The 72,089-nt window shown below is 45.2% G+C and overlaps 1 protein-coding gene across 2 annotated transcripts; it reads right to left on the bottom strand.

The window, feature by feature from the left end:
- Nucleotides 1-25,424: 25,424 nt before the first annotated feature.
- On the bottom strand, nucleotides 25,425-63,890 carry fam241a (family with sequence similarity 241 member A). Of its 2 annotated transcripts, XM_085962218.1 has the most exons (3): nucleotides 63,618-63,890; nucleotides 28,890-28,991; nucleotides 25,425-26,260 (listed from the first exon to the last, which is right to left on the bottom strand). In XM_085962218.1, the coding sequence occupies exons 1-3, from the start codon at nucleotides 63,687-63,689 to the stop codon at nucleotides 26,027-26,029; spliced, it is 408 nt and encodes a 135-aa protein (XP_085818344.1). In that variant the 5' UTR covers nucleotides 63,690-63,890; the 3' UTR covers nucleotides 25,425-26,026. The 2 variants fall into 2 exon arrangements, with proteins under 2 accessions (XP_085818344.1, XP_085818346.1); XM_085962220.1 differs by lacking the exon at nucleotides 28,890-28,991 and having other exon boundaries at nucleotides 63,618-63,835.
- Between the last annotated feature and the right edge of the window lie 8,199 nt (nucleotides 63,891-72,089).

Here is a 72,089-nt window from a genome sequence, read left to right as displayed (position 1 = left end):
TTTGCCTTGACATAGCAACTGATGTAACGGCTTCAGCAATGTTGCTAAGTCTGGAATAAACTTCCCATAGTAGTTAAGTAGCCCCAGAAATGAATGTAACTGGCTCACATTCTGGGGTGCTGGGGCCTCCACGATCGCCTTGACCTTTGGCGGCGCCTTATGCAGGCCAGTAGCGTCAATCACATGCCCCAGGTACTCAACTGAAGACTGAAAGAATTCACATTTGTCTTTACGAACTCTGAGTCCGTACTCTTTCAGTCGTTGTAGTGTTGCATCCAAGTTCAGAAGATGATCCTCCTCATTTGTCCCAGTGACAAGGATGTCGTCCAGGTAGCACTGGACTCCTGGCAGTCCACTCAAAATCTGATCCATTGCCCTTTGGAATAGAGCAGGGGCCGACGTAATTCCAAACGGAAAGCAGCAGTACCTGTATAGCCCCTTGTGTGTCACAATTGTCAGCAGCTCCTTTTGATTTGTCATCGACATGCATTTGTAGATAAGCCTGGCATAAGTCTATTTTGCTGAACTTTTGCCCTCCGGCCAGGCCCGTAAAAAGATCATCAGTGAGGGGAAGAGGGTACTGTTCCACAGACAGCACCGGGTTAATAGTCACTTTAAAATCCCCGCAGATTCGAACAGATCCATCCTTTTTCAGGACAGGAACAATGGGTGTGGCCCATTTGCTCACGCTCACAGGCTCCAGGACTCCATTCTCGACTAAGGCCTCCAAGTTAGCCTCAACTTTTGGCCTAATTGCATAGGGTACAGGTCGGGCTTTGTGAAACTTCGGCTTGCTGTCAGGTTTAATGTCCGGTCTCACGCTGATCTTTTTCATGCTCCCAAGTTCCCCATTGAAGAGTTCTGCATGTTTGTTTAACACTGCAGTCAGACCTGACTCCCCTTTTGACATCATGCGGACTGCAGGCCAGTCCAGCGTGATTTTCTCTAGCCACGCACGTCCCAGTAGCGATGGGTAATTTCCCTTTACCACATATAGTGGCAGTTTTGTAGTCTGTCCGTTCAATTTAACTGTCACCTCAATGACGCCTCTCATGGCCACAGGTTCACCGGTATACGTCTTTAGCACAATGTTTGTTGGCTGAAGGGTAAGATGCTTTAGCATTTTGTTGTAGACAGTGTCTGAAACAAGGGACACAGCCGCGCCTGTGTCCACCTCCATCCGCACTGATTGTCCCTCCACCAGTGGTGACACCCAGTAGCCATTTGAACCACCTGCAACCGTCAGTATATGCACCTCTTCCTCCTCAGAGGTGTCGCTCCCCTCTGTTTTGCTTGTTCCATCATACTGCACTGAATGAACACTCTTTTCCCTCTCTTGTCCAAGTACAGACATTTTGCTTCCATGCTTCCCAGCTCTGTCTGTTCTTTTTTTTACCTCTACAGGCGCGTTCAATGTGACCCTTTTTGCCACAATTTCGGCATTCCAGCTCCATACACCAGCAGTCATTAGCGTGATGGCCCGTTTTCCCACAACGGTAACATGTGCCGTTCCGCGCACCTTTAGCCTCAGACGACACCTTGTGAACTCTCCCTGTTGAACTCAACTGGTGAGCCTCCTTTTCCGCCATCTCCATGGAGACACTAACTTCAATGGCCTTTTCAAGAGTAAGGTTGTCCTCAGTAAGAAGGCGCTTCAGTGTGGCTGCATTTTGCAGACCACACACAAGTCTGTCTCTAATGGTGTCATTCAGCACCTCCTTGAACTGGCAGTGTTCCGACAACCTTTTTAAAGCAGCAATAAACATCGTCACTGATTCCCCCTCCTCTTGATTCCGTTTGTGAAATCTAAATCTCTCAGCAATAACCAGGGGTTTTGGTGAAAAATGTGCTCCAAGAATTTCCACTAGTTGCTTATATGTTTTAGTTCCTGGCTTATCTGGCTGCACGAGGCTGCGAAGTAAATTGAAAGTCTTCGGCCCGATTACACTCAAAAAGGTAGGCACGACCTTTTCATTTGCCACCGCATTCGCCAATACAAAATAGTCAAAACGTTCCGTATATGCGCTCCATTGCTCCACATTTTCATGAAAATCACCGATGTTTCCTAATATAGTAGCCATCTCACGTTTCAAATTAAATTTTCTGTTTACTCACTGCACCCGTAACGTACGCAGATTCATCCGCTCCTCGTTGCCACTTGTTGTGTCGGTACCTTTCTACCTAGACACAATTTAGGACTCAGAACTCAGAGATTCAAACATGAAGTGCTTTATTGGAAGGAAAGGAAGTTCTGGCAAGTTCCGAACAAAGAGAGCTAAACTTAACCGAGAGAATACCCAACCATTTATCTCCTGTGACAGCGCCACCACAGGTGGGAGGAGAACACACAATACATAACAGGTACTGCAGTCTAAGACCAGTTATTCCCTTAAAGGTACATACACAACAATTCCTCCCCTTTTGGATAAACAGTACATAACATTCATTTAACAACTAAATAATAACTAATTACAATTACAATTTCCTCAGTAATATATACTGAAATAGTCATTTATAAGTTCAGTCTTTGAGGAGGCTTCCTGATCCAGACTGGATAGCACCTTTCTCGAGTATCCTGTTCTGGCAGTGGAGTCAATTCTGGCTCATTGTCATTGGTTGGTTCGTCAGCTTCCAATACCCCTGCTTCTGAGGTAGACGCAATATGTACTTCGGGCTCATTACCAGGTGCACATGCTTGTGGTACAGGTTTGGCTTGTTCCTGTGACTCTAGAATCTGGTCAGCATGGCGTCTTACGATGCTCTCTCCAACGTCCACTGTGTACATTAGTGGTCCCTGCTGTGTGCATATCATGCCTGGCTGCCATTTTTCTGTTCGGTAGTCGTGGGCCAAGACTGGTTGCCCTATCTTGAAGCTCCTGGTTGGCTTCTCATTTATGTGCTGGAACTGCTTATCCTCAACATCTCGTCTTATGTTTGGTTTGAGCAAATCCAAGCGACATCTTAGTCTCCGGTTGAAAAACAGTACGGCTGGAGTTTGGTTGGTTACTGCATGTGTCTTATTCCGGTAAGCAAACAGGAAGTTATCCACCTTATGTCGTCATTATACATTGCCTTTATGGCCTTTTTAAAGGTCTGAACAAACCTCTCAGCCAATCCATTTGTGGCTGGATGATATGGGGCAGATGTGTAATGTTTCACCCCATTATTCTTCAGGAACCTCCGGAAATCCTCAGACACAAACTGTGGGCCATTGTCGGAACAGATCTGTTCTGGTAACCCATTCCTGGCGAAGATGGTCCTTAGGACTGCAATAGTTTTCTCCGTGGTGGTGGAGGACATTTTAATGACCTCTGGCCATTTCGAATGGGCGTCTACAGCGATTAGAAACATTGAGTCCATAAATGGACCAGTGAAATCAATGTGTACCCGTTGCCATGGAGATGAGGGCCACTCCCATGGATGTAGCGGGGCCTGTGGTGGAGCGTTTTGGACCTTCTGGCATCCTGTGCATCTCTTGGTCATATCCTCGATTTCTTTATCGATTCCCGGCCACCACACAAACGCCCTAGCTAGGCTCTTCATTTTTACCCCTCCCAGATGACCCTCGTGAAGCTCATTGAGTACTCTATCTCTCAACTTGGGTGGAATTACCACTCGGGATCCACACATCAAGGTTCCCCGGCACACTGACAGCTGTTCCCTCCTTGGCGAGAATGCTGGCAACAGTGAGTTGCCATATGCTGGCCATCCCTTCACCGTCAAATCATAGACCTGAGACCTGAGATAGGCCGTACGTATTCGCACCCATCAGATTTAATAATACCGATGCCCTCTTTCCATTGGCCACCTCATTTGCCCTGCAGTACACTTCGATTCTTTCTACATACGTGGTCCAGTCTTCTACCTCATTGTCGAAAGCAGTGATACTGCCACTTTTCGGCATCTTGGGCGATTTAAAATGGCGCCTCCCGCGCTTTTGCTTCTTCCCCAACGGGATAAAATGGCACCTTCCGCACTTTTGCTTCTTCCCCTTACTGCCACGCTGCTCCTAGCGTTCTATGGGGTAATGGCGGCGACCCGCAGCTTCAGCGCATCTCGCTTTCCTTCCCCCCCCCCCCGGTTTGGTTTCTCTCCGCTGTCCTGTTCTCGAGCACTGACCGTGCCCTGTGCGCTCCACCCTCTCTCTCTTGTTTTCTTTTCCTGGCGACGCTGCATGGCCCGATTTGTAGAGCCGCTCGATCGAGCTTGAGCCCACCGCAGTCCGGAAAGGTCAGCGCGCTACCTGCTACCAGCACGATTCGCTGGAACCACAGTCTCTCCCGCAATTCTCCAAACACCGATGGATTCTTTGGGCGGTTGCCCTCGGTCGACACCCGTTGCTCAGACTACGACCTTCCAGGACCTTCCTTTCAGGCGAGAGCCCCGTGAGATGATGCCACACTGCAGGTGAGTTCGAACTTACTCGTCGCCACTGTAAAGTCTGCGCCTCAATAATACACGGACTTCGGGAGAACAGCTTAACAGGTACTTTACTCAACAAGCGCCAGCTTGAAACTGAAACTACAGAAGCCTGCTAGGGCCTTTTATACAGGGGTGGTCACTGCCGGTACTGCAGTCTAAGACCAGTTATTCCCTTAAAGGTACATACACAACAATAATCCCACCTAGTTTTGTGATGTCAGCAAACTTGCAAATATTACATTTGGTTCCCTCATCCAAATCATTGATATATATTGTGAATAGCTGGGGCCCGAGCACCAATCCCTGCGTTACGCCACTAGTTACCGCCTGCCACCCCGAAAAAGACCCATTTATTCCTACTCTCTGTTTCCTGTCTGTTAACCAATTTTCAATACATGCCAGTATATTACCCCCAATCCCATGTGCTTTAATTTTGTACACTAACCTCTTATGTGGGACTTTATCAAAGGCCTTCTGAAAATTCAAATACACCACATCCACTGGTTCTCCCTTATCTATTCTACCAGTTACATCCTCAAAAAGCTCCAGTAGGTTTGTCAAACATGATTTCCCTTTCATAAATCCATGTTGACTTTGTTTAATCCCATTGATATTTTCTAAGTGTCCTGTTATCACACCCTTTATAATAGACTCTAGCATTTTTCCTACTACTGATGTTAGGCTAACCGGTCTGTAGTTCCCTGTTTTCTCTCTCCCTCCTTTTTTAAATAGTGGGGTTACATTTGCCACCCTCCAATTTGCAGGAACTGTTCCATAATCTATAGAATTTTGGAAGATGACAACCAATGCATCCACTATTTCCATGGCTACCTCTTTTAGTACTCTGGGATGCAGATTATCAGGCCCTGAGGATTTATCAGCTTTCAGTCCCATTAATTTCTCCAGCACTATTTGGGTTGGGCCTATACTCATTGGATTTTAGAAGAATGAGAGGTGATCTTATTGAAACATATTAAGATACTGAGGGGCTCGACAAGGTAGTTGCAGAAAAGATGTTTCCCCATCATGGGGGAATCTAGAACTAGGGGGCATAGTTTCAGAATAAGGGGTTGCCCATTTAAAACTGAGATGAGGAGGAATTTCTTCTCTTGGAGGGTTGTAAATCTATGGAATTCTCTACCCCAGGGAGCTGTGGAGGCTGGGTCATTGAATATATTTAAGGTGGAGATAGACAGATTTTTGAACCATAAGGAAGTGATGGTTTATGGGGAGCGGGCAGGGAAAAGGAGCTGAACCCAAGATCAGATCAGTCATGATCTCATTAAATGGCGGAGCAGGCTCGAGGGGCAAAATGGCCTACTCCTGCTCCTATTTCTTATGTTCTTATGTAACTCTGTTTCTCTCTCCACAGATGCTGTCTGACTCACTGAGTGTTTCCAGCATTTTCTGTTTTTATTTTATGGGATATCTATCCTGTCTCTTGAGGCACCTTATTGTTATGCAACCTAATATTAAAAAGAGTATTCCATCTTAGTCAGAGGGTCCATAAGAATTGTTAACGTGGGAAGTGAAGAATTTCTCACTGGTGCAGCTGAATGGCTTTTATGGGGTCAAATTCAAATAATACTGGGCTGATTATTGGTTATTGAAGCATTTTAGAATGTTATGTGGTATTAAGCACATCAAACTATCAACAAAATGCTGAACATACTGATACACGGTGGGTCAAAATTTCCTCTGTTCACCATTGTAGCAAAATCACAAATGCATTTGTAAAGAATGCGTTTACAATTTTGCCTCTGTTGGAAATAGAGGAAAACTTTGCTCGTTATCTTGACTTGGAGGTGAAACTCTGATATGCTGACATCAACATATTCACCATGTTTATTGTACCGTTCTGCTGCTGGTTTCGTATTTAAGTTGGCAGCATACATCGGTACTATAAATAAGACATTAGAAGCGCTTGCATAAGGGTCACTTCTGTGCTGCTGCAGCCCGAGCAGCTGCTCTTGTAGACTAGGCATTTTTGTCGCTACAGCCACAATAAAATATGCTGAATAGGACATTTTTATTTAATGTAGCTGTAAATCAATCAAGATGGTATGTTGGGAATATGTACATAGGATAAATAAAGGAAGAGAACACACTGAAAGGAAAATCAATAGACTAAAGTTCTATACAGGAGTAGAGATGCTCTTAAAGGATCCTGCCTATCTCTCTGCTTGCAGATAACCAAATTATTATACCAAACTGGTCTGTCTGGATGTGGACAGGTTAATAATCAGCTGACATTTTATAATTGAATATTCCTGCCTTTTGCTGCCAGTATATACTGGTTTTGTTTGTTCTCTTTAGTTAATTTTATGTAAGCATGAGAACCATGCCATCTCAGGGCAAGGCAAAATGTCAGCAATTGGCAGGAATATTCAATTATAAAACATCAACCGATTATTAAGCTGTCTAAATCCAGACAGACCAGCTTGACAGGACATTTATAAATAAAAATGCTCTCACACAGAGTTCTAAGGATGGTTTGAAAAGTAATTGTTTACTAAAAAAGGAACTACTGTGCTTGGCAGCATCCTTTTTCTACGCTACTCTTTGTAATAGCATATTATCTCACACAGCAGGGGTGGCAGAAGATAACATTGTTCCTACCAAGCCACAAGTACATCGTCCTGCATGTTCTTTCTCCTCCTCGCATCTTCATTATGTTGAAATGAAGGCTGATCGCACTTTCCATCTCTATCTCATTTTGTTCCCAGGATCGCAAATCTATGAGACTGCTGTCTTGCACTAAGCCATGTTCACCCATTATATCCTATCCTCACTGACTTATACTGGCTACCTGCCCCCTAACACATTAAATTAATATCTTCATCCTCAAGTCCCTCCATGACCTAGCCCCACCTTATCTCTGCAAGCTCCTCCAGCCTTGCAACCCATCCCACACCCTTCCATCATCCAACTGTGGCCTTTTCTGCATTCCACATGCTTCTTTTTCCTACTATTTGTGGCAGAACCTTCAATTGCCTTGGTGCTGCTCTGCAGAACCCTCTTCCTAAACCCATCCACTTCTCTCTCCTTTTAAAACAATCTCAAAAGCTACCTTTTTGCCCCAATGGCAGAGCGGATACTTCCTCATGCTCATACTGCTACTAAAGAGGCCTTGGGCTTCTGCCTACAAGTCTCTTTCTCTTCCAGCTTGAAAATGCTGAAGGATCAGACTCATTACACCAGGCTTCACTACCTCAATATAGCCGAGAAGTCTACTCCTGTGCAGATTACTGGACCTGTTGAGGGAGTGCTTGGGAGCAGAAATGTAGTTAGAGTAGGCACTGATGAGGGGGGTGATGTAATAAAACTAACTACGCACTTGGTTTGAGCATAAAGCAAGGCTTTAATCAACTTGTTTCAGAACATGGAGGTCTAGTTGTATTTCACTAGCTCCTTGTCTTACAAAATGTCCCTGGCAAGCTGGGGCCCACGCCCGAGTATTTATACTCCTTGGACAGCGCCACCAGCTGGCCGTCCAGCGTTATTTCATAAATAGTTTCTTGATGATGAGATTTATAACAGGGGGTACTATCTCTCAGGGTGATGCTACATCTGGTCCATCTAAGCCCAATCTCAAATGACAGTAGATATACTGGAAAGCAAGCAGGACCATGCTACCCACTATTGGTAGACACCAGTAGCAGGACCATCTCATGACCTGATAAAAGAATAGATGGCTACCTCAATCATAAAAGATTACCATGAGTAACTAACCGACAGCCACTTCATTTACTCCTTCCACTAAAGAACACTTAGAAGGAGCAGTAGAAGAGATTCATAAGACACACCTTATATATTGTCACACAATGAACACGTATTCATAGAAACATAGAAACATAGAAGATAGGAGCAGGAGTAGGCCATTCGGCACCTCAGGCCTGCTCCGCCATTTAATGAGATCATGGCTGATCATCCAAATTCAGTACCCTGTCCCTGCTTTCTCCCCATATCCCTTGATCCCTTTAGCCTTAAGAAATATATCTAACTCCTTCTTGAATATATTTAATGAATTGGCCTCAACTGCCTTTTGTGGTACAGAATTCCACAGGTTCACCACTCTCTGGGTGAAGAAATTCCTCCTCATCTCTGTCCTAAATGGCTTACCCCTTATCTTTAGACTGTGACCCCTGGTTCTGGACTCCCCCGCCATCGGGAACACCCTTCCTGCATCTAGTCTGTCTAGTCCTGTTAGAATTTTATAAGTTTCAATGAGATCCCCTCTCATTCGTCTAAACTCCAGCGAATATAAGCCCAATCGACCCAATCTCTCCTCATATGTCATTCTTGCCATCCCAGGTATCAGCCTGGTGAATCTTCGCTGCACTCCCTCCATGGCAAGAACATCCTTCCTCAGATAAGGCAACCAAAACTGCAAACAATACTCAAGGTGTGGTCTCACCAAGGCCCTGTACAACTGCAGCAAGGCATCCTTGCTCCTGTACTCGAATCCTCTCGCTATGAAGGCCAACATACCATTTGCCTTCTTAACTGCCTGCTGCACCTGCATGCTTACCTTCAGCGACTGGTGCACAAGAACACCCAGGTCTTGTTGCACTTCCCCTTCTCCCAATCTATTGCCGTTCAGATAATAATCTGCCTTCCTGTTTTTGCCACCAAAGTGGATAACCTCACATTTATCCACATTGTACTGCATCTGCCATGCATCTGCCCAATCACCCAACCTGTCCAAATCATACTGGAGTTTCTCGGCATCCTCCTCACAGCACACACGCCCACTCAGCTTTGTGTCGTCTGCAAACTTGGAGATATTACATCTAGTTCCCTCGTCTAGATCATTATTCAATGATGCAGAATAAGATAGCAGATGTAAAGATGGCCCTGTTCGCAACCTTGGTGTCATATGTGACCCTAAAATGAGCTTCCGACCACATATCCGCAGCATAACTAAGAACGCCTATTTTCACCTCCATAACATCGCCCGTCTCCACCCTTGCCTCAGCTCATCCGGTGCTGAAACTCTCATCCATGCCTTTGTTACCTCTAGACTTGATTATTCCAACGCACTCCTGGCTGGCCTCCCACATTCTCTCCTACGTAAACTTAAGGTGATCCAAAACTCAGCTGCCCATGTCCTAACTCGCACCAAGTCCCATTCACCCATCACCCCTGTGTTCGCTGACCTACATTGGCTCCCAGTTAAGCAGCACCTTGATTTCAAAATTCTCATCCTTGTTTTCAAATCCCTCCATGGCCTTAGCCCTCCCTATCTGAGATATCTGTGCTCCTCTAATTCTGCCCTCTTGAGCATCCCTGATTATAATCGCTGAACCATTGGTGGCCGTGCCTTCTGTTGCCTAGGCCCTAAGCACTGGAATTTTCTGTCTAAACCTCTCCACCTCACTGCCTCTTTCCTCCTTTAAGACGCTCCTTAAAACCTACCTCTTTGACCAAGCTTTTGGCCACCTGCCCTAATTTCTTCTTATGTGGCTCGGTGTCAAATTTTTGTCTTATAACACTCCCGTGAAACACCTTGGGATGTTTTACTATGTTAAAAGCGCTATATAAATAGTTGTTGTTGTTCCATTGTCTTAGGCTGGCGCTGATGACAATGTTGCAGATGGTGTTTTGGGCCATTGTGTAGTGCACATGTGGGCAGGGTTGGGTCAGCCAACTGAGGAAATATCTTCTCAATGAGAACCTGATATATTATTTATATTGGCTGCAACATCCTCAAAGTTACTCTCAATGTCACCATCTGGTTCCTGCAAATGGGGCTTTCTTCACTGCAGTTAGACATTTTTGGATGGTGAAATTGAGAAGCATGCAGCAGACAATGATGATCTTGGAGACCCTGGTGGGTTCTACTGCAATACTCCTCCTGTCCAGGCAGCTGAAGTTCTGTTTCAAGGTGTCAGTCATCTCATCTATGATCACCCAGCTAAATGCACGGGGATCATTGTAGTTGCATTCACTTTCAGACTGTGGGTCTTGCAAGGGTGTCTTTAGCCAGGGCCTTTGTTTCTTAGGAGCCATCCTTCAAGGCTGGCTTCTCCCTCAAATACTCCAGACATAGAAGATTGACTTAAAATAAAAGAATTTTGACTTCTCCTTAGGAACTTGTCATTCACCTTATTCTCCTTTCCTCCTTGTCACTTGCCACATGTATACTGATGGAATGGCACACTAGGAATGATTCTGCCAGCTGCAGAATTAGTCCCTAGCTAATATTGTTTCAATCTAAAGCCAAGAACAAATCTGGTGGAGAGTGCACCTGATGTGGACCCAGCAAGATCCCTGACCCTTTGTTTCAGTTAATTGTGGGCGATAATGCTGTAGAATACCGCACTGACATTCCTCTCAACATCAGTGGAGCCCTTGGTGTTCATAAATTTGTCTTCCATCAAGAAATATTTGAATGTAGTTGAACTTTATTGAAGGTTTAATGCCAGAAAAGCACATCCTCTAAAGTGCACTACAAATACAGCCCCACTTACGCAGTATAATACACTAAATACCGTACAGGGTCAAAATAGTTCAAATGGAATCATGCCTAGGAACTGCAAGACTCCAAATTAAATATGAAGAGTCCAAGGTATGGAAGCATATTCGGAAAAATTCAATCGCACTAAAAAACGGGGGCGCAGGGAACGATAGGCTCGAAGTTTGAGCCTCATTATCATTGAAGCGGCGAGCTGCCGACACCTAATGGACATCCCTTGGCAGCTCATCAAAGAAGAGACCTTGAAGATTTGGCTGCTGCATCACCGGCAGTGACACTCAGGTAATTCCTTAAAGTGGACCGGGAGAGCGGGGTGGTGGAGAGTGGGTGGTCGATGTCATTATCGAAGGGGGAGTGAGTAGAGGCCGGAGCGGCCCGCATGGTTTGATTGTGGAGCCGGGAGGAGCACTTCTGCTTCTCCCAGCTCCACATTCAGGTAAGTGTAGTGTCCGCGTACCAATAACACACGGACTGCAGGAGAATGGTAATAACAGGTGTTTACTGAACAGAGGGTATGCTGGAACTGAAAGTACAGAAGCCTGCTATGGCTTTATATACAGGTGTGGTCACTGCCGGTACTACAGCATAAAAGCAGTTCTCTCTTAAAGGTACATACACAACAATTCCTCCCCTTTTAGATAAACAGTACATAACATTCATTTAACAATTAAATAATTAATTACAATTACAATTTTCTCTGTATTATATACATCAGCTGAAAGTAATCATTTATAAATTCAGTCTTTGAGGAGGCTTCCTGATCCTGTCTGGATAGCGCCTTTCTCGAGTATCCTGTTCTTGCGGCGGAGTCGATTCTGGCTCATTGTCATTGGTTGGTTCGTCAGCTTCCAATACCACTGATTCTGAGGTAGACGCTATCTGTACTTTGGGTTCATCACCAGGTGCGCATGCTCGTGGTATGGGTTTGACTTGGTCCTGTGACTCTAGAATCTGGTCAGCATGGCGTCTCACGATGCTCTCTCCAACGTCCACTGTATACATTAGTGGTCCCTGCTGTGTGCATATCGTTCCTGGCTGCCATTTTTCTGTTCGGTAGTCGCGGGCCAAGACTGGTTGCCCTATCTTGAAGCTTTTGGTTGGCTTCTCATTGATGTGCTGGAATTGCTTATCCTCAACATCTCGTCTTATGTTTGGTTTGAGCAAATCCAGGCAACATCTTAACCTTCGGCTAAAGAACACCATGGCTGGAGCTTGGTTGGTGACTGCATGTGTCGCATTCCGGTAAGCAAACAAGAAATTATCCACCTTGTGTTGCAGTGGTATGTTGTCGTTATACATCGCCTTTATTGCTTTTTTAAAGGTCTGAACAAACCTCTCAGCCAATCCATTTGTGGCTGGATGATATGGGGCAGATGTGTAATGCTTTACCCCATTATTCCTCAAAAACCTCCGAAAATCCTCGGACACAAACTGTGGTCCATTGTCGGAGCAAATCTGTTCTGGCAAGCCATTCCTGGCGAAGATGGTCCGTAGGACTGCAATAGTTTTCTCCATGGTGGTGGAGGACAGTTTGATGACCTCTGGCCATTTCGAATGTGCATCCACGGCGATTAAAAACATTGAGTCCATAAATGGACCAGCAAAATCAATGTGTACCCATTGCCATGGAGATGAGGGCCACTCCCATGGGTGTAGCGGGGCCTGTGGTGGAGTGTTTTGGACTTTCTGGCATCCTGTGCATCTCTTGGTCATTTCCTCGATTTCTTTATCGATTCCCAGCCACCACACAAATGTCCTGGCTAGGCTCTTCATTTTTACCCCTCCCAGATGACCCTCATGAAGCTCATTGAGCACTCTATCTCTCAACTTGGGTGGAATTACCACTCGCGATCCACACATCAAGGTCCCCCGGCACACTGACAGCTGTTCTCTCCTTGGCGAGAATGCTGGCAACAGTGAGTCGCCATGTGCTAGCCATCCCTTCACCGTCAAATCATAGACCCGAGAGAGTGTCGGGTCATTTCGGGTTTCCTTCTCTATACTTGAGTTTGTAACAGGTAGACATTTGACTATGGTCGAATGGAATATCTCAACAGGGTCCACTGCAGGTGCTTCCTCCACCGTAGGCAGCGGCAGGCGCGACAGCCCATCAGCGTTTCCATGCTGTTTCGTACCCTTATACTCGATGTCGTATTGATGTGCCCCTAGAAAAAGTGACCATCTTTGCAGCCGTTGCGCCGTCATCACCGGAACGCCCTTCTTTGGGTTAAAAATGGAGACAAGAGGCTGGTGATCAGTCAGTAGGGTGAATTTCTGCCTGTGCAGATAGTGATTGAACTTCTTCACCCCCCACACCAGGCTGAGGGCCTCCCTGTCAATCTGGGCGTAGTTATGCTCGGCTGAGGTTAACGAGCGCGACGCAAAGGCTATTGGCCTCTCTGAACCGTCAAGGAATTTGTGCGACAGCACCGCTCCAAAGCCGTAGGGAGACGCATCACATGCCAACCGAATCAGTAGTGTTGGATTGTAGTGGGCCAATACTTCTTTTGAAGTGATTAGGCATTTACATTTCTGAAAGGCACGCTTACACTCATCACTCCATTTCCATGCTACTCCAGTTTGCAGCAGGGCGTTCAGTGGGTGCAGAATTGTAGACAAATTTGGCAAGAACTTATGGTAGTAGTTCACCAACCCGAGGAACGACCTCAGTTGCGACACATCTTCCAGTGCTGGAGCCTTGACTACTGCCTCAATCTTGTCTGGGGACTTATGTAACCCCTCTTCATCAATCACGTGGCCACAATACGAGATTTGTTTCCTGAAAAACTCGCATTTGGGGCGGTTGGCTCGTAGCCCATATTCTTGTAATCTAGTGAGCACCTGCTCCAGGTTGGCAAGGTGTTCACTGTCATTTTCGCCCGTAACCAGGATGTCGTCCAAATAACACTGGGTCCCCGGGATCCCTTGCAGGACTTGTTCCATCACCCTCTGCCAAATAGCCGGAGCTGATGCTACCCCGAATACCAGTCGGTTGTACTGGTAAAGACCTTTGTGAGTGTTTATCGTGAGGTATTTTCTAGATGCTTCTTCTACCTCCATTTGTAGATACGCTTGGGCCAGATCAATCTTCGTAAAGCGTTCCCCTCCAGATAGTGAGGCGAGAATATCTTCTATCCGCGGAAGTGGATATTGTACTGTGTGCAGGACTGGGTTCACAGTTACCTTAAAGTCCCCACAGATGCAAACCTTCTTCGGCTCCCCAGGCGTGCTGCTCAATGATTTCTTCATTGCAGGAACGATGGGTGTGGCCCACTCGCTCCAGTCCACCTTGGACAGCACACCCGAATGCTCCAGACTCTCCAACTCTGCTTCGACGGCTGGGCGGATTGCATACGGTACCGGTCTGGCCTTAAAAAATTTGGGGTTTGCGTTATCTTCAATTTTTATCGTTGCCGTTACGCCTTTTAGAGTCCCAAGTCCTTGCTGGAACACCTCTTTCGTGTCAGTTAGAATTTTTGACAGTCGTCCAGGTGTGATATTGTCATCCTTTTTGTCAGCCACAGTTAGCGCCTGAATGGAATGCCAATCCAATTGTATTTTTTGGATCCATTCACGTCCCAATAATGGTGGTCCTCCATCTTGTAGTATATATAGATACAGTTTCTGTGTTTCCTTGCCGTTGTATTTAACGGGCACCCTTATTTTTCCTCTGGGGTAGACTTTTTGCCCCGTATATGTCTTCAAGACAATGGACGTGTCCTTCAAGGGTATGTGTGAGAATAGCCGCTCGTAGTCTCGTCGATTCATGACTGTTAGGGCTGATCCTGTGTCCAATTCCATCTTTACTTGGGACCTTGCTATCATGAGGGTGACCCAAATGGTTCGGTGATCCTCCTTTGTGATCACGTTGTGTAACTTTAGACAACTTAGTCTCCTGCTCCCGGAGTCATTATCACTCTTCTGATCTTCTGAACTACTGTCCGTCATCTTTTGTACTTTCTTGTACTTTTCCTTAGTTCTTTTAGTGTTGGTTTTCTTTGCCGACCTGCAGACTCGTGCTATGTGTCCCACTTTTCCACATTGCCTGCATACTTTGTCCTTAAACCAGCAATCCTTCTGGTCATGGGTTGTTCTGCCGCAGCGATAGCACTTTTCTGCTCCATATGCCATTTCATTGGTACTATATTCTTGCGGTTTCTGTTGTATTTCTGCAGCTCCCCGTGCTGCTGCTTTGTAGGATACTGCCACGCTGAAAGCCTTTTCTAGCGTAAGGTCCTTTTCCAAAAGTAGTCGTTTCTGGGTTCCTTCACTCTGGAGCCCACAGACAAACTTATCCCTTAAGGTGTCTGCCAGCCCTGCTCCGAACTGGCAGTGTTTCGATAACTTGCGTAGTTCCGTAAGATAGTCAGCATTACTCTCATCTTTGTGCTGGTTTCTTTTATGGAACTTTAATCTTTCTGCTATCAGCAGCGGTGTAGGGTTTAGATGTTCCTGTAAGATAGTGACAATCTCTTCAAAGCTTTTCTCCATTGGTTTAGCTGGGGTAATTAAATTCCGCAATAGGCCGTACGTTCTCGCGCCCATCAAATTCAATAATACCGACGCCTTCTTTTCATCGGCCACCTCATTTACTTTGCAGTACACTTCAATTCTTTCCACATACGTGGTCCAGTCTTCTATTTTGTTGTCGAAAGCAGTGATGCTGCCACTCTTCGGCATCTTGGGTGGTTTACAATGGCGCCTCCCGCGCTTTTCCTTCTTCCCCAATGGATTAAAATGGTGCCTCCCGCGCTTTTCCTTCTTCCCCCTGCTGCCAATGCTGCTCCTAACGTTCTAAATAGTAATGGCGGTGCCCCGCGGCTTCTGCGCGTCTCTCTTTTGTTAATTAATTTTCTTAGTTTTATTCTTCTTCGACGCTGTCCACTACGCGTCTCTTTTCCTTCCCCCTTTTTATTTTCTTTAACACTGCCCGGCTCTTGAGCACCGACCGCGCCCTGTGCGCTCCACCCTCTCTCTCTCTTTTCCTTCCCGACGACGCTGCATGGCCCCCTTGCAGAGCCGCTCGATCGAGCTCTAGCCCGCCACAGTCTGGAAGGGTCAGCACACTACCTGCTACTAGCACGATTTGCTGTAACACCTTGACTGGAGAGCCAAGCCCAGCTCTCCACAGCTTCCCCTGCGATTCTCTGAACTCCGATGGATCACTGAGCGGTTGCCCACAGTCGACGCCCGTTGCTCTGGCTTCGACCTCCAAGAAGCTTCTTTTCAGGGATGGATCCCCGTGAGGTGATGCAGTACTGCAGGTGAGTTTGAACCTGCTCGTCACACTGTAGTGTCCGCGTACCAATAACACACGGACTGCAGGAGAACGGTAATAACAGGTGTTTACTGAACAGAGGGTATGCTGGAACTGAAAGTACAGAAGCCTGCTACAGCTTTATATACAGGTGTGGTCACTGCCGGTACTACAGTATAAAAGCAGTTCTCTCTTAAAGGTACATACACAACAGTAAGTATATGTAACAAACTTACCTTTCTGGTGGTGGCTTGCAGCAAATTTCTAAGCTACAAACACAGATCGTAGTATTCTCAACTTATTCATAGTTTTCAGTAATTAATTTTGATGCCATGGTGGGTAACAGGCTTCAATTCCTTGAGAAAAGTGTAACTGTCAGCTGTGGCTCAGTTGATAGCACTCTCGCCTCTGAGTTACAAGGTTGTGTATTCAAGTCCCACTCCAGAGACTTGAGCACATAATTTAGGCTGACACTTACGTGCAGTACCAAAAAAGCATTGCACTGTTGTCTTGCAGATGAGACATTAAACTGAGGCCCCATCTGTCCTCTCAGGTGGAAGTTAAGCAACACCTCGATTTTAAAATTCTCATCCTTATTTTCAAATCCCTCCATGGCCTTACCCCTCCCTATCTCTGTAATCTCCCACAACCACCGCCCCCCCCCCCCCAAATATCTGCACTCCTCTAATTTTACCCTCTTGAGCATCCCTGATTTTAATCGCTCAACCATTGGTGGCTGTGCCTTCAGCTGCCTAGGCCTAAGCTCTGGAATTCCCTCCCTAAACCTCTCCACCTCTCTTTCCTCCTTTAAGACGCTGTTTAAAACCTACCTCTTTGACCATCATCTGCCCTAATTTCCCCTTATGTGGCTTGGTATCAAATTTTTTGTCTTATAACCCTCCTGCGTAGAGTCTTGGGATGTTTTACTACGTTAAAGGTGCTATATAAATACAAGTTGTTGTTGCTGTTGGTGAAGTAACAGATCCTATGGCACTATTTCAAAGAAGAGCAGGGAGTTCTCCTCGGTGTCCTGACTAATATTTATCCCACAACCAACATCATTAAAACAGATTATCTGGTCATTGTCACATTGCTGTTTGTGGGATCTTGCTGTGCACAAGTTGGCTGCTGCATTTCCTACATTATTACAGTGACTACGCTTCAAAAGTACATCATTAGCTGTAAAGCACTTTGGGATGTCCTGATGTCATGAAAGGCGCTATATAAATACAAGTATTTCTTTCTTTATTGGATTCCAGACATACTCAGTGATGGAAATATTGAATAACAGCATTGTTACATGGAGTCAGAAAATGTGTCACATGAGTTTGCTTCAACATATGACTCCAGCTTTTGTAGGATGTCATTTGAAAAGTACATAGAGTACTGCATTAGTCTACCACCCACCCAATTTCAACTAGATACTAAATGGAACAACACCCTAAATTTACAACTCAAAAGCAATAACTAGATCTCAGTTCCACTAAGCATCCCATTTGGAGTGAGCACACCTCAAAGAAGCACAGATTTTAAATATGAAATAGAGAGGACATAAGAGAGAGAGATTAGAAAAAGAGATAGTTACCAAAGCATTTAACATGAAATGAATTCCTTTAAAATGCAACTACTGTTGTTATATAGGCAAATGGTGCTAATATGGTGCACAATAAACAGTAATGAAATGAATGTTGGTTAGAACAATAGAAGGGCGCTAATGGGGCGCAAAGCAACTAGCGCCTGGGCGCGGCGATGTTTGCGTCGCTCGCGAAATTGACCAGACATTTTGCGGCAGCACTAAACACTACCGCCCCGATCTCTTGCGCCCGCAGATCGTGACGTCAGTTGAGCGGGCAATGCCCCGGACTAGATATTCAGTGGCGCCCCCTGCCTTTCCGCCTGCCGCTAGCAACGACAGGTTGAGGGGAATGTTTTGCAGTCGGGAAGGGACTGGGGAGCGCTATTTAAAGGCGGCTGCTTCCTGCCTATTTCTGTGGGCGACATTTTTGCATCACGCATTCTGAGAGAGAGAGAGAGAGAGAGACTTCTGGAGATATTCAACGGTGTGTGAAAGAGTTTTGGGTACTGAGCAGCACTTTGCAGGTTCATTTTGATTTGACCTTCCTTGCATCAATTTAGAAGAGACTGTGGGGGCTGCACTCTGAGCTCTTTCCCTGGGCCTTTCCATTGTTCTTTCCAGCAGAATTGATGTACAGGTCTCTCCAGGCCGAGATTCAAGGCTGCAATGAGCAGGGTGTGGATGGAGAGCAAGATCGACCCTCCCCTTTAAGAACTGGCTGGTGCCAGTGTGTCTGTTCCATTGCTGACTGACATCACATGAGCTTCGCCAGCGCCTCGCTCCTCGGCGTTAGCGGCTTGAGAGGTGTGTAGTGCCTCATTTAGCGCTCCAATCACCTCCAGGGGCGATAGAAGCTAAGTTTGCAGTCGGAGGCGATAATTAGCGCCAGGCGCTAAACTTTGCGCCCGGCCGATAATTGTGCTCCAAACAGAGCGATACCGAATTTCTCCCCCCAGGAACTGTGGAGGAGCAATGGGATTTGGATGCCAGCTCCACAAATCATTAAAAGCGAGTGCACAGGTAGGAAAAGTAATCAGAAAGGCGAATGAAATGTTGGCCTTTATCTCAAGGGGATTGGAATACATAGGGGAGGATGTTATGGTACAGTTGTAGAGTGCCCAGATGGAGTGCTAGGTCAGTTTTGGGCATCACACCTCAGGAAGGAAATATTGGTCTTGGAGGGGGTACAGTGCAGATTCAGCAGCATGATACTAGAAGCTTAAAGGATTAAATCATGAGGACGTGAAGCACAATCTTGGCTTGTATTCACTGGAGTTTAGAAGGTGATCTAATTGAGGTATTTAAAATGATAAAAGGATTTGATAGGGTAGATACAGAGAAGCTATTTCCTGTGGTGGGGTAATCCAAAACAAGGGGGCACAATCTTAAAATTAAAACTAGGCCATTCAGGAGCAAAATCAAAAGCACATTTCCCATATGAAGTGTGATGAAATAACTGTGTTCTGATATTTGTACTTGCACTTGTAATGTCTGGAATGTTCCACTAGGGGGAACCACTAATGCTCCTCTCTGGCCCCGCCCCTCTTCTGGTATGTTCTACCAAGGGCTCGGTCGATGATGGACTCTGTTAACTCTGCCATGATTCTTATTTAATAAAAGGCTTCAGTCTTAAGCTTTAACTTCGGATTCGGGCAGTTATTTGGCACATCAATTTTATTAAATAACTACTTTTGGAAGATGGATCGATTTTTGAAACCAGAGCGTCTGGATATCGATCCCCATTCAGCAGACGCGTCGAAGAAATTTACGCATTGGCTCCGATGTTTTGAACACTTCATCGCATCATTGACCGATCCGACGGTTAACAAGTTGGGTCTTCTAACCAACTTGGTAAGTCATCAAACTTACTCTATAATTGAAGATATTACTACATATGAAGAGGCCCTCGCAGCTCTTAAAGCCCAGTACCTTAAGTCGGTTAACGAAGTATACGCCAGGTATCTCCTGTCTACTCGCAGGCAATTACCCGAGGAATCTCTGGACGATTTCCTGCAGGACCTTAAGGCTTTGGCTAAGGGTTGCAACTAGAAGGCTGCCTCTGCCATAGTGTATCAGGAAGAAGCCATCCGCGATTCTTTCATATCTGGCCTCCGATCTAATTATATTAGACAGAGACTCCTCGAGAACGACTCGTTAATTTTAAAAACGGTTGTCGCTGCTGCTCGATCGTTAGATGTAGCCCAGAAGAATTCAGAAGTGTATGCATCAGCCCATGCATCTCTCTCAGCCTCGTGTGTTCTGAGTATGGAGGCATCCATAACACCAATGGAGCCCCCACTTAATCCTATTGTTGCGGCTGTGCCCCATGGGTCTAAATGTTATTTTTGTGGCCAATCTAAACACCCCAGGCAAAGTTGCCCAGCCAGAGAGGCTACCTGTTTTAAATGTAAGAAACGGGGACATTTTAGTAAAGTGTGTAAGGGTAATCCTGTACCCGATGTCTTCTCTGCTGCCGCCTATCGTTTTACTCTAGCCTCGGCTACGGTTGACCAGACCATACCGTGTTCCTTGTCAAAATCTATGATGGACATTAAGATTAATGGTCGTCCTACTGGGTGTTTGATAGACTGTGGCAGGACTGAAAGTTTTATACACCCCAACCTTGTTAACTCCTGTTCATTGAAGGTGTATCCTGCTCGAAGTGAAATTGTGATGGCGTCCAAATCCCTTACTTCGGAGGTAACTGGATATTGTAAAGTCACATTGACCGTTAAGGATACGGAGTATAAGGATTTTAAACTCCTCATATTACCTCAGTTGTGTGTGAACTTAATATTAGGCTTGGACTTCCAGTGTCAGCATGAGAGCGTTACCCTTAAGTATGGTGGATCCCAGCCTCCGCTCACAGTCTGCGGCCTTTCTACTTTAAACGTAAGCCCGCCTTCTTTGTTTGCGAACCTTGCTCCTAATTGTAGACCTATAGTGACTAAGAGTCGACGGTATAGTTCAGAAGATAAAACATTTATAAAAGATGAAGTGGAAAGGCTTCAACGGGAGGGAATCATCGAACACAGTGGTAGCCCGTGGCGTGCCCAGGTGGTGGTGGTTAAAACTAATGAGATGAAAAGACTTGTGGTCGATTATAGCCAGACTATAAACTTGTATACCCAATTAGACGCCTATCCTTTGCCTCGTATTTCTGAGATGGTGAACCAGATAGCTCAGTACCGCGTGTTCTCCACCATTGATTTAAAGTCTGTCTACCATCAAATCCCCATCAAAATAGAAGACCGACCTTATACGGCCTTCGAAGCTAATGGGCGCCTGTTCCAATTCCTTCGGGTGCCCTTTGGAGTGACGAATGGGGTATCCGTCTTCCAACGGGAGATGGATCGTATGGTGGATGAATACGCGTTGGAAGCAACATTCCCGTACCTGGACAATGTTACCATCTGTAGGCGTGACCAACGGGAGCATGATCAAAATCTCGCGAAGTTCCTAGAGACTGCAAAGAGGTTAAACCTGACCTACAACGAAAACAAGTGTACCTTCAATACTACACGTTTGTGTATTCTTGGTTGCGTTGTGGAGAATGGGGTAATCGGGCCAGACCCTGAAAGATTACGCCCACTTAAGGAATTACCTTTACCTCACACTGTAAAAGCCTTAAGAAGGTGTCTGAGATTCTTCTCGTACTATGCCCAGTGGGTGGCTAGCTACTCAGATAAAGTCCGACCTTATTAAGTCGACGTCTTTTCCACTATCGGCGGAAGCTCAGGAGGCTTTCCTTAATATCAAACGGGACATTGAGAAGGCAGTGGTATGTGCCGTGGATGAGAAGATCCCATTTCAAGTGGAAAGTGATGCATCTGATTTTGCGTTGGCAGCAACTCTTAACCAAGCTGGTAGACCAGTAGCCTTCTTCTCTCGTACATTGCAAGGACCAGAAGTTCGACATTCTTCAGTGGAAAAGGAGGCACAGGCAATTATTGAAGCAGTCAGGTATTGGAGACATTATCTCGCTGGCCAACGTTTTACGCTCATTACTGACCAGCGATCTGTGGCCTTTATGTTCAACACTAAGCAGAGAGGCAAGATCAAAAATGATAAGATTTTAAGATGGCGAATAGAACTGTCAACATATGACTATGATATTCAGTACAGGCCTGGAGTATTTAATGAGCCATCGGATGCTTTGTCACGAGGAGTATGTGCTAGTCTAGGTACAGATAAGCTTCAAAGTCTCCACGACGCACTCTGCCACCCTGGGGTTACCAGAATGAACCACTTCATTAAGTCCCACAATCTACCCTACTCTATTGAGGAGGTCCGGACAATGACCAGAACCTGTCATGTTTGTGCTGAATGCAAACCCCGCTTCTATAAGCTGTCCGAGCCAGCTCATCTTATTAAAGCAACTCGACCATTTGAGCGTTTGAGTCTCGATTTTAAAGGTCCCCTTCCATCGAGCGACCGTAATGTCTATTTTCTTAATATTATAGACGAGTACTCTCGGTTCCCTTTTGTTATCCCCTGTCCGGATGTGACTAGTGCTGTTGTAATTAAATGCCTCTGCCAACTGTTTTCCTTGTTCGGCATGCCTAACTATATACATAGTGATAGGGGTTCTTCCTTTATGAGCGAAGAATTACGACAGTTTTTGCTATCGAAGGGGATTGCAACGAGTAGAACTACCAGCTATAACCCTCGTGGTAATGGGCAGGTCGAGAAAGAAAATGTGACAGTGTGGAAGGCTATCGTACTGTCTCTGAAGTCACGAGGCCTGCCGGCCTCTTGCTGGCAGGATGTCCTGCCAGACGTGCTGCATTCCATAAGGTCTCTTTTGTGTACAGCGACGAATGCCACCCCTCATGAAAGGATGTTTAGTTTTCCAAGAAAAGCTACTAATGGAGTATCGTTACCCACATGGTTGACGACCACGGGCCCGGTGTTGTTGCGCAGACATGTGAGAGGCCACAAGATTGATCCACTGGTGGAGGAAGTACAACTCCTCCATGCTAATCCCCAGTATGCATATATTCAATATTCGGATGTGCGAGAGGATACGGTCTCTATTAAAGATCTTGCACCTGCTGGAGCTCGAAAAGAGTTCGACTCCGAGAGTAGAGTTTTCAATCGTGGTATTGGACCTTCAGAGACACAAACCCTCAGTGTGGAAAATACTGATGATTCTAGGAATTCGAATGAACCGGAGTTAGTACTCCGGGAGGAGCCTCAGCAAGAGTTACGTCGTTCCCAGAGGATTATCAGACCAGCTGACAGACTGAATCTATAGCAGGGGGTGAATGTGATGAAATAACTGTGTTCTGGTATTTGTACTTGCACTTGCAATGTCTGGAATGTTCCACTAGGGGGAACCACTAATGCTCCTCCCTGGCCCCGCCCCTCTTCTGGTATGTTCTACCAAGGGCTCGGTCGATGATGGACTCTGTTAACTTTGCCATGATTCTTATTTAATAAAAGGCTTCAGTCTTAAGCTTTAACTTTGGATTCGGGCAGTTATTTGGCACATCATGAAGGGTAATAGAAATCTGGAATTTTCTCCCCAAAAAGGCTGTGAATGCTGGGTCAATTGCCATTTTCAAGATGGAGATTGACCATTTTTTTTTACGGTAAGGTATCAAACCATGATCTAAATGAATGGTGGAATCGGCTCAAGGATTTGAACAGCCTATTCCTGTTCCTATAAAATATTCAACCATAGGAATACAAGCTGACATGCAGCCCAACATGTAAAACATCATCATAGCGCATGGTACAATGACTCCAGTATAATCGCTGCATGCCCCTTTCTACGTAACCCACCAAACTAGAAACGGTGTAGACAGATTAAAAACAAGACAGGTGCCAAGTTCAATCTGGAATGAGTCCACCATTCCCAACTTAGTTTCCCTCTGTTTCCTAACATCAGAAAAAAAAATGTCCTGGACAACCACCTAAACGGAAGCTTTTTCTCTATGGCATCAAAACTCCATATCTTAGCCTTGTATAGAATCACAGAATTTACAGCACAGGACATGGCCATTTAGCCCATCCTGCTTGTACCAGTGTTTCAACTGGAGATGTCTATTCTAATTCTATTCCTCTGCCTTTTCCCAGTATACTTTTATACTCTTCCTTTTCAAAGGGATACTTCTCCAATTCTTTTGAAGAAATGTACCATCTCTGCACGAATAACCATTTGCGTAAAACTTCTGTGTTCTAATAGCCGTGTGTGGAAAAAATGTTATCCAACCTCCGCTTTTATTCTTTTGCCAATTTTATATTCTGGTCACTGATTCGCCAATCAGTAGAAACAATCTTTCACTTTTAGCCTCTCAAAATCTCTCATGATTTTGAAAATCTATTGGGGGTCATCCAGCGAGGATGGTGTGTGGGAGGGTTAAGATCAGGTCGAGTCCACTTAGCGGCCTGAGGCTGCACCATTCCCCCCCAACGACATCTCGTCTTCACTGACTCTGATGTCAGCCAAGGCTCCCGCTGCAGGCGTGTGAGGGCCTAATTTAAATGTAAAAGTCGCAGCCCGGCGACATAATCGGTGTTACACCATGATTTTTATTAACGACTCGGGGAACTCTGCCCAGTGTCAAAGCCACCAGAGAAACCCGACGGGACGCAGAGTAGCCAGAAGAGACCAAGCCAAGTAAGATTTTTTATTTTTCCTGATGAGCAGGAAGAAATTCTTCTGTCTGTGCCAACTAGACTAAAGGCCAGAAGTTCCCCCAAAATGCAACTGCGTTTTTTTTTGTTGCGGGGGGGGGGGGGGGGGGGGGGTGGCCAGTGAGGTAGCCGTCAAGGTTGCCTGATCAAAAAGAAATCCATTGCCTACTATGGCCACAAAAACTGAATACACATTAAGCAATCATTATTTTTGTATCAATACAATCTGTAAAGTGGTTTAGAACACTTGACATGTAATTTAATTCAAGTAACCCATGCAACTCATTGAACCATTTTAGATTGAGGCTGCCATTTTGGAATTGGGCAAAATTCTGCAGAAATAAAAGCCCAAGGCAAATGTTAATGCCACAGTGTTGTCATTTTCCTTCAAATGTGAATTTGTTTGTATGGGAAAGCTTGAAGATTTTAGAATGGCATTATTGGTGGTATCTTGCCAAAATACTCATACCAAAATATGTTTGAAAAATAATAATTGAAAATGCTGGAAGTGCACAGCATGTTGTCCTGAAAGGGGAAACTAGATTAACAGTTCAGGTATAACTCTCACGTTTACATCTTAAAAACAAAATATACATGTAAGCAGAAGGGATCATATTTACCAATTACTGTAAAATGAAAATGCAGGAACTTTTTTTTACTGCAAGGGTGGTAATTATGTGGAACAGATTACTGGCACAGGTGGTGAAACAAGGAGGAACTAGACAGGTTCTTGTCAACAAATGGGATTCAGGTTTATTAGAAATGCATGAAGAGAATACTGTGGATAGGTAGGCTAGTTGGACCCAAGGTCTTCACCTGCCTGAAACTGCTACTGTGTTACAATTTTGCAATACTAAACTCTTTAGCGTTTATCCTAAGCAGCCATGATCATTTATACGGCTATTATGGCATTGCTTCCTTACGTACGTACTTCCCTCCCTCCAGATTTTGCCCCTCTTCTCAATGTTGGTCACTCAAAGTGAGCTATGGTTCCATAGAAAAAGGAAAGATTGAAGGAAAAGTAAAATAAACCATGGAGTACAATAGTGTTGCACTTTTTTACAAAATGTTTTATTTTAAATATCCATGTATTGTAAAGCAGGTTCAGGAGTACTGATGAAATCAAAATTGGCTTCAGAAAAACACATTTCAAGTAATACTTCACGTCAATGCTATAAAGAATGATGCAAAGATAAATCTGATATTTATGCAAACCGTTTGCTTAAAATGCTTAGAGTAAAAATAACTTTACAATAATTAACAAGACTTTTACCTGTAAATAACATGGCAAATATTTCTCTCATACTTCAAGCCCTGAGCTTTTCTGAACAAAATGATCTTTGAGACATCTGTAGTCTAGTACCTCAAAAATGAAATATGTTCAATAAAAATACTGCATTTCAGACAAAGCCTTGTAAATATTGTATATGTATATATAGTACAATCATTTTTTGCAAAGGAGATTTAAAAAAGCTTAAAAGTTAGTAAATAGCAATACTTTAAAATTTATATGGTCATTTGCATATTCTGGCATTTTACACTTGTATATATATTTATAAATATACACACACCTCAATACAAATTTTGAACATAATTATATAACATATACAAAGTAGAAAACTGGATTTCATATACATTCTTCTGAAACCTTTTATTCTTGGATGAAAATAACAACAAGGCAGAGAGCTCCCACTAAAGTTAAAGCTTGTAATCCAAGGAAACCCAACATGACCCAAAAGAAAACCATTACAACTGGCTCCACAACACGGGGCCCAAATTGCATCCGCGAGAAGCCTATACTGAGCAGGCATTTGTTGAGCTCCCCAAAGAGTGTTCCCATTTTTTTGCAGTCATCAATGGCACTTTCTTCCTCATCCACTGGAACCTGTTGAAGAAAAAAGGGAAATAGTACTTGCCATTTTGCCACATGCACTAATCCTATTCAAACTATACATGTTCCCATTATTTACAGTCACATATGGATATGATTGTCATTAAATAGTGCTGTCAGACACGTTAATCTAACAAATATTGTTGGGGAAACATCAGTTTTCAATTCTTCAATACCGGCAACAGACGTTGAATTAAAATATAGAAAAAAAAAATTTCTACATTAGGTGCAGAATATGCCAGCAGAAATCTGACATTCTTTGGAATGCCAATGATATTGACAAGATAGAAATGTGGCAGGTGGGAGTGACTATAGAATTAAAATAAGACGCAACTGGATTAATCAATAAAAAAGTTCAAGGAAACAGTTATGTTACAATGAAGTACAGGTAGACTATCCTTTATCCGCACTTCCGAAAACCTCTAAAAACCGAAAGTTTTTTCGTGGAGCGTAAGTCGTGCGCACATGACCCGAGTGGCGCCAAACATGACAGGAGTGGTCCGGGAGCTCTGCCTTTCCCTGTGAGCAGGGCAGAGGGTCACAGAGTTCCCTCCTGGGTAGGAGATTGCAGGTCGAGCCGGGCAGTGTGAAGGAGGTACCAGGAGAGTGAACCCAACAATACAGCGGCCCGTTCGATAGCTGCAGCGGCCCGTCCGATAGTCTTTTCTTTTCCCCCCCGCCCCGACCTGATTTGCAGGCCAGCTTAGTGTAGGAGTCAGCCGATATCCGGCTTTCCCACAACTGGCGGCGGCAGTCGAGCCCCAGACCCCCGCTAAGTCAAGGAATTCAGATACGGAGCAGGGGGAGCCGGAAACCTCGATCTAACGGCAGAAATCAGCAGCCGTTTTGTTAGGTTTTTTTTCTTCCCCTAGGTTTTTTTTCCTTCCCCTAGCATTTTTTAAAAAAAAAGTCAGGCTGTGGAAAGAGTCTCTGTAGCTTAGCAACAGCTTCAGAGACACTTCCAAGGCAGGGCCCAAGTGTTTACAAGCTGTAACAGTGTTTGTTGTCAGAAAACCTTCTGAAATCCGAAAAATTCCGAAAACCGAAACACAGCTGGTCCCAAGGTTTTCGGATAAAGGATAGTCTACCTGTAGTAACAAACGCTGCAAATCCATCGTCAAAATCATGAAATGCTGGAAATGGACAGCAGATTGATCAGCACCCAATGACAAAGGAAGGTTCATGCTTTAAGTATGATCCTCCATTTCACATTTTGTTATTTCAGATTTTTTTCTCTTTTTATCTCAATAGAAATTCTTTGACCTTGGATAGCATATTTGGGTGCATAGATTGTATTGTTAAATGATGGCACTTGGCATCCCTGCATTAAACATCCTCCTTCCCTTCTCTCTGACAAAAAAAAATTAAGTTCACCTCATCCTTTTAAAAAAAAGTATCCACACGATAATTATATGTTCCACGCTTCATATCTAATTCATACTTTTAATTCTTTTCTTGCCAATTCTTTTATATAAAGTGAAAGGGCTCATTGCCAAGGACAATGGCCTGGAATTTAACAGCCCACACCTTCCCTCGACAGGCAGGAAAGTGTCCAGCTAGGGGATAAAATTTGAAAATTCTAGCTCCCGGCTACAACCCGCCGCATAAAATGACAGCAACACATGGCATCGATGACATTCCAGCTACAGGCAGGCGGGGGCCTACTTAATATTCAAAAGTCGCAGCCCAATAACATCATCGGTACCGTGACGTAATCTTAACTTAAAGATAGTGGGAGTCTCACACTGTCCGTAGCCTGGCAGCAGAACCATGGCGGGAGGCACCAACTGGCCAGAAGAGGCCAAGGTAAGTTTTAAAAATTTACTTCTGGTAGAACTCTGTGGGCCAGCAGGAGCAGGAGTACCCCTCCTACAGGGCCTGCAAGGAGTCATTGGGCCTCCCCACCACCGATCGCCTCCAGACCCCTCCTCCTACCGACCGTTTCATGGGTTCCCGGCTGCAGCCTCCTACCACCAAATTCCCGCTCCCCGCCCACTGGCCAGGTAGTGGATCTGTTCTGTTAATGAAGTCCTGCCATTCAGTCAGGCCTCCACGCCCAGACTCTCTGGGAGCACTGCCTGCTTTGGGGCTTGCGCGCGTTGTTCCTGCATCCCTTTTAAAATCAGGGCCAATGAGAGAGTGATATAGTCAAGTACATTATATGCAAATACATTAACATTAAAAACAATTAAACGTAAAGCACTCGTAGAGTTGTAGAAGGTTACAGAGATAAGGAGGGAGGGTATGAAGAGATTAAAACATGAGGATGGGAATTTTACATTTGAGGCATTAAGGGACCGGGAGCCAATGTAGGTCCACAAGCACAGGAGTGATACGTGAGCGGGACTGGTGTGACATTGGATATGGACAGCAGAGTTTTGTAGGAGCCGAGGAGACTGGCCAGGATAGCATTGGAATAGTCAAGTCTGGAGGGGACAGAGCATCGATGAGAGTTTCGGCAGCAGATGGGCTGAGGTGGTGGCAAAGGTAGGTGATGGTATAGAGGTGCAAGTAGGCAGTCTTTGCATTGGAGAGAATATGGGGTTGGAAGATCAGCTCGAGGTCGAATAGGTCCAACCGCCCCCTACCCCTCTCCTCCTTTAGGGCCCTCCTTAAAACCCACCTCTTTGACAAAGCTTTCCGTCTTCCCTTCTAATGTTTCCTTCCCTGTCTCGTGTCCATTTTTATCCGACAACGCCTCGGTGAAGCACCTTGGGATATTTTTCTATGTTAAAAGCACTATATAAATACACGTTATTTTGAAGTAGAGCAAATATATTTAATTGCTCAAATTGAATAGAATTTATTTAAGAAAAAAAATACATTTTACACACAAACAGGTCTATAAGTGACCACCTTCTGATCTTGGACTAGTTAAACAGTTGGCAATAAAGTGTTCTGTCATTGGAATGTTGCAATGTTGTGAAGAGCAACGACAGGGCATATCTCAACAACACTGCATACTTCAGGAATATTTCATACTCCATTAATCTTTGCAGCACTTGTCAACTTCACGTTGTAAAGAAGTTTTACTCTTGTCTGAACAAACTCAATAAACATGAATACAGCGAAACATGTGAAATATGCATTTTGTACTATGCAGGAAGAGGTGCAATATTACTAAATTCCCAATAGCACAAAACCAGGATACTTAAACAGTCTGAAAGTAACACATCTACTTCACATGTCACCAGTGACATTCAAACAGAACATGTAAAAAAAATAATTCTCCCACCCTCAGATGTCAGGCAGGGATGGTTTCAACATCAGATTAAAAGGGGCATGATGGTGCAGAAAGGTTTGTGCAGGTGGAATATTTACTGAGATTTTACTGACGTGCATTTTCTGATACACGGACAGACTCAGGGATAGTGATGCAGGAGTCTGGGATGTTGGCTGAAGGGTATGATTCTGTGACCGGGGTCAAGCAAGGCTGTGTCATCGCACCAACACTCTTCTCGATCTTCCTTGCGGCAATGCTCCATCTCACCCTCAGTAAGCTCATTTACAGAACAAACGGGAAACTGTTCAACCTCCGTCGCCTCCAGTCCAGATCCAAGGTTGTCCCTTCCTATGTTGTCGAATTACAGTATGCAGAGACGCTTGCGTCTGCGCTCACTCGGAGGTCGAACTCCAAACCATCGTTAACACCTTCACCGAAGCGTACGAGAGCATGGACCTTACATTAAACATCCGTAAGACAAAGGTCCTCTACCAACCTGCCCCCGCCACACAGTACTGCCCCTTGATTATCAAAATCCATGACAAGGCCTTGTGCAATGTGGACCACTTTCCATACCTCGGGAGCCTACTGTCAACAAGAGCAGATGTCAATGACGAAGTCCAACACTGCCTTCAGTGTGCCAGTGCAGCCTTCGGTCACCTGAGGAAGAGAGAGTGTTTGAAGACCAGGACCTCAAACCCAGCACCAAGCTCATGGTCTACAGAGCAGTAGTAATACCCGCCCTTCTGTGTGCCTCAGAGACATGGACCATGTACAGCAGGCACCTCAAAGCACTGGCGAGGTGCCACCAACGCTGCCTCCGCAAGCTCCTGCAAATCCATTGGCAGGATAGGCGCAACGACGTCAGTGTGGAGTTTGCACATTCTCCCCGTGTTTGCGTGGGTTTCCTCCGGGTGCTCCGGTTTCCTCCCACAGTCCAAAGATGTGCGGGTTAGGTTGATTGGCTATGATAAATTGACCCTTAGTGTTAGGGGGATTAAATACGTGGGGTTGCGGGGATAGGGTGGGATATGTGCTGATGTAGGGGTTACGGGGATCGGGTGGGATATGTGTCGGTGCAGGCTCGATGGGCCGAAATGGCCTCTATCTGCACTGTGGGGTTTCTGTTCTGTTCTGTTCTGTTCAGGCCAACATCCCCAGCATCGAAGCTTTGATCACGCTCGATCAGCTCCGATGGACGGGTCACATCGTCTGCATGCCCCATAAGAGACTCCCAAAACAAGCGCTCTACTCGGAGCTCTGACACAGCAAGAGAACCCCAGGTGGGCAGCGGAAACGCTTCAAGGACACCCTCAAAGCCTCCTTGAAAAAGTGAAAAATCCCCACCGACACCTGGGAATCCCTGGCCCAAGACCATACAAAGTGGAGGAGAAACATCCGGGAAGGCGCCGAATACCTAGAGTCTCTTCGCTGGGAGCAAGCGGAAGCCAAGCGCAAACAGCGGAAGGAGCGCACGTCAACCTAAGCACCCCATCCACCCGCCCCTTCAACCACCGTCTGCCCCACCTGTGACAGAGACTGTAGGTCCTGCACTGGACTAATCAGTCACCTGCGAACTCATTTTTAAATGTGGAAGCAAGTCATCCTCGGTTCCGAGGGACTGCCTAAGAAGAGATGATGATTCTGAGAGTATGGCTATTTCAGGCTGTTGCTTGACTAGTCTGTGGGACAGCTCTCCCAATGTTAGTACAAGTCCCCAGATGTTAGTGAGGAGGACTTTGCAGAGTTGACTGGGCTGGGTGTGCCTTTGCCGTGTCCGATGCCGGGTGGTCCATCCGGTTTTATTCTTGTTGTTTTTCCTAGTAGTTTGATACAACTGAGTAGCTTGCTAGGCCAGTTCAGAGGGCAGTTAAGAGTCAACCACATTGCTGTGGGTCTGGAGTCACATATCGGCAGACCAGGTAAGGACGACAGATTTCCTTCTCTAAACCAGATGGGTTTTTAACGACAATCGGCCAAACCAGCACAAAAGCTGGTGATAGGGAGCATGCAAAACAATGTGGGTGCAGTTAATGGCAACTTGCACCTAACGGGAAGAGGAGGCTCCATGAACATCTCCATCCTCAATGATGGTGGAGCCCAGCACATGAGTGCAAAAGACAAGGCTGAAGCATTTGCAAACATCTTCAGCCAGAAGTGCCAAGTGGATGATCCATCTCGGCCTCCTCCCCGCCATCTCAGAAGCCAGTCTTCAGCCAATTCGATTCCCTCCACGTGATATCTAGAAATGGCTGAGCGCACTGGATACAGCAAAGGCTATGGACCCCGACAACATCTCGGCTGTACTGCTGAAGACTTGTATTCAAGAACTAGCCGCCCCTCTAGCCAAGCTGTTCCAGTACAGCGACAACATCGGCATCTATCCTACAAAGTGGAAAATTGCCCAGGTATGTCCTGTCCACAAAAAGCAGGACAAATCCAATCCAGCCAATTACCGCCCCATCAGCCTACTCTCAATCATCAGCAAAGTTATTAAGCGGCACTTACTCACCAATAACCTGCTCAGCAATGCTCAGTTTAGGTTCTGCCAGAACCACTCAGCTCCAGACCCCATTACAGCCTTGGTCCAAACATGGACAAAAGAGCTGAATTCCAGAGGTGAGGTGAGAGTGACTGCCTGCATGCAGCTTGGGCTGATAAGTGGCAAGTAACATTCGCGCAACACAAATGCCAGGTAATGACCATCTCCAACAAGAGAGTCTAGCCACCTCCCCATGACATTCAATGGGATTACCATCACCAAATCCCCAACCACCAACACCCTGGGGGTCACCATTGACCAGAAACTTAACTGGACCAGCCACATAAATACTGTGGCTATAAGAGCAGGTCAGAGGCTGGGTATTCTACAGCGAGTAACTCACCTCCTGACTCCCTAAAGCCTTTCCATCTACAAGGCACAAGTCAGGAGTGTGATGGAATACTCTCCACTTGCCTGGATGAGCTCAGCTCCAACAACACACAAGAAGCTCGACACCATCCAGGACAAAGCAGCCTACTTGATTGGCACCCCATCCTCCACCTTAAACATTCACTCCCTCCACCACCGGCACACCATGGCTGCAGTGTGTACCATCTACAAGATGCACTGCAACAACTCGCCAAGGCTTCTTCGACAGCACCTCCCAAACCTGCGACCTGTACCACCTAGAAGGACAAGGGCAGCAGGTACATGGGAACACCACCACCTGCCAGTTCCCCTCAAGTCACACACCATCCTGACTTGGAAATATATCGCCGTTCCTTCATTGTCACTGGGTCAAAATCCTGGAACTGCCTCCCCAACAGCACTGTGGGATTACCTTAACCACACGGACTGCAGCGGTGGCTCACTACCGCCTTCTTGAGGGCAATTAGGGATGGGCAATAAATGCTGGCCTTGCCAGCGATGCCCACATCCCATGAATGGAAGAAAAAGGTAAACAGGTAAGTATTTTAGGCAAATTAAAACTTAGAAGAGATACAGAATAGTTAGCATTGGCTATATTAGTTAGAAATGGAAAATAGAGATAGTGGGAAAGAAGAGAATAGGAGGAAAAGGAACGACAAGCGAGCAAAGCAATTACATTTTTAATGTTTATACTTAAAATTCTATTTTGTAACATATGGTTGTCAAGTTATGCAGCTACTCCTGACATCCTTGTAGCATTGTTACATTAGTACTAGGATTTATTTTTGTGCAACTTGTAGGATTTTATAGTTTTTACCCAGAAGCCTGGAACACCAACTGTCCAGACTCAGTGGTGCACAATATTTTCTTGTGGTTTGGATTCAGTGCTGTCTGAAGCAGTGCAAGAGCTGACGAGCTTGTAGTGCACTGATGTTTTTTGCCATGAACATCTCACAAACAAATAATAAAGTAAATAACTTGAATGTGTTGTTATCTGTATGAAATGTTGATGCCATTGTACATAGTACAAACATATACACATTGGTTGAATTTTCAAACATCATCAGATTCAAAATACTAGCAACGAAAGCTCCCACAAACACTCAACACTTCTGCAATCTTGTTTCTGATTTGCTTGACATGAGTAGAAAAGGAAGTGGGAAAACCTCACTTCACATCAGAGCAGATCTCAGCTGAAAATTGAAAGAATTTTTAACTATTTCAGGCATGGAGATCAAATCCATTTTCAGCATTTTATTTATTCCAATGCTAGCTTTATTGGTTTTAGCTCTTTAAAAAGTCCCCTTACCTATACAATGCAGAATGTCAAAGCCAGATTTACATATTTTTAGAGTGATCTGGAGACTACAAGCCCTGTGAAGCTGAAAGAGTACAATGTTCATAACAAAGGCCCATTGTTTCCTCCATAGTCCTGTCCCCAGAGTGGAAACAAACACTGATTGCATTTACATATAAGGACGATTGCATTTTGAGAGTAGTGATTACATTCATTATTCATCAGTATCTGAAGTGAGCCAGATAATTTAAAGTGGATGGACACCAAAGACTGATGAATATGAAATATAATATTAATGTGCACAAGAAACTTTACATAAAGATTTATACAATCTTTTTAACTAATTCCCAACACCTAAAATGCACTCAGAGAAGGAGAAGATTGCACAGCAAGCTGTATAACTTAAGTCTCTACCAATTCCTTTGCACTGCATCAAACCACACTAGATTACAACACTTGTATAGTACACTAAACCCAAGCAATCAACCATTCCTACCACATCCTACAGAATGCCCACTTTAAAGCATGTTTTACAAAGTCACTGACCTACAGCAAACAAAAAATTTTTAAATGGAGGAAAAACAAGATTAGAATGTATAGATTAGGTTCAGTAGAAAAGTAATTAAACAGAAAGAGAAAATGGGGAAGAAGACAGGACAAATGGAAATGTTTTAAAATGTTAATTATGTAAAATTGTTTTATATTTTTGTAGTTAAGCTAATATTGTAGAAATGAAGCCAATCCTGGCTTTCTGTGCTTTATTCCTATATACCATGATTGATTTCAGTATCACATTGCATGAACTGTAAAATATCCAACAGGGAGATTATAATTTCCCTGGTTCTGTCAGCAGGCTACTCATTTTGTAACATTAATAGGATGCCTTTCCAAGCAGCACAAAAATCATTGTATCCCCTGGAGTATCTGACTACCTAAATTTATACCCATCCTTATTACCTTCCATTTTGTTTCTTAATGTTTACCCCAGCTCTGTGATCCAAGTTAGACAGCCTGCTTGCTTACATCTACATAACTCTCTTCATTTTAAAAGAAACCTTATTTGACAAGACCAAGAATGTCATTTTTGAAAAAAGTCATTCAATAGTACCAAACTGCATTCCAAAGCATAGCCATAGAGTACTTTCAGTCAAATACCTGCAATAATCATGTACAGCTGACATGGACAAATTGTCCTGATTTTGAAAATAAATTGCACGATAGGAAGTATTTTTACAAGATTCCCTGAGGTTAGACAAAGCAGCAGCTCCATTTATGCACTTTACAGCCGTCCGGACTCAATATATAGAGTTCAACAATTTCAGATCATAACCTCGGCCCCTAATACATTTTTACTTACACCTCCCCCCCCCGCCACCCTGCCCCCCCACCCCCCCCCCATAGCGCCTTTAACGTAGTAAAATGCCCCAAGGCGCTTCACAGGAGTGTTAAAAACAAAATTTGACACCGAGCCACATAAGGAGAAATTAGGCAGATGACCAAAAGCTTGGTCAAAGAGTTAGGTTTTAAGACGCTCCGACTTAAAGGAGGAAAGAAAGGTAGAGAGGCGGAGAGGTTCAGGGAGGAAATTCCAGAGCTTAGGGCCTAGGCAGCTGAAGGCAATGCCGCCAATGGTTGAGCGATTAAAATCAGGGAGGCTCAAGAAGCCAGAATTAAAGGAGCGCAGATATCTCAGGGGGTTGTGGGGCTGGAGGAGATTACAGAGATAGGAAAGGGCGAGGCCGTGGAGGGGCTTGAAAACAAGGATGAGAATTTTAAAAATCGAGGCATTGCTTAACCTTGAGCCACTGTAGGTCAGCAATGGGTGAACTGGACTTGGGTGCAAGTTAGAATCATAGAAAGTTACAGAACGGAAGGAGGCCCTTTCAGCCCATCGTGTCCGCACCGGCCAACAAAGAGCTGTCCAGCCTAATCCCACTTCCCAGCTCTTGGTCCGTAGCCCTGCAGGTTAGAGCATCCCAAGTGCACATCCAAGTACTTTTTAAATGTGGTTGGGGTTCCTGCCTCTACCACCCTTTCAGGCAGTGAGTTCCAGACCCCCACAACCCTCTGGGCGAAGAAATTTCCCCTCAAATCCACTCTAAACCTTTCCCCAATTACTTTAAATCTGTGCCGCCTGGTTTTTGACCCCTCTGCTAAGGGAAATAGGTCCTTTCTAGCCACTTTATCTATGCCCCTCAATTTTATACACCTCAATAAGGTCTCCCCTCAGCCTCCTCTGTTCCAAGGAAAACAGACCCAGCCTATCCAGTCTTTCCTCATAGCTAAGATTCTCCACTCCCAGCAACATCCTTGTAAATCTGCTCTGTACCCTCTAGTGCAATCACATCTTTCCTGTAATGTGGTGACCAGAACTGTACGCAGTACTCTAGTGGAGGCCTAACTAGTGTTTTATACAGTTCAAGCATAACCCCCCTGCTCCTGTATTCTATGCCACGCTTGTTCTCTCTGCACAGACACAGCCAGACCTGCTGTGCTTTCCAGCAAAGTTTTTTGTTTTTTTTCCTGTTTTTCATACAGACCCCAGCATCTGCAACATTTGACCCCACCTCCTTGTTCTTTGATGTAATGTTTTCCTGACTGACCTGTTTGGACACCATTCACACCTTTGATTGCTGTGATTATCTCTCTGCCGAGGTGTGATAAAGGGCAGTTAGAAAGATTACCTGTAATCATCTGGCAGTTTTCTCTGACTATATATGCTGTGCCTGTATGCTTCTCTTCACTTCACCTGACAAAAGGAGCATCGCTCCGAAAGCTTGTGATTTCAAATAAAGCTGTTGGACTATAACCTGGTGTTGTGTGACTTCTGACATTTGTCCACCTCAGTCCAACACCGGCATCTCCACATCATGATGACTAATAAAGGCAAGCATTCCGTATGCCTTCTTAACCACCTTATCTACTTGGCCTGCTATCTTCAGGGATCTGTGGACATGCACTCCAAGGTCCCTTTGTTCCTCTACACTACTCAGTGTCCTACCATTTAATGTGTATTCCCTTTCCTTGTTAGCCCTCCCCATATGCATTACCTCACACTTCTCCGGATTGAATTCCATTTGCCACTGTTCTGCCCACCTGACCAATTTATTGATATCTTCCTGCAGTCTACAGATTCCTTCGGTATGAACCACATAGCCGATTTTAGTATCATCTGCAAACTTCTTAATCATACCCCCTATATTCAAGTCTAGATCATTGATATATACCACAAAAAGCAAGGGACCCAGTACTGAGCCCTGTGGAACCCCACTGGAAACAACCTTCCGGTCACAAAAACACCCATCAACCATTACCCTCTGCTTCCTGTCTCCAAGCCAGTTTTGAATCCAACTTGACACTTTGCCCCGGATCCCATGGGCTTTTAGCTTCGTGACCAGTCTGCCATGTGGAACCTTATCAAAAGCCTTGCTAAAGTCCATATACACTACATCAAACGCACTACCCTCACCTACCCTCCTTGTTACCTCCTCAAAAAATTCAATCAAGTTTGTCAGACATGACCTTCCCTTAACAAATCCGTGCTGACTATCCTTGATTAATCTGTGTCTTTCTAAATGAAGATTTAGCCTGTCCTTCAGAATTCTTTCCAATAATTTTCCCACCACCAAGGTTAGGCTGACTGGCCTGTAATTACTCGGTCTATCCATTTCTCCCTTTTTAAACAAGGGTACCACATTAGCAGTCCTCCGGCACCACACCTGAAGCCAAAGAGGATTGAAAAATGATGGTCAGGGCCTCTGCTAATCCCTCTTTTGCTTCGCTTAACAGCCTGGGATACATTTCATCCGGGCCTGGGGATTTATCCACTTTTAAAGCTGCTAAACCCCTTAATACTTCCTCTCTCACTATGTTTATTTCATCCAATATTTCACTCTCCTTCCCCCCCCCCGATAGCATTGTCTGCTTCGCCCTTCTCCTTTGTGAAAACAGACGCAAAGTATTCATTAAGAACCCTACCGACGTCTCCCGCCTCCACACACAGATTACCCTCATGATCTCTAATAGGCCCTACTCTTTCTTTAGTTATCCTCTTATGATCAGCCATGATCTCATTGAATGGCGGAGCAGGCTCGAGGGGCCGAATGGCCTACTCCTGCTCCTATCTTCCATGTTTCTATGTTACTCTTAATATATTTAAAAAACATCTTTGGGTTTTCCTTGATTTTACTGGCCAAGAATTTTTCATGCTCTCTTTGCTTTCCTAATATCATTTTTAATTGCACCCCTGCACTTTCTGTACTCCTCTAAAGATTCTGGAGTATTTAGCCCTTGGTATCCGTCATATGCCTCCCTTTTTTTCCTCTATCCTACCCTGCATGTTTCTAGACATCCAGGGGGCCCTAGATTTGTTAGTCCCATCTTTTTTCTTTAAGGGCACATGTTTGGTCTGAACCCTCTGGATCTCATCCTTGAATGCCTCCCACTGCTCTACCTTCAAGTAGCTGTTTCCAGTCCACTATGGCTAAATCCCCTCTGAGCTTAACAAAATGTGCTTTTCCCCAATTTAGAATTTTTATTCCTGGTCTATCCTTGTCCTTTTCCATAACTACCTTAAATCTAACAGAATTATGCTCACGAGCACCAAAATGCTCCCCACTGATACGCCTTCTACCTGCCCAGCTTCATTCCCTAAAACTAAGTCCAGAACCACCCCCTCCTTTGTTAGGCTTACTACATACTGGCTAAAAAAGTTCTCCTTTAGCAATTCCACACCTTCTATACCCTTCACATTAATATTATCCCAGTTAATATTGGGGTAGTTGAAAACCCCTATAGTTTTTGCACTTCTCAGAAATTTGTCTACATATTTGTTCTTCTATCTCCCTCTCACTGTTTGGGGGTCTATAGTACACTCCCAGCAGTGTGATCGCCCCTTTTTATTTTTCAAATCGACCCATATGGCCTCGTTTGATGATCCCTCCAACATATCATCCCTTCTCACAGCTGTAATAGTTTCTTTAATCAATACCACGAGCCCCCCCCTCCTGTTTTACCTCCCTCTCTATCCTGTCTGAAAATCCTGTAACCAGGAATGTTGAGTTGCCATACCTGCCCCTCTTTCAGCCATGTCTCTGTAATAGCTATAATATCATAGTCCCGAGTATCTACCTGTGCCCTCAGCTCATCTGCCTTGTTCGCTATACTCCTTGCATTTAGTACAGGCAAACCTCCTTGTTGACTACTATCTAGCCCTTGATTCCTCTGTCCTTCCAATTTACTTTCTATGTTTTGGTTTTCCAATTCCAGTTTTTCTTCCCTCCCTATTGACTCTATACTTAGGCTCCCATCCCCCTGCCAAGCTAGTTTAAACCCTCCCCAACAGCACTAGCAAACCCTCTCACGAGGATATTGGTCCGTTCCCATTGAGGTCTGACTTGTAGAGGTCCCACCTCCCCCAGAAACAGTTCCAATTCCTCAGGAATCTAAAGCCCTCCCTCCCACACCATCTCTCCAGCCACGTATTCATCTGCTCTATCTTCCTATTTCTGAACTCACTAGCATGTGGCACCGGAGATTACTAACTTTGAGGTCCTGCTTTTTAACCTCTTTCCTAGCTCCCTAAACTCTGCCTGCAGGACCTCATCCCTCTTCCTACCTATGTCATTGGTACAGATATAGACCACGACCTCTGGCTGTTCACCCTCCCCCCTCGGAATGCCCTGCAGCCAGCCATTCAGAGACATCCTTGACCCTTAGTTAGGACACGGGCAGAGTTTTGGATGATCTCAAGTTTATGGAGAATAGAATGTGGGAGGCCAGCCAGGAATGCATTGGAATCGTCAAGTCTAGAGGTAACAAAGGCATGGATGAGGGTTTCAGCAGCGGATGAGCTGAGGCAGGGGCGGAGACGGGCAATGTTACAGAGGTGGAAATAGGTGATCTTAGTTATGGCACGGATGTGTGGTCAGAAGCTCATTTCAGGTCAAATATGACACCAAGGTTGCAAACAGTGTGGCTCAGCCTCAGACGGTTTCCAAGGAGAGGGATGGAATTGGTGGCTAGGGAACAGAGTTTGTGACAGGAACTGAAGACAATGGCTTCGGTCATCCCAATATTTAGTTGGAGGAAATTTCTGCTCATCCAGTACTGGATGTCGGACAACCAGTCTGACAATTTAGAGACCGTGGAGGGGTCGAGAGAGGTGGTGGTGAGGTAGAGCTGAGTGTCGTCAGTGTACATGTTGAAACTGATGCTGTGTTTTCGGATGATGTCACCGAGGAGCAGCAGATAGATAAGAAATAAGAGGGGGCCAAGGATAGATCCTTGGGGGACACCAGAGGTAACGATGCGGGAGCGGGAAGAGAAGCCATTGCAGGCGATTCTCTGGCTACGATTAGATAGATAAGAATGGAACCAGGCGAGTGCAGTCCCACCCAGCTGGACGACGGTAGAGGCATTGTTGGAGGATGGAGTGGTCAACCGTGTCAAAGGCTACAGATAAGTCAAGAAGGACGAGGAGGGATAGTTTACCTTCGTCAGTCACAAAGAATGTCATTTGTGACTTTAATAAGAGCCGTTTTGGTGCTGTGGCAGGGGCGGAAATTTGATTGGAGGGATTCGAACATGGAGTTCCGGGAAAGATGGGCACGGATTTGGGAAGCGACAACACGTTCAAGGACTTGAGAGGAAAGGGAGGTTGGAGATGGGTGCTAGTTTGCAAGGACAGACGTGTCGAGGGTTGTTTTTTTGAGGAGAGGGATGATGATGGCAGATTTGAAGGCGAGGGGGGACAGTACTTGAGGAAAGAGAACTGTTAACAATATCAGCTAACATTATTTTGCTACATGTTATTTTTAATGTTAAATTGTTGAGGAAACTGAATCTCAGCCAAGAACCAGAAGAGATTCCTGTGAGGGCCATCACAAAGAGCAAGAGGTGAGAATTGCAGGGGGACAGTCCGAAGTCATCTTGTTTAAGCCAAGTAAGAAGATCCACCGATATGGCATATTCTTCATTTTGCATTTACACAAAATTAAGTTGTACCGTTTGAATAATTGAATCTGATCACAATAGCCATTCTGTATGTTCACCTTAGAACAACTTTCATTTATATAGCGCTCTTAACATAGTAAAATGTCCCAAGGTACTTACTGTGAAAAAGCAGATTCATAACCGGCCTCATCTCACCAAGTGTTTGCTCAGTCTGCTTTTAGGGAGATTGAAGGAGCACATGCATGAAAGACAGGACTATCCAATGCAGGTCAGAAAAGGGTATTATTGTTACCACCCACCCCCAAGGTTATATTATCACTCAAGTAAATATAGAGCAGTAAATAGGATGCTCAGACCACCGATCCTATGGAGGGATCTACATCACACCCAAATTTGTAATATCAACACTGGAAAATCCTGCAAGATCAGCCTAGTTTGATTTGGCCCATGTTTTATTCACAGGCATTTAGCACTGGGATGGATAAATTTCCCATGTTTAATACAAGTCGTCAGACTTTTCTATAACCATTACTAAATTTCAATATTAACCTGCAAAATCTATTTGCAATGCATTATATCTCATGTCCGATTTGATGCCGGACAGATACAATGAAAAGAAAAATTTACACTAAAACCCAGCTTAAAATAGTGGAGGAATGCAGCATCCTGACAGAAGGAAGTCCAGAAGTCTTCCACATCCTTACAATGCACTCGTCTATGGCAGCAAATATATAGATAATTCTTTTAGCCTAAGATCCAACAGACTATACATCCGCATTCAACTGGAATCATGTAACTAATACTTTAGCTCAACAAGGAACAAATTAAATCAGATGTGCAGCCTCTCCCAGTGGAATTCCTGATGGTGTGAATTCCACATGCAAAAGTGTAACATTTTTACACTCTTCCTAGTGCACACAATCTCCTATTTGCTTCCACTTATGTGAAAGTACAGATATTATTCAAAACTGGCATGCATAGTTTGGCCCAGATTCTTCTCGCCTACAGTCACAATGCATCTATAGTGGTCTGTATCAATACCAACTGCTGGTGCAGGAAAAACACTACGGGCTGGATTTTAACTCAGGTGCGGGATGGTGTCGTGTTATCCGAATTTCGTGTTTCCCACACGAATCTAAATGGATGTGGGAGATTGATGCAATTTTAACTTAATTGGCCAATTGATTTCAAACGTGTGGGAAGCCTTTGCAAATGGGTTTTTCATGACTGAAAGACCCCTCCGATGATGTCATCATTGCTGCTGCATTTCAGGTCCACAGCAAGCCTTGCTTCTTCTGCAGACTGCCAAGCTTCTTGACTGTGCAGTGTGAGGGAGCTGCAGCAAAAATGACAAGCGGGAGGGCAAGATCAGCTCCTCACTTTGACGAGGCGGCACTGCAGGCATTAGTCGATGGGGCTAGGGCCAACAGGGAGGTTCTGTTCCCTTCATCAGGGAGGAAGAGGCCTCCCACTCAGACCAAGGCAGTGTGGATACAGGTGGCTGAGGAGGTCAACTCCTTGGGAGTCACCCGCAGAACCTGGATACAGTGCAGGAAAAGATTTCATGACCTTCAGCGCACTGGAAAAGGGAGTATGAATTTCCCATCACCCTCAATCTGATCCCCATTGCCTTTCCTCACCAGCACTCAGCTTTAGCAAGCTCTTCCTCCACATCCCACTTGACACTGACATCCATGCACCCTTACCCATTCCCCCTCTCTCTATGCTCACATTCACATAACTATTTCACCATGCAGCCCTCACACTCCCCATCACTCTGATGCTTTGAACACAACTGACAACACACAGGGAGGGCCCTTGGTCTTGCAACCTCACTCCATCTTTGTCTCCTTCTAAGTATCTATGCTATGCAATCTCTACACTCACTCCTTCATTCTCACTCAACCTCCACTTGTCTCCCTCATTGCAGGAAAAGAGAGCTCACAACAGGAGAGCGAGAGCCAGGACAGGAGGAGTGACAGCCTCAATAGCCCACCTGACCCCCTGGGAGGAGTCCGTCCTGGAAATTATGGGCATTGATTGAGGATGATTCGCGCGTGGGGGACGGACAGACAGGTGCAACACAGCAAGCTGGTAACAGAAAAGTTTCCCATCTCTCTCTTTGACATTGCATGAGTCGCTGATAATGATTGTGAAGCTGTAACAGATGGACTTATGAGCATCTGCAAAAAGCTATGTGCATGTAGCCTTTGCATCACATCTCTGTCTCTTTCCTTTACTCCCCCACAGGACCATCACAAGCATCCGTCCCCCCTAGCCAGGAAGAAGAGGCCGAGCAGCCAGACTCCTCCGAGGAAGCTGCAACCTCTGAGGGCGCAGCGTCACCAGAATTCAGCGCACCCAGCACCAGCGCAGACACTCACACCTCGGTGGGACCTTCGGGACATAGAGTAGTGTTGTCACCTGGTGTATCACAGCTCACAAGTGAGCATCAGCAGATTGTGGAGACAGGGACAGTAGGGGAGAGTCCTAGTCGGAGGGCGCAGGACTCTGCCAGCTCGGCTTAGCAGCATGTCGACCCTCTGCCTCTGGGTCCATCCATAAGATCAGAGGTGATGGAACTCCAGGCACAGATGCAGGAATCTGACAGGTTTTGTCTCTAGGGTCGCTGCGAGTGTGGAGCGAATGGAGGAGTCCATAGCGAACATGAGCAGAGCCTCTGTGGAGTCATTGGCGCATGAACACATCACCACCGAAAGGATGGCTACCTCCGTGGAAACGATTACTACCTCTGTGGTAAGGCTGGCTACCGTACAGGAGAGGAGGGCTACGGCCATGGAGGAGCTTAGTCGCCAGGGTATGGAAAACATGGTCATTGTTCAGAATAGAATGACATCTCTTGAGGAGCGATGGGCATCTATTGAACAGAGAAACCAGACCTTCATGGAAGTCCTTCTGAGTAGGACTGCTATTGCAGATACGGGTCCCCATGGCCCCCCTGATGTACAGCAAGGTGCTCTCCAGCCACTTGCAGGCGCTGAGGGGGACCTGACCCATGAGAGGGAGGTTGGTGGCAGACCTCAAGGAAGTGGGGGCTCCTCTCCAAGCGCTCACACCTCCATGCCACTGCAGAGCCCTCGGTCAGAATCCCACCGGAGTCCACACCCAAGTGAGATAGACGTCTCAACCCCTGCACAGCCGCAGGAGCAGCAGACTGTTGACGAGCCCTCACAGGCTTGCAACCCCAGAGGACGCCCGCCAAAGGTGTCGAGACAGGAGCAGCAGGAAAGTGAGCAAGGGGCCTCCACATCTGCTGAAGCCACAGGGGAAGCACTACGTAGGAGCACGTGTAAGAGGAAGATAAAGCACAAATAGTCACAAGGGTAGTCACTTGGGTGCAATTTTGTGTTTAGTGTAAAAATGCCATCACGTCGTAATTGTATAAAAATTCTGATGGCAAATGTTGCAGTTGTGGCGTCTGTCATTTCGCTATTGGGACTTCCACATTGAGGCCTTAGGAATACTTGCAACTGTCAGTATGGTGGTCGGAGTGCTAGGAATCCTCTGGTTCTTGGCCATCGTCAATGCTCTGGTAAGAAGCTGCGAGGCAAAAGTGTTTGATTGACTCGGCTAAGCAAATCTGGCCAGGATGAGTGTTCCTTGCATCCTGGCAGCAATGTTCTCGTGTAATGCTGCCGCTGGTTGATGGGCCTCTGCTGGATGTTCGTTTTCGCCCTCCTCCTCCTCATCTGAGGATGATATGAGAGGAGCCACTTGGTCCTCAGGAATCTGCAAACCACGATGCTGTGCCATGTTGTGAAGTGCACAGCAAACCACGATGATTCTGGAGACCCTGGCTGCCGAGTACTGCAGGTCTCCACCTGATCTATCCAGGCATCTGAAGCGCATCTTCAGCAAACCGATGGTTTGCTCGATTATGGCTCTGGTGGACATATGGCTGGAGTTGTAGCTCTCCTCAGCTTTGTTGGATGGTCTCCTCAATGGCGTCAGCAGCCACATCCTCAGGAGATAGCCCTTGTCTCCAAGTAGCCATCCGTTAAGTTGGTCTGGCGGATTGAATAGCGGAGGCACACTAGACTGGCGCAGTATGAAGGAGTCATGGCAACTGCCAGGGTACATGGCGCAAAAATGCAAAATTTCCTTCTTGTGGTCACACACCAGCTGAACGTTAAGGGAGTGGAAGCCCTTGTGGTTGACAAAAATACCTGGATTGCGATGGGGTGCCTTAAGGGCCACAAGTGTGCAGTCAACGACGCCCTACACCCTTGGAAAGACTGCCAGATGAGCTAATCCAACCGCTCGCGCCATGACACTTGCTCGATCCTTGGTGAAATGGATGTGATTGTGCGCGAGGACAAAGAGGGCATCGGTTACCTGCGTGATGCAAGTGTGTGCGGCCACCTGGGAGATGCCGCTGATGTCTGCTGCTGATCCCTGGAATGAGCCTGAGGCAAAAAAGTTGAGTGCGGTGGTGACTTTGACGGCCACTAGTAATGCTTGTCCACCTGGTCCTCTGGGCAGCAGGTCTTGCTGTAGCATTGCGCAGATGTCAGTCACTACCTCTCACGAAAGTCGGAGCCGCCTTTGGCACTGCTGCTCAGACATGTTGAGATAGGTGACCCTGCGTCTGTAGACCCTGTTTGGGGGGTATCTCCTGCACCGACGGGCTTCCAGGCGCTGGCCCCTTCTGGCCTGTGCAGCCTCAGGTGGGTGAGCAGCAGCCTGGCGCTCCTGCTGCTGCTGCAGAGGCTGGTGCTCGAGCTCCTCTAATGCCCATGAGAAGGAAATAAATGGCTCCCATGCTTCTGGTAGATGCCTCCATTGAGGAAGCGCTGAGTGAAGGTGGCGAGAGGGCTTTCCTACGGGGCCACACTGGAGATGGGCATGAGGCTCCAACCTTCCACAAGTGCGGTTAAGCCTTCTAAAAGTTGCCCCAGACCTGAGACCACTAAGTCCTGCCACCTGCAAATGATGGCTGATCAAATCTCCTCTTTAATGGTTGACCTGCAGTTGATAGTCAGCAATCCAATAGTGCTCCCACCAGGTTTCACATTCGTGTTTCCCACCAGGTGTGTTTTACGTGGGAAAAGGGTTAAATTTGCAAGGGCCTTTTAAAATAGGATTATAGAGGCCGTTTAGTGGTTGTTAAGGGCCTTAAAGACCAGTCCCGCCTATTGGATGCGGGACCATCAGACACGCCTGAAGTCGGGAACCAGGCGGGGGGGGGGGGGGGGGGTTCCGCCAGTTTTTGCGATTTTAACCCCCCGCACGCCTCCATGGCTCAATGAAAATTGAGCCCTACGAGTTTAATAATGCTGATATTTTTCTTCTGAGAAACTAGAACTCCAGTGACATCTGTTCAAAATATTTTTTTTTTAAAACTATAACCGATTTAATAAATGTCAGCTTGGCTCAATTGGTAGCACTCTTGCCTAAAGTTATTGGTTTAAGCCCCACTTCAGGATTTAGCACATAATCTAGGCTGGTACTTCAGTGCTCTAAGGAAGCACGCTATTGTCAGAGATGCCATTTTTCAGAGATTAAGCCAAGGCCTGTTCTAGTGGTTCAGGTTGATGTTAGAGAACCCGTGGCATTACTCAGAGCAGGGAGTTCTCCCTCAACCAACATTCTTCCCTCAGCCACCACTGCCAAAAATCAAATTAATTGGTCAGTCATCTCATTGCTGTTTGTGGGACCTTGCTGTGCACAAATTGGCCGGCACATTTTTTCACGTAACAATAATTGCGCAAGGGAACCCATTCTATGTGGAGTGCTTGTGATACGATGTTACAGGATGCAAAATCTTACTTTCTGCCTCCTTCATTAATGTCTTCCCATGATGTGAATTACAATATAGCTATGGTGACATTTGCAAAACGGGAATCCCTCAAGTATGTATAAAATGATAGTGATTTTAAAGCATTGATTTTTTTAAAATTACAAATGTATTGGTTATTCACGGTGTTCAAGTGCTGCCCAGATTATTGTGTCAGATTTGCTCCTTGGCCAGTCCTTGACCGTGAACAGATAGATCTAATGTAATGCATGTCCAACTTGCAGGGCCTGTTCTTTTTAGCTGTATTCCGACGCTGCTGCAGCCGGCTGGTAGTCGAGACGGGATCTTTGTTTACAGACGGTCAGTCCCTCCTCCCGATCCTCATCCTTTTTTATATATAAAAATAGCTGTATTTTGTAAATTTGATCTAATAAAACTATCTGAAAGTAATGATCATTCAAAACTCCAAGGGCTTCTTCACTTTTTAAAACCTTGTGTTACTCCAAGTGAGTCAAGACATTCACAAATGGTTGAATTTATGGGCAGACGTACACTGTTTATGGCTTGTAAGTGAAGATTTTAATGTGGGAGAGCAGTTGCAACATGATCAAGAATAGTTTCATCTCACTTTTGAAACCTGTTATATCAGTAAGTATATTCAGTCTTGCCGAGACAAAAAAGACCTGCGCTTTTCCGCCTCCTGTTGCTGGCGGTGGCATTGTGGCTGCTGCTGGCCCATTCAGCAGCACCCATCACTGATTGTAGAGACTTTCCAGGGGGTCTGCAAAAAAATCCTCAATGTCAGCACCCTCGCCTCAGAGTCAGAAGTTATGGGTTCAAGTCCGACTCCAGAGACTTGAGCACAAAAATCTAGTTGGACACTCCAGTGCAGCACTGATAGAGTGCTGCACTGTCGGAGGTGCCGTCTTTCGGATGGGACATTAAACCGTGGTCCTGTCTTCTCTCTCGGGTGGACGTAAAAGATCCAGTGGCACTATTTTGAAGAAGAGCAGGGGAGTTATCCCCAATGTCCTGGCCAATATTTATCCCTCAATCAACATCACTAAAACAGATTATCTGGTCGTTATCGCATTGCTGTTTGTGGGAGCTTGCCGTGTGGCTGCCACGTTTCCTACATTACAACAATGACTATGCTTCAAATAGTACTTCATTGGCTGTAAAGCACTTTGGGACGTCCGGTGGTCGTGAAAGGCGCTATATAAATGCAAGTCTTTCTTTCTTTCTATGGACTCATGTTTGAGAACCACTGCCCTAGATGCCTGGCAATGTAGCTTCCTCTGTAGATTTCAAAATAATACTGTCAAACTTACAATGATAAACTATGTGGAATGAGGAAAATTGAACCTGCATCTCACCACTAACACTGCATAACGCCGTTCAATTACACTGCATCATTGTGCTGCCTCCACAGATGCTTTTTAAAAGTTCTAGCATCAAGGAGACTGGTGGAGGAGTGGGTCGGCACACTGTACTCTCACATCAGAGACCTGTGTTTCAATCCAGCATGAACTGATGGGATGAAAGCTCTCTCTCACTCAAAGAAAGCCGATTTTCCAGAGCTACGAGATAAAGCCTCATCACTTGAGGTACTCCAAACCGATCACAGTTCACCGATAATGGAGGAGGTGGCTATTAAATCCTCTGCTCTGTCCCAGTGTCAAGTTTCGAGGATTTTTTGTGGCTGCACCCATCCATGCAATTCAAAGAAACAACTGGGCCGAGAGTGTCTGTCTTTTCCTGATATGATGCCTAATCATTGCTGATAGAAACTGGATGTATCTTTCTTAATTGTGAACTTTGTAGTAATAGTTTACAACTGAATGGCTTACTAGACCACTTCAGAGGGCATTAAGAGTCAATGCATAGTCAGAGTAGGTCAGACTGGATATCTACACTTCCACTCTTAACTATTCATCCTGGATCTCAACTCAGTTTCGTTTTTTAACCACTTGTTACTGACTAGAAAATAATAAAGAAACAATGAAATGAAGGTAATAAACAATTAAATGAAAATTTAAAATCATATACACCCCTTTCCAAGCTGTTTAGATTTTGCATTGAGTAAGAATTCTATGTTGCAAAATCAGTCAATAGCATTTGTTTGTTGCCTGTACTGTGAACAATTATTTGGTCAGATACAATGTTAAGTAAGACTATTGCAGTCAATCAAATAGTTTGCCAACTATTATTCAACCATTTAGCAGCCCAACTAGTTTATACTAATGCTACTGGTAAAGCAGGTACATTGTGCCAATATTTTATAGGCCACCAACTAGTGGGAAGGATATAGAGGAGCAAAATTGCAGAGCGATGCAAGAACTATAGAATAGTGATAACGGGGGACTTCAGCTATCCTAATATAGACTGGGATAGGAATAATGTAAAGGGCAGAGAGGGAGAAGAATTTCTGAGGTGTGTTCAGGAGAACTTTTTTGATCAGTACGTTTCCAACCCAATGAGGAAGGAGGCATTGCTGGGTCTGGTTCTGGGGAATGAGGTGGGTCAAGTGGAGCAAGTGTCAATAGGGGAAAATTTATGGAACAGTGATCATAGTGTCATAAGGTTTAGATTAGCTATGGAAAAGGACAGGGAGCAATCTACAGTAAAAATACTTAATTGGAGGAAGGTCAATTTCAGTGGTTTGAGAATGGATCTGGCCCAGGTAAATTGGAATCAAAGATTGGCAGGCAAAACTGTAATCGAACAATGGGCTGCCTTTAAAGAGATGGTTCGGGTACAGTCTAGGTATATTCCCATGAGAGGGAAAGGTAGGGCAACCAAAGTCAGAGCTCCCTGGATGACGAAAGAGATAGAGTATAAGATGAAGCAAAAAAAAGCACATATGACAGATGTCAGGTTGAGAATACAAGTGAGAACCAGGCTGAATATAGAAAGTTCAGAGGGGAAGTGAAAAAGGAAATAAGAGGGACAAAGAGAGCGTATGAGAATAGATTGGCAGCTAACATAAAAGGGAATCCAAAAGCCTTCTATAGGCATATAACTAGTAAACGGGTAGTAAGAGGTGGTGTGGGGCCAATTAAGGACCAAAATGGAGACCTACACATGGAGGCAGAGGGCATGGCTGAGGTACTAAATGAGTACTTTGCATCTGGCTTTAGTAAGGAAAAAGATGCTGCCAAAGTCAGTGAAAGAGGAGGTAGTTGAGATACTGGATGGGATAAAAATTGATAAAAAGGAGGAGGTACTAGAAATGCTGGCTGTACTTAAAGTAGATAAGCCACCAGGACCGGATGGGATGCATCCTAGGATGCTGAGGGAAGTAAAGGTGGAAACTGCGGAGGTACTGGCCATAATCTTCCAATCCTCCTTAGATACTGGGGTGGTGCCGGAGGACTGGCGAATTGCAAATGTTACACCCTTATTCAAAAAAGGGTGCAAGGATAAACCCATCAACTACAGACCAATCAGTTTAACCTCAGTAGTGGAGAAGCTTTTAGATATGATAATCCGGAACAAAATTAAGAGTCACTTGGACAAGTGTGGATTAATTAAGGAAAGACAGCATGGATTTGTTAAAGGCAAATCATGATTAACTAACTTGATTGAGTTTTTTGCTGAGGTAACAGAGAGGGTTGATGAGGGCAATGCGGTTGATGTGGTGTACATGGACTTCCAAAAAGGCGTTTGATAAAGTGCCACATAATAGGCTTGCCAGCAAAGTTGAAGCCCATGGAATAAAAGGGACAGTGGCAGTAGAATTACGAAATTAGCTAAGTGACAGGAAACAAAGAGTAGTGGTGAACGGTTGTTTTTTTTGGACTGGAGGAACGTATACAGTGGTGTTCCCCAGGGGTCAGTACTAGGACCACTGCTTTTCGTGATCTATATTAATGACTTGGACTTGGGAGTACAGGGCACAATTTCAAAATTTGCAGATGACACAAAAACTTGGAAATATAGGGAACAGTGAGGAGGATAGTGATAGACTTCAAGAGGACATAGACAGGCTGGTGAAATGGGCAGACACGCGGCAGATGAAATTTGACGCAGAAAAGTGCGAAGTCATACATTTTGGTAGGAAGAACGAGGAGAGGCAATATAAACTAAAGGGTGCAATCCTAAAGGGGGTGCATGAACAGAGAGACCTGGGGGTGTAGGTGCAGGGCCGGTTGAGATAGAGGTTAAAAAAGCATACAGGATCCTGGGCTTCATAAATAGAAGCATAGAGTACAAAAGCAAGGAAGTTATGATGAACCTTTATAAAATACTGGTTCGACCTCAGCTGGAATGTTGTGTTCAATTCTGGGCACTGCACTTTCGGAAAGATGTGAAGGCCTTAGAGAGGGTGCAGAAAAGATTTACAAGAATGGATAGACTGGAGAAGCTGGGGTTGTTCTTAGAACAGAGAAGGTTGAAGGGAGATTTGATAGAAGTGTTCAAAATCATGAGCAGTTTAGACAGAGTAGATAGAAACTGTTCCCATTGGCGGAAGGGTCGAGAACCAGAGGACACAGATTTAAGGTGATTGGCAGAAGAACCAAAAGGTGACAGGAGGAAAACTTTTTTACGCAGCGAGTGGTTAGGATCTGGAATGCACTGCCTGAAAGGGTGGTGGAGGCAGACTCAATTGTGGCTTTCTAAAGGGAATTAGATAAGTACTTGAAGGAAAAACATTTTGCAGGGCTACGGGGAGTGGGTCTAGCTGAAGTGCTCTTGCAGAGAGTGGCACAGGCTCAACAGGCCGAATGGCCTCTTTGCTGTAACCATTCTATATGAATTGGTGGCATTAGAAATATATACAGATTAATATCACCCTGGGTGCGTTCATTTAAAACTATACTTAGGCCTGTACGGTGAAAGAGGTTTCCCTAACTAAGTATAGTTGCCTGAAGAACTTCATGTTTCAGAAACTGAATGAAATTCAATAAAGTAAAGTAAAAACATATTCTACACAATGTCGACTGTGCTTAAAATTCTTACCTCATCTGCAAAACATAGATAAATCAAAAATTAAACCGACAACACCCACTTTTTCAGCAGTCAATTCAGACTTTGGGTAATATTCATGGTGAAAATTTGGTAACAGTACTCTTACTGTAAACATGGCAAACTAAATCATAAAATTGTATGTTTTTGAGCACTGGAAGATGCTGAAAAGCCAATATCAAAGTACATTTCTGTATGGAGGGTGGTTAATGAACAAATAGAAATGAAAGTTTTTTTTAAGGACAGCTGCGAGTATCCTGAGAACTAGTTTGGACAGTCCCAATTCAATATCTGGAGAGCACAAGTCCAGACCACAACATTGTCCATAAATTGGCATTTAAAATGATCCAAAAAAGATGATTATTATCAATCTCCCAAAATTTGGGTAAAAGCATATTAATAGGGTAATATAAAGGGAGCTTTGAATCTGATTTAGGAGTGGTCACTGAAATTTGTGCAAAAATTTTACTTTCTCCATCCCTGACATTACTTAACTGGATTAGCAGAAACCCCATCCTTCCAGATATATGGAAGTAACTACAAAGTAACAGTCCAAGAAGCTCACAGGTGACAGCACAAATTAATAGTGAACATTGAGCACAATTGTGACAGTTATTGCAAGTATATCACCAAGTCACTTGGAGTTGATGGACTGCTTATAGAAATAACAGGCAGTGTTTTTTTTTTTTTATTTGTTACGAGTCTGTGGGCAATACTGGCAAGCTTCCATTTATTGCCATCCTTAGTTTCCCTGAGAAGGTGGCTGTGGGGCTTCTTCTTGAAGCCACTGCATTACAACAGAGTGGCTTCCTAGGTCAGATGACATTAAAATTCAAACACATAGAATATGACTGAAGTCACATGTAGGCCAGACCATGTAGTGGTGGCAGATTTCCTTCCTTGAAGGACTTTAATGCACCAGTTATGGTTTAACTGCAATCGGTCAGCTTTCATGGTCAATTTCTGGTTCCAACGTGCAAATTATTTGATATAATGAATTCAATTTCACAACTTCAATGGTGGGATTTACAATCACGAGCTATGTTAATATAACCTTTGTGATCTTCCCAATGCATCCTTGGGAATACCAACGGTTTAGCTATTATGTTTGTTTTGTATTTTAACCTTTACACTGTTGGTAGCTCCAGGGCAACTACCATCTCCCCAAGTCAGCTGGTTCTGTACTTTTTCAGATCATGCATGTGGTGCTGAAGATAATATGCAGTAATATATTCGAGCAGTAAAGCCACTGAGATATCAAGGACAGCTTTATTATTTTATTAACACCAAGCTACTAAAAGTAACTTTGCTAATGCTCTGTCGTTCCATTTTTCTCATTGCTCTCTGCTCTTTTTATTTCCTTAAGCTTTAATTTTACAATATTTTCCAATCTAACCTATCTTGGCTTTCTTATTCCCCATCTGAAAGAAATTACCTGCAACTTACAAGTTTTCTTCCTTTCAACATCTGATTGATCATTTTGGAGTTAGCAGCAAGTTTATGAGAGAAAAAAAAAGATTTTCATTGGCTGAGAACCAGCTTTAAAGATTGGTTTCCCTGCCAAATGAAAGCCAGGATCAGAAAATGCATCATTTAACATTTTCAAAACAGACCAGAGGATAACTTCTATACGAGAAGCTGTGAAAGGTGAATGGTTGGAAACAAATTTTGATTAACTGTAAAAGAAACAGAAATTCCAGCCTAATGTTAAGAAGCAATGCTACATGCAATTTAGAAAAAAATTCCTTGGGGCTTCTCCCGCTCCGCCTCTAACTTTGGCGGAAACCCTGAAGTTCTGGTGGTGAAAAGGGAGAAGCACCAAGGAAATTCACCCCCATAATGTTTTGTTTGCCTCTTCTAAATAACTTACATTAACGCACTCATTAATTTTTTTTTACCATAAATAATAGCATAGCATGTAGGTGTAAGCTACATAGCACTTGTATTCATGTTTCAGAAAACTACTGATGTACCGACTGTTAGGGAAGCTGAATTTCAATCCAAATTTAAGTGCTGTATTTTCTTCTGAGTTGGGTTCACTGCCGCAAGGGGGTGGGATTACAGAAAGACCATGTATTTTGGAAAGAAAAGGCTTTTGCATATTGAATCATGATCGGTGTTGTAAAAATCACCTGGAGAATCTGAAATATTTAAACTGAACCCTTTCCCAATATCTTTGATTTACATTGAAGGAATACTGACATTATTATTATGATTTGTCAATGTATATTGGAACTTTATACCATTTTTAGCAACATTGATTAAAATAATTATTTTGCAGACACTTAGTAAAGAATTTGACTAACTTAAAATGTCATCATAAACAAAGATATTTACTGCATGTGTGTGTCCTGTCCCTAGGCTTAACAAATGCTTTTAACACAATTTTAAAATTTGGGGTTATTCCTATTTCAAATGAAACAACCAACTTCTTAGAGACACAGAAAGCAGTAACATTTCTTAGTATCTTCCTTCATGAAACCACAATTACACCCTGAGCCAAAACTTGCTTTGTTTTATCTCATAATTAAGTCAGTATGGGACCAATTTTCCTGCCCCAGTTCCTGGGCATTAGGGACAGGAAATAAACACAGAGACTGGTAACTGCAGGTTTCCCTTTTTATGCACAATGTACATTTCCAATGGGTCAGTTGAAGGAAGCTTGCACTTGAAACAGATGGGAATTTTGCTGTAGTATTTAAATAATATGGATTGTCCTCCAGTGTCCGTTTGCACTCTTTACATGAATCAAACAGCAAGTGAGATCACCCACCAATATAACCGGGTGCTGAAGAGTATAGGTTAAGTACATTTAAAGGGCCAGAAAGATCCTTGCAGCAATTTTGAGGTCATTTCTGACAAGCTTTTATTATTTTTTTTAATCTTTGCTCCTGGCACTTGGTTCTCAACTGCGACAATTATTTTAATTTGTTTGCCCCCACCTTATCTAAGGTGCAGAGAGAAGATAAGGATCAAAGAAGGGACACACAAGAGTTGCTCTGTGCCCACCTGCCAGTGCCTGCCTGCACACCCGCATCTGAAGACAAGTGACCCGAGCTCAATGGCATGCAGAGACTTCGACTTTGAAGGTAGGTTGTGACAGCAGGCTTGATGGGCACAGACAGGTGTGAACTGCACCAAGTCCCGTTCGCCCATTACCTGTGCTCGCTGACGTACACTGGCTCCTGGTTAAGCAGCGCCTCGATTTCAAAATTCTCATCCTTGTTTTCAAATGCCTCCATGGCCTCACCCCTCCTTATCTCTGTAGTTTCCTTCAGCCCCACAATCCCCCAGAGATATCTGCACTCCTCTAATTCTGCCCTCTTGCGCATCCCCGATTATAATCGCTCAACCATTGGTGGCCATGCCTTCTGTTGCCTAGGCTCTAAGCTCTGGAATTCCCTGCCTAAACCTCTCCGCCTCTCTTTCCTCCTTTAAGATGCTCCTTAAAACCTACCTCTTTGACCAAGCTTTTGGTCACCTGCCCTAATTTCTCCTTATGTGGCTCGGTGTCAAATTCTTTTTGTCTTGTAATACTCCTGTGCAGCGCCATGGGACATTTTACTACACTATATAAGTTATTGTTGTTGACTAACCATTATGGAGGTATGATTATGCCCATTCACACCATATTATGATACTACATGAAAGGCAGCATCAGCCAGCATAGTCTAATTAGCCATACCCACCCAGATGCCACCATACTTACAGGCATTGTTGCACTTACAGGACAACAGCTGTGGGCAAGTCTCTTCACAGGGTGCAGGTCAGCAGACGTAGAACTGTGTTACATGCTGCTAACATGTACTGTAGGGCTGGCACAGATAGTGACAGAACCAGTTTGCTGTAGCTTCAAGTCTGCATAACGCATTTCCTTTTCCCTTCGATTTTGGCTATTTCTTAATCCCAGCCCTTTAACCTGCTAATGGGTTGAAATGCCTTTCTAAAGTTCAACTGGGATAGACAAGGCGATTGTTAGGCTCACTCCAGCTTACCGACGCGAGGCACGGGCCATTTTAATTCTCTGCCCTCATTAAAATATACTAGGCCCAACTCCCACCTGAACCCAACTTTAGGCCGGTGGGCAGGAGTCGGGCGAGTGCGGCAGAAGGCTACAGCTGGGACCTGCAGGAATGGTCCTCAGCAGTTTTGGTAAGTGGTAGCGGGGGTAAACATAGAAGATAGGAGCAGGAGTAGGCCATTCGGCCCCTCGATCCTGCTCCGCCATTCAATGAGATCATGGCTGATCATCCAAATTCAGTACCCTGTCCCTGCCTTCTCCCCATATCCCTTGATCCCTTTAGCCTTAAGAAATATATCTAACTCCTTCTTGAATATATTTAATGAACTGGCCTCCACTGCCTTCTGTGGTAGAGAATTCCACAGGTTCACCACTCTCTGGGTGAAGAAATTCCTCCTCATCTCTGTCCTAAATGGCTTACACCTTATCCTTAGACTGTGACCCCTGGTTCTGGACTCCCCAGCCATCAGGAACATCCTTCCTGCATCTAGTCTGTCTAGTCCTGTTAAAATTTTATAAGTTTCAATGAGATCCCCTCTCATTCTTCTAAACTCCAGCGATTATAAGCCCAATCGACCAAATCTCTCCTCATATGTCATTCCTGCCATCGCAGGTATCAGTCTGGTGAATCTTCGCTGCACTCCCTCCATGGCAAGAACATCCTTCCTCAGATAAGGCGACCAAAACTGCACACAATACTCAAGGTGTGGTCTCACCAAGGCCCTGTACAACTGCAGCAAGACATCCTTGTTCCTGTACTCGAACCCTCTCGCTACGAAGGCCAACATACCATTTGCCTTCTTAACCGCCTGCTGCACCTGCATGCTTACCTTCAGCAACTGGTGCACAAGGACACCCAGGTCTCGTTGCACTTCTCCTTCTCCCAATCTATTGCCATTCAGATAATAATACTGGAGTTTCTCGTGTTGGCATTGCCGATTGTGACTGGTGGAGGGAAGCCCGGGGCCCTAGGTTTCCTTGTGAGAACTGGAGGACCACACCAGCTCCACCTAGTCCAGAGGAAACATATTGCAATAAAAAAAAAGGTACAGTACTTACCTTTTTGGCCCTCTTCTGAATCTGCTGCTCCTTTGCACCTGATGCTCCTGGCGAGGCCGGCACTGAGCAACGAACGCGGCTGCCAAGAAACATCGAGGTCTAAATGACAGCATCAGATCCCGACTTTTGACTTCCAATGAGGCCCTTGCCTGCTTGATGCAAGGACCTCGATGGCTGTCCAGGACGTGCCTGTTAAGATGCCATGCAGCGCGAGACCAGCCAAGATCAGGTGAGTAGGTCGCTGCAAGCATTTTAACCTCCTGCACGCCCCATTCTAGTCATTTGTGGGGGGTTAAAATTAGGGCTTAAAGGATTTTAGAATTTTTGTACCCCCCCACATGATTTTCTACTCTCATCACTAGTGTGTTTCTTACACTTGCTCTGGTCTCTATCTGCATCAGTGACAAATTATAGAAATATAAGTAGATCAAGGAAAGTTGTATTAGCACATTATCCTCAGGCATCTTAATCTTAAGACGTGAATTGCGCAATACATAATCTCTCCTAGGAATGACTTTGCTCTTGGACGCTGGTCTTGATTCAAAGTACTAAACTGGGGTGTTCTGCATTTAGAGATGTACAAACTCAAATGATGCCTCCAATCATTAATCAGCAATACATTCTCATACATGTTCATTTTAACAGGAAGCAAAATATTTGGGAAATAATAATAAGGAACCAAACATTTCCTAGACTGAAATATGGGAGGTGGGTGTTAGATCCGTGGTTCAGTGGATAAATAATTACACGGATGCTGTACATAAACAAATAACAGGTCTTTACTGGAGGAGGGTGATCTCTAGACTGGGGTACAGAGGCATCCGCACAGCTTATATACCAGTGTGGTCACTGCAGGTACTACAGTATACAGGGGCTGTAAAAAGTAGTTCTGACTTAAAGCACATACACTACAATTCCTCCCTTAATATTCAAATAACAATTACATTTTTACATGTACATTCAATAACAAAAAGTCCATTTATAGATTCAGTCTTTGGGGCGGCTTCCTGACCCTTTCGGGATAGCGCCTTTCCAGAGGTTCTTGTTCTTGGTGCAGAGGCGATTCTGACCCCTTTTCATCGGGTAGTTCATCGGGCTCCACTGCTACTGGGTCTGAAGTAGATGCTACCGGTATGTCGGGTTCATCCCCAGGTACTCGAGACATTGGGTTGACGCCTTCCTGTGACGCTAAGATCTGATCGACGTGGCGTCTCACAATGTTCTCCCCGACATCCACTGTGTACATTAATGGCCCCTGCCTTGTACATATCGTTCCGGGTTGCCACTTCTCTGTTCGATAGTCACAGGCCAAGACTGGTTGCCCTGCATTGAAGCTCCTTGTCGGCTTCTCGTTGATGTGCTGGAATTGTTTGTCCTCAACATTTCTTCGCACATTTGGTCTGAGCAAGTCCAGACGAGATCTCAACCTTCGGTTAAAGAACATCATGGCCGGGGTCTGGTTGGTAACTGCATGTGTCGCGTTTCGGTAGGCTAATAAGAAATTGTCCATCTTATGCTGTAGTGGAATTTCCTCATCGCACATGGCCTTTATCGCCTTCTTAAAGGTTTGTACGAACCTCTCAGCTAATCCATTGGTGGCTGGATGATACGGGGCGGATGTGTAATGCCTTACCCCATTCCTTCTCATGAATTTTTGGAACTCGTCGGACACAAACTGTGGCCCATTATCAGAGCAGATCTGCTCTGGCAAACCGTTTCTGGCAAATATGGTCCGTAGGACTGCAATCGTTTTCTCTGTAGTGGTTGAAGACATCTTTATCACCTCAGGCCACTTATGAGCATCCACTGCTATTAAGAACATTGAGTCCATGAATGGACCAGCGAAATCAATGTGCACCCGTTGCCATGGAGAGGAGGGCCACTCCCATGGGTGTAGAGGGGCAAGTGGTGGTGCATTTTGGACCTTCTGGCATCCTAAGCAGCTCTTAGTTAGGTCTTCGGTTTGTTGATGGATTCCCGGCCACCACACAAGCCCTAGCAAGGCTTTTCATTTTCACTCCCCCCAGATGACCTTCATGTAGCTCCTTTAGCACTCTCTCCCTTAACTTGGGTGGAATCACCACTCTGGATCCACACATCACTGTCCCCTGGCATACTGACAGCTGTTCTCTTCTGGATGAGAATGCTGGCAACAGTGAGTCGCCACGTGTTGGCCATCCCCTCACCGTCAATTCATATACCCGTGACAGCGTCGGATCATTGCGGGTCTCCTTCTCTATATCCACGTTTGTTACTGGCAATCGTTCAATTATCGACGAATAAAATATCTCGATAGGGTCCACTGCTGGTGCTTCCTCCACCGTAGGCAGTGGCAGGCGCGATAGCCCATCAGCGTTCCCATGCTGTTCGTGCCTTTATATTCTATTTCATATTGAGTCGCCCCTAGAAACAGGGACCATCTTTGTAACCGCTGTGCAGTCATTACTGGCACGCCCTTCTTAGGATTAAAGATGGAGACAAGTGGTTGGTGGTCAGTCAGCAAGGTGAACTTCTGCCCATGCAGATAGTGGTTGAATTTTTTTACTCCCCATACTAGGCTGAGGGCCTCCCTGTCAATCTGGGCGTAGTTGTGCTCGGCTGAGGTTAGTGACCGAGACGCAAAGGCTACTGGCCTCTCCAACCCGTCTGGGAATTTGTGCGACAGCACCGCTCCAATGCCGTAGGGTGATGCATCACATGCCAAACGAATTGGTAGTGCTGGGTTGAAATGGGCCAACACCTCTTTTGATGTGATCAATTCTTTACACTTCTGGAAAGCTCGTCTACGTTCGTCATCCCACTTCCATGGTACCCCTGTTTGCAGTAGGGTGTTCAGCGGGTGTAATACCGTAGACAAATTTGGTAAAAACTTGTGGTAATAGTTTACCAGCCCGAGGAACGACCTCAGTTGTGACACATTTTCCGGTGCTGGAGCCTTGACTACTGCCTCAATCTTGTCAGGGGACTTATGTAACCCCTCTTCATCGATGACGTGTCCGCAATACGAGATCTGTTTCTGGAAAAACTCGCACTTGTGGCGATTAGCTCGTAGCCCATATTCCTTTAATCTGGCGAGCACCTTCTCCAAGTTAGCAAGGTGATCACCGTCATTTTCGCCCGTGACCAAGATGTCATCCAAATAACACTGGGTCCCTGGAATCCCTTGCAGGACCTGATCCATCGCCCTTTGCCAGATAGCCGGAGCCGAGGCTACTCCAAACACCAGCTGGTTGTATTGATAGAGACCTTTATGGGTGTTGATCGTAAAGGTAATGTTTCAAAGCTTTTTCTACCTCCATTTGCAAGTACGCCTGGGCTAGATCAATTTTGGTGAAGTGTTTACCACCAGATAGCGAGGCGAAAATATCCTCAATTCGTGGAAGCGGATATTGCACCGTGTGAAGGACTGGGTTCACTGTCACCTTAAAATCCCCACAGATGCAGACCTTCTTTGGTTCCCCAGGCGTATTACTCAACGACCTCTTCATTACAGGAACGATGGGTGTAGCCCACTCGCTCCAGTCCACTTTGGACAGTACTCCTGAACGTTCCAACCCTTCCAGCTCTGCTTCAACCGCTGGTCTGATCGCATAAGGCACTGGTCTGGCCTTCAGAAACTTTGGGCTTGCATTATCCTCTATTTTAATTGTTGCTGTTATTCCTTTTAGTGTTCCTAGTCCCTCCTGGAACACTTCTTTTGCGTCAGTTAGCATTTTTGACAGTCGTCCAGGTGTGACGGCGTCATCCTTTTTGGCCTCCACCTTCAGTGCCTGTATGGAATGCCAATCTAAATGTATCTTCCGGATCCATTCACGTCCTAGGAGTGGTGGTCCTCCATTTGGTAATACATATATATCCATTTTAGGTATTTCCTGGCCTTTATATGTCACTTTCACCCTTATTTTTCCTTTGGGGTAGACTTTTTGCCCCGTATACGTCTTCAAGGCAATCTCTGTAGCTTTGAAGGGTATGTGTGAAAATAGCCGCTTGTAGTCTCTTTGATTTATGACTGTTAGAGCTGACCCTGTGTCCAATTCCATTTCCACTTGGACTCCGTCTATCTTGAGTGTAACCCAGATAGTCTGGTGATCCTCCATTTTGGTTACCTTATGTAGTTTCAGACAACCCAGCTCCTTGCTTCCGGAGTCTGTATCACTTTTCTGTTCGTCTGAACTACTGTCCATCACCTTATGTACCTTTTTGTACTTCTCCTGTGGAGATTTCTTGCTGTTGGTTTTCTTCCCAGATCTGCAGACTCTTGCTATGTGTCCTGCTTTCCCACACTGTCTGCACACTTGGTCCTTGAACCAACAATCTTTCTGGTCATGTGTTGTTCTGCCGCAGCGATAGCACTTCCCTGTTCCATAGGTCATTTCATTGGTGCCATATTCTTGCGGTCTCCGTTGTATCTCTGCAGCGCCCCTTGCGGCTGCTTCGTGTGACACTGCCATACTGAAAGCTTTGTCCAGCGTAAGGTCCTTTTCTGATAGAAGCCGTTTCTGGGTTCCTTCACTTTGTAGCCCACACACAAACTTGTCCCTTAACGTGTCTGCTAGTCCCGCTCCAAACTGGCAGTGTTTCGATAGCTTGCGCAGTTCCGTTAGGTACTCAGCATTGCTTTCGTCTTTGTGTTGGTTCCTTTTATGGAACTTAAATCGTTCTGCTATCAGCAGCGGTGTGGGGCTTAAGTGGTCCTGTAGGATTTCTACTATGCTTCCAAAATCCTTGTTTACCGGCTTCTCTGGGGTTATTAGATTTCGCAGTAACCCATAAGTTTTTGCACCCATGGAATTTAACAGAACCAGTGCTTTATTAGCATCTGGCACTTCATTCGCCCTGCAGTACACCTCAATACGTTCCACATATGTCGCCCAATCTTCGACTTCATTGTCGAACGTAGAGATACTGCCACTCTTCGGCATCCTTGGTTGTGCGTTAACTATCCCCAATGGTGCCTCCCGCGCTTCCCCTTCTTCTCCGCTGGCACAAAATGGCGTCTCCCGCGCTTTCCTTCCTTCCCGCGCTCGCCCGTCTTCTCCGCTGCGGCTTCGCAAAATGGCGTCTCCCGCGCTCTTCCTTCTTCTCTGCGGCTCAATGGCGCCTCCCGCACTCTCCCTGCTTCTCAATGGCGTCTCCCCTTGCTTCGCCCCGCGGACCCTGATCAGCCAGTGATCCCTGGCTGTGCTCTGCGTGTTCTTCTCTTGATATTGTCGATGCCACTCAGTCTAGAACCCGGCTGTTTCTTACCCTCTCTCTCTCTCTCTCCGGTTTGGAGTATTTTTCCTCGATGCCGCTCGGTGATCAACCCCCGGCTGCACCCTGCTCTCTTCACCCTCTTTCTTACCCCGTCGACGCTGCCCGGCTCTCTCTCTCTGCCGTCGATCGGCTCCAGCCGCCGCTGCTCGGGAAGGGTCTGCTCTGGACCGGTCGTCGGTCTCTTACTGCTCGTTGTGGCTGGGGAACCAAGCCCGGCTCTCCACAGCCTCCCCAGCGAAGTTGGATCTCTGCCTGACTGCTGGGCGGTTGCTCGCGGTCAACGCCCGGTGTTCCTGGACTCGACTATTTTTTTTTTTTTTTTAAATAAATGTTGCAGGTAGATTCGCATCAACACTCGTCGCCACTGTTAGATCCGTGGTTCAGTGGATAAATAATTACACGGATGCTGTACATAAACAAATAACAGGTCTTTACTGGAGGAGGGTGATCTCTAGACTGGGGTACAGAGGCATGCGCACAGCTTATATACTGGTGTGGTCACTGCCGGTACTACAGTATACAGGGGCTGTAAAAAGTAGTTCTGACTTAAAGCACATACACTACAGTGGGGTCAAAAGAGAGAAAGAAAACAACAAAAAACAAGGAAATTCTCAACAGAAAATACATTTCGTGACCTCTGACCAATCTTTAAAATCCTCTACAGATTATGGGATTGAAGAAATTTCTGGGATTCACATTGACTGATGATAGGTACAGGTGCTGCTCATTGAATGCCAGTTTCTGTCTTATATGTGGACATTAAATTTAAATTAGGTTTAGGCACAAATATCAAATTGTGTCACCAAATCTACAGTTTTCACCCAAAACAGATGCCCCCCCCCCCCTCTTTTTGGATGGACCTCAACACCTGACCCTTTGCAACACCAAACAAGGGACCAGGCAGTCTGTGAAAAGCAAGGCCATAATAAAGCAATTAATTTTAGCTTCCTATATTAACTGAGGGACCAATTGCTCTCTAAGTCAGTGCTTAGACTAGCAAAAGTAATTGGATAGGAATCATGAGCAACATGGGAATGCTGGCTGGTTTTCCCCATCCTACAAAGAAAGCTAGCTGTATCAATTGCATCACTAACTTTGAATGTGATCAACTAATGTAGTAGCACAGACAAGGAATCAATTCTAAGATCTTTCTGGCCTGTGAATCTGAGTACCACACCCACTGCACCAGCAGAGCAGAATTGTTATTAAGTGTTTGAATTAATGCTAAACTGTAGTTGTGTGTTCTGCTTCACCTGATGCCTGTCGGGTCTTATTTTCACACTCACTGTCGCCCTCATATTACAAGGGATTTGAATGTAAACAAATAGGACTGGAGTCGGGGTACAGAAAACAAATACAATTTGGAGAAATGGCAGTACAGTATCCTCACACTTCAAAAAAAGCACAGAACTCCATTAATTTCCTCGTGTAGCGCAATGCCTGATACATCCCATGCACACTGACAGTTTAAGAGTCATCTCGAAAGCAACAACACTACAAATCCCAGGGCGCAGTGCGATCACAGCTCTCCACCCCATGTCTCTGACAGTTCAACAATACTCACCGAATTTAAAGCAGGAAACACATATTTGGGGGAGCAGTTTTACGTTTTTACGTTCGGTGTGCCCGTTTGGGCAGCTAGCTAAGCCTGATTGTACACGCGACAAACACAGATTTTAATAATATTAAAATTAAAGCACATGGCGGGACTAGAGCGAGACGAATCATTGAAACATTTGTTGCGTCCGCCTCGTTTTCTAAGCCAAGGGAATCTAATGCTGATTTGGCCACAGTCAACTCATTTTAATTTTAGCAAAACCCCTCAAGCGGAAAATTAAACCAAATAAAAGCCTCGTTACTCCAGTCAGGAACTCCCAAGCAGTGTATGCATATGCCGGGGTTACCTGTGGGCTTGTGCCGTTACTCTTGCTGCTGCTGTTGCCGCTGGCGCTGCCCTCGCCCCAGCGCCGCTCCATGGCACCGGGCTATCTGTCCGTCCGCTCGCGCGCTCTGCCCAGAGAATGTACCGAGCCAGCCTTCAATGACGTCAGCCCGGGAAAGGGCGGTTCCTTCGCAACCACAGTGATTGACAGTTGGCGCTGGGCTCCAGCTGGTTTGTGCAGAGCGACACCTTTGTACCTGGGCCGCGACAAGGCGGAGCTCCTCGTTAGGCAAGAGCAACCGGCACGTCGATCTACCCCGGATAAATATTGATCCCAGATAGTCGTATTAGTCACGCATTCTTTATTTGAAGGTGTGTGCATTATCCGGCAGATCTCTCACCTCTCGTTCACTGATTTGCCAGAGACAGCGGCTGTTTTTGGCGTGAAAAGGGATTTATTTTTCTGTCTGTGAGAGAAAAATAAACCAATTTCCGTGTGTTTGCAATCTACTGCATTCTTCTCCAAGTGTGGTGATTGAGGGCATGCGCCTGTTTGTAAAACTGAAGAAGCTAATGAGCAGTTTCTATTTTTATTACATAATATTTCCCATGGCATTACTGGCTGTAAGATGGAACAGATGGGCTGTCCTTTGCCTGTCTCTTGTCGTCTACTTGCTGCTACTTACTTATTTCTAGAGGGATAGAATTGAAAAGTAGTGATGTTATGCAAAACTTGTATCAAACCTTGGTTAGACCACACTTGGAATACTGCGTACAATTCTGGTCGCCATATTATAAAAAAGATATAGAGGCACTGGAGAGGGTGCAGAGAAGATTTACAAGGATGATAGCAGAAATGTGAGGTTTTACCTAACGGGAAAGGATGAACAGGCTGGCTCTCTTTTTTCTTGAAAAGAGAAGGCTGAGGGGTGGCCTAATAGAGGTCTTTAAAATTATGATAGGTTTTGATAGAGTGGATACAGACAGAGTGTTTCCACTTGTGGGGAAGAGCAAAACGAGAGGCCATCAATGTAAGATAGTCACCAAGAAATCAAATAGGGAATTCAGAAGAAACTTCTTTACCCAGAGAGTGGTGAGAATGTGGAACTCGCTACCACAGGGAGTGGTTGAAGCGAAAAGCATAGATGCATTTAAGGGGAAGCTAGATAAGCATATGAGAGAGTAGGGAATAGAGGGCTATGCTGGTAGAGTTAGATGGTGATGGATGGGAGGAGGCTCGAGTGGAGCATAAATGCCGGCATGGATTGACTGGGCCGAATGGCCTGTTTCTATGCTGTATATTCTATGTAATCCTATGTAAATCTCTCTCTTCGGCTTCTGTATTTCTTTTCTTCTGCTGCTTTATTTCCTTTTGGGTGAGAGGCAGTGGGTTTCTTGTGTAACAGGGAACAGAGATGCCTATTTGTAATAAACCAATAATGGTGACACTGGGTTGCCCTAGTGCCACCAACCTAAAGACAGCTGCACAAGTGCCCCCTCTTAAGGAGGCACCAGTAATATACCCTGCGATGCCCACTGGTCGCTCCAAGGCCACCCGGGCATGGGCAAGACCGCGGAAGAGAGGCAGGCAGCATGAGCGCTATGAATACTGTTTTAGCCAGGCTTAGGAGCAGACCCACAAGAAGGCCCTCCGACCTGCCTGCCCTCCTCCGTCATGGCTGACCAACAACTAAGAGTGTGGGACTGAAATTGAATCAAAAATTGAGGAGTAGCCCCCTTAAATAGTGAAATGGGGCTGTAACCTCTTACACTTTGCATAGATATGAAGCACGGTTTCATCCAGACTGCAGAAGTTGCAGTGGCCTCGGTATTCCTAAAGTGGCTTAAAAAATAATTGACGCCTCTGCTCCCTGCAACACTCTGCAAGCCTGATCCCCAGTTGTGCAGGGAAGGATCCCCATGTATAGAGCCTTCCATTGGGGTCCCCTGCCTCCGCCAGATGGGGGAACAGAAATGTCAAGGTCTGAGGGCCATAGGCTGCATTTTTTGGTTGTGGTTGTGGAGTGACCAGGCCGGGATCACAGGCTGACGGGAGGCATACAGCTTAAATTTCAGATTGTAACAGGGGGACGATCTGACTAGGGCTGCAGAATGGTTTAGGTCGTGGGTGCGGGGAGGAACTTGGCCAGAGGGCAGCAGAAAGGAATGCAAATGGGGTGACTGTGGAAAAGAATGTGAAGGGAGTTGTGCCCCAGTCTGATATTGGCTCCTGCAGCCCCACATCCTGTTTGCAGGGAACAGGGACTCAAACAAGCTAAAAAATAAATTATGAAATTAAACTAAAACTTTACTGCATTGCCATCTATAGCAGAATGGCATAGGCAGTGGAGCTTGGAGGAGCAGCAGCACCACCTAGCATTGGGAGAACGATAAAGTAAGTATAATGGTAAGTTAAAAGCAATACCAAGGCATGACAACAGTGTGACATAGCAGTATGACAAACAGAACTTGCACAAGGACAGTGGAATTCCTGACCATGGGAAGGCATAACCAGGGTGTATGCTGGGCAGGGTGCTTGTCAGACTGCTTGTCCGGCATACAGTTCTGGATGAGCAGAAATTTTCTCCAATTAAATATTGGAAAGACCGAGGCCATTGTTTTCAGTCCCCACCACAAACTCTGTTCCCTAGCCACCAACTCCATCCTGTAAGCTTTTTATTTCGACTGGTGATAAATTGACAGCAAGACCAATTCATTTGAAACAATTTGGAATAAATTTATTAAACACACACACTCATGCAAGTTTATTAAACACACACAGTCATGCACATCAAAACAATAGCCTACTGGTATTTATGGACTTTACTCGATTACAACACATAAGGTAATGGGTTAGATTTACAGAGACTTGTACTTCCCCGAGTCAAGCAATGCACACGGCCTTTTTCCTTGCTTCTTGGTCTGGTCTGTAGAGCGAGGGCTTCTTGTTTTTCTGCATGGTCATCCAGAGAGAGAGAGAGAGAGAGAGTCTCTGGGGGGTTATCCTGTTATGCAGGTTTCCTTTGTTAAATTTCACGCCATTGCCTTACCCAGGGGTGATCCATACACATCAAATTTATCTTTATTACATATGTCTTATATTAAAAATCTCGAGTCCATCACACCTACAAAACATATATTTTTATTCTTACAATCCCTCTCCTCAACATCTGTCTGAGGCTGACCCACACTGTTCGCAACCTTGGTGTCATATTTGACCCTGAAATGAGCTTCCGACCACATATCCGCAGCATAACAAAGACTGCCTATTTCCACCTCCGTAACATCGCCCGTCTCCGACCTTGCTTCAGCCCATCCGCTGCGGAAACCCTCATCCATGCCTTTGTTAACTCTAGACTTGACTATTCCAACGCACTCCTGGCTGGCCCTCCCACATTCTACCCTGCGTAAACTTGAGGTCATCCAAAACTCACCTGCCCGTGTCCTAACTCGCACCAAGTCCCGTTCGCCCATCACCCCTGTGCTCACTGACCTACATTGGCTCCCAGTTAAGCAGCGCCTCGATTTCAAAATTCTCATCCTTGTTTTCAAATCCCTCCATGGCCTCGCCCCTCCCTATCTCTGTAATCCCTTTCAGCCCCATAAGAGCAAAGTGTATTCTCAGAAGTTTAAAAACATAGAGGCACCTAGATGAAAGGTAGTTAAGATGATGATTGGCAGTTGTTTTTCCCAGAGATGGGTAAATAAGCAATTTATTAGTTGGACTGGGTGTTCAGAAAGACATCTGTGTTGAAAAACCCTTTGATCTCTCTTGGTCTGTGAAAGGAGCAGGCTTTTTGGACACCAAATGAGAGGCTTTTAAGAACAGAACAAAGACACCAGTCAGGCAGCCAGTGCAGTGCTGCTAAAAGGTTAAAAAGGCAGGAGACTGCAGGAGAGAAGTTCGGCCTCGGCTACAGGGCTGAATGCAGAGCGATTCTGTTTAATCAAGAAGATAAACCACCAATGAGAAAGTAGGTGTGTTCTTTATTTTGGAACACTATGCATATACATGATTGAACTAAGGGTCTCTGATCTTACCTGGCTGTTGCTATGTACGTCTCACCTTACTATGGAATAGAAACATAGAAGATACGAGCAGGAGTAGGCCATTCGGCCCCTCGAGCCTGCTCCGCCATTCAATGAGATCATGACTGACCATCCAAATTCAGTACCCTGTCCCTGCTTTCTCCCCATATCCCTTGATCGCTTTAGCCTTAAGAAATATATCTATTTAATGAATTGGCCTCAACTGCCTTCTGTGGTAGAGAATTCCACAGGTTCACCACTCTCTGGGTGAAGAAATTCCTCCTCATCTCAGTCCTAAATGGCCTACCCCTTATCCTTAGACTGTGACCCCTGGTTCTGGACTCCCCCACCATCGGGAACATCCTTCCTGCATCTAGTCTGTTTAGTCCTGTTAAAATTTTATAAGTTTCAATGAGATCCCCTCTCATTTTTCTAAACTCCAGCGAGTATAAGCCCAATCGACACAATCTCTCCTCATATGTCATTCCTGCCATCCCAGGTATCAGTCTGGTGAATCTTCGCTGCACTCCCTCCATGGCAAGAACATCCATCCTCAGATAAGGCGACCAAAACTGCACACTCAAGGTGTGGTCTTACCAAGGCCCTGTACAACTGCAGCAAGATATCCTTGTTCCTGTACTCAAACCCTCTCGCTACGAAGGCCAACATACCATTTGCCTTCTTAACCGCCTGCTGCACCTGCATGCTTACCTTCAGCGATTGGTGCACAAGGACACCCAGGTCTCGTTACACTTCCCCTTCTCCCAATCTATTGCTGTTCAGATAATAATCTGCCTTCCTGTTTTTGCCACCAAAGTGGATAACCTTGCATTTATCCACATTATACTGCATCTGCCATGCATCTGCCCAATCACCCAACCTGTCCAAATTATACTGGAGTTTCTCGGCATCCTTCTCACAGCACACACGCCCACCCAGCTTTGTGTCATCTGCAAACATTAAAGAAGCTTAATGATACAAATCAACTTTGCCTCAACTAATGTTAACCCAGTCAGCCATCAGATATACAAGTGCAAAAGACACAAATCCAGATCGCAAGAGGATTCTATAATTGTACCCCAGGATACGGTACCATACAAGTAGATATAGGGCAGCCAACTCCCCAAAAAATAAATGTTCAGACTGCTTAAGGGAGCAGAGTGAGCTCAACAAATTTTGCCCTCAAGACTTCCAGGGGGGAAAATTTGGTTGCCTTGCGCCTCCTGTTAGCACCCTGGGATGCAAAGCAACTGGCACCCGGGCGCGGCGCCGCCAACGCCTCCCGTGAAATTCAGCAGTTGGTTAGTGGCGGCGATAACCGTTAGCACCCTGTGGCGCTGCGCCGCCAGCGATGACGTCATCGCCGTGCGCAGTGCCCCGCTCGCGCCCCGGCTGCGATCTTTGGTAGCGCCCCTGACTTACCGCCGGATACTATGTCCGATGGGGTCAGGGGGGTTTACCTGCGGCCGGGGCAGCGCTAATTGAAGGCGAGGTGCCGGGCGGCCATTTTTGTTGCTGGTCGCCTGCTAGCAGCTGTCCCCGGCCTCCTCTTTGTAACATTTGCATATTGAATTATCATTGGCCCGCAGGCATCTGTAAGGAATACCTATTATATTCACATGTGATCACATGCTGAGTTGTCATTGGCCTGCAGGCATCTGTAAGGACTACTATTGTTTTGAAGACCCAGGCTAGGGGCCCTAATGCCATCTTTTCCCCACTGTGCTGTAGGAGTAAGATCACAGACCTAATGCTTAATAAAAGAGTTAAACTGTAATACTCTGTTGTCCTGCAATATATTATTTTTGTACAAAGTGTACAAAACAACACTCTTCAGCCCTCCTGCGGAGTGCCAGCTGCGCTCCGTGAGCCCGGCACTTGTCTTGAGTGCTGGGCTCTTTTGCCGGCACTCCGATCCCTGGTGGCCCAGCTGGGCCCCGGGTTGCGCTGCGCTAGGCCCCTCCCCTTTATTCCCTTGCAGCGCCTCAAGAGGGAGGCGGGCGCTTCCAGTAGCGTCCCGCTTCTCTCTCGGGGCACTACCGATGAATTTCGGCCGCGGGGGTGGTAATTTTTTCGGGGCGCTAATTTTCCCCCCCCTAATGGCCCAGAAATTAGGCTTGGGGGCTTGCCGTGTGTGCAAGCCCCCGATGAGCACTTACCCAGCGCGCCTGCCGTTCGGCTCCCTGAACGCTTGCAATTCCTGTTTTCAGTTGATTACTCCCGGGCAGCGTCTGACGTCACGCCGCCCAGGAGTGCAGCCAGCGCGAAGCCTCGAGCGCGGAGTCTAAGTTAGACACGCCCCTTGAGGCCTCCTTAACATAGGCCACGCCCCCACTTTTTAACACAAGCTGCAAAGCAATTCTACATGCAGAGCAGCATTTTAAATACATTTTTTGTATTTTTATTAATCTTTAGGTAACTTTTATAAAGTTTTAAATACTTTAAAATTATTTTGAAGAATGTAAAGTAGTTTTAAACAGAATTAAAGCGTAGTTATTTTGATGAGCTGGCTGGGATTACGTGGGCACTGGGCAACCAATGGGAGGTTGCAAAAGTTCATTCATGAGTTTGATAGTAAGAACTGTCAAACTCATGAAAACTCAGGGCGCCCAAAAGAGCACTTAAACTACAAATAAAAGTTAAAAAAACATCCCACTAAATAAATGAACTATGAATAACTGTAAAAAAAACTATTTTAAACAATTAATCAAATTTAAAAAAATAATTTTTTAACAAATACACTTACCTTACTGTAAATTCTTTAAAAATAATAAACCTGTGGAAAAAAAATTCTAAATTGTATTAATAGACCACTTACCTGTAAAACTAAGTACTTACGTCTGGTATTTTCAAGCGTAAAAACCAGAGGCAACCAGAACGCACGGGCAACTCTTTACAAAAAAAGGAAATTCAGCGCGCACGCGCTGCCTGATATGTCGTTCGCGTTCCGCCTCTTAACCCCTTGGTTCAGAGGACAGGAAATGCCGGTTTTCAGCGCATGCGCTGTGCATCCTGAAAACCGGCACTTCCATCGGGCCCACGCGTGAGTACACCGTCCGTACTCATGCGTTGGGACCGGAATTACTGGCCCAATATATTACAGATTATTCTATTGCTTATTGCGTAGTTTCTGTAAAATAAATACTTTAATTCTAAAACAAAATGGAATTTAGTCAGTGAAGCTATGGGCCTCTCAAGCCTGCAGAAACAGCAGTAGCAAGTTATTTAGTTTGTGCACATTGTGTAGTTTTTTGGAACAACCTACTAGAACTCACATTAAATATTAGTGCCCACACTTTCGCACAATAGGAATCTTATAATTCATAAATGTCAGAAAATAACATTTTGGGATACTGTATATGAGTTATTTGAGACTTGACATGTGGCAAATGTAGCATGCTTGGGAGGCACAGGTGACCATGGACATTTAGTTCCCAAAGCTCTCCACCACTGGAATTTTACTCGCTTCATGTCTGGGTCTGTTGTAGATTTACTGATAGAGATTGATTGCTATGATTAGTCAACAACTCCATTATCATTGTATCATGTAACTACTAGGATGATAGAAGGCGAACTAGATGGACCGTGGTCTTTTTCATCTAGCAATCCCTATGCTCTTATGTTCCTATGTTATGGTGTGGAAATACATGGAGACTCAAATTTTGAATAGTAATTAGCATTGAAGATATAAATGTTGTTAATCACCTACACTATTATAATGAACCTTTATCATTAAAGAAAATTACAAGCCTTTTAATGCTGGGAACACAAGCTGCAGTTTCGCTTCACTGTTAAGTACCAACTGAACAGAATTCCCGCTCTGCCCTATAAAACGCTCTTCCAGACAGTGCTGTTGCTTGGAACCCCATCCCTCAGATGAGATAGTTTTAATACAGTTAACCATCACTAGCTGAACTATAGCATCTTGAAATGTACCAGAGCTGTGGCATTGTACTGGTGAGAAAAGACACTACCCTATATACTTTGAAATGTGTTTTCTTCAACAATTGAACGAGATAAGAATTATTAAATAAACCAAAGTGCAAAGGAATACTTTAAAAAACCACTGTCACTAATGATCACAGGTAATAGAATCAAAATTTATATCTTGGTTAGCCTCTGAGGTAACTGCAATAGAAAATTCATCTGAAAGAATGGGCCTCTTGTGATACAACGTAACGCTGACCCTGATATTCAGAGCGGCTGCATACAATGCTCCTGGCAACTGCTGTATAGAAGCCCACAATCCCCTACCCCATGCAGGGGGCACTAGATCGGTGCAGTATAATCAAAGTGCCTGCAATGGCTTGAACCTGCCTGTATTTCTGATTTCAGGTCACTATCCTACCCCTGACACCTGCCCCCTATCTGGACCTTGTGCCTGGAAATGGGGACAGAAATACAGCTGTTTCTACAGGCTTGAGAGGCCTGTGGCAATGGAAATGGCCACCAGCATTGGGGCCTT

Source organism: Somniosus microcephalus, chromosome 2 (assembly GCF_052327205.1).
Source record: "Somniosus microcephalus isolate GS21.2 chromosome 2, FLI_Smic_1.0, whole genome shotgun sequence".
NCBI lineage: Eukaryota > Metazoa > Chordata > Chondrichthyes > Squaliformes > Somniosidae > Somniosus > Somniosus microcephalus.
The sequence above is the reverse complement of the archived record's forward strand: the minus strand, read 5'-3'. Positions and strand labels throughout refer to the sequence as shown.

Bases quoted from the DNA above. Each gene is read 5' to 3' on its own strand.
- fam241a (XM_085962218.1), bottom strand. From the start codon at position 63,689: ATGGAGCGGCGCTGGGGCGAGGGCAGCGCCAGCGGCAACAGCAGCAGC. The intron at 28,992-63,617 runs GTAACCCCGGCA...CTTTTAACATAG, and splicing joins GTAACGGCACAAGCCCACAG to AAAAATATCCCAAGGTGCTT. The intron at 26,261-28,889 runs GTGGGTTTTAAG...TTTCTTCAACAG, and splicing joins CGGAAAGCTTTGTCAAAGAG to GTTCCAGTGGATGAGGAAGA.